The sequence below is a fragment of the Vicia villosa genome, linkage group LG5, assembly GCF_029867415.1.
Source record: "Vicia villosa cultivar HV-30 ecotype Madison, WI linkage group LG5, Vvil1.0, whole genome shotgun sequence".
Lineage (NCBI taxonomy): Eukaryota > Viridiplantae > Streptophyta > Magnoliopsida > Fabales > Fabaceae > Vicia > Vicia villosa.
In genome coordinates this window covers 129,300,397-129,361,751 of record NC_081184.1, presented here as the reverse complement: position 1 = coordinate 129,361,751, position 61,355 = coordinate 129,300,397, and the positions used below count along the sequence as shown (strand labels likewise).

The 61,355-nt window shown below is 33.8% G+C and overlaps 5 protein-coding genes across 5 annotated transcripts; 2 read left to right on the top strand and 3 right to left on the bottom strand.

Moving 5' to 3' along the window:
* Positions 1–5,901: 5,901 nt before the first annotated feature.
* LOC131602459 (serine/threonine-protein kinase VIK) lies at positions 5,902–11,977 on the top strand. The gene is made up of 11 exons (XM_058874579.1): positions 5,902–6,312; positions 6,434–6,508; positions 6,587–6,703; positions 7,944–8,038; positions 8,522–8,642; positions 8,762–8,841; positions 9,414–9,473; positions 9,842–9,963; positions 10,048–10,133; positions 10,215–10,330; positions 11,541–11,977. Exons 1-11 carry the CDS (start codon positions 6,058–6,060, stop codon positions 11,665–11,667), a joined length of 1,254 nt encoding a protein of 417 aa, XP_058730562.1. The 5' UTR covers positions 5,902–6,057; the 3' UTR covers positions 11,668–11,977.
* A 475-nt stretch (positions 11,978–12,452) lies between these two features.
* Positions 12,453–15,106, bottom strand: LOC131602460 (transmembrane emp24 domain-containing protein p24delta9-like). The gene is made up of 4 exons (XM_058874580.1): positions 14,724–15,106; positions 14,384–14,593; positions 13,076–13,152; positions 12,453–12,932 (listed from the first exon to the last, which is right to left on the bottom strand). The coding sequence occupies exons 1-4, from the start codon at positions 14,949–14,951 to the stop codon at positions 12,788–12,790; spliced, it is 660 nt and encodes a 219-aa protein (XP_058730563.1). The 5' UTR covers positions 14,952–15,106; the 3' UTR covers positions 12,453–12,787.
* Positions 15,107–31,853: 16,747 nt separating this feature from the next.
* LOC131602456 (rhamnogalacturonan I rhamnosyltransferase 1) lies at positions 31,854–35,244 on the top strand. Its single transcript, XM_058874576.1, has 9 exons — positions 31,854–32,312; positions 32,395–32,736; positions 32,883–32,950; positions 33,036–33,124; positions 33,220–33,382; positions 33,485–33,774; positions 33,986–34,190; positions 34,426–34,583; positions 34,700–35,244. The coding sequence occupies exons 2-9, from the start codon at positions 32,472–32,474 to the stop codon at positions 34,971–34,973; spliced, it is 1,512 nt and encodes a 503-aa protein (XP_058730559.1). The 5' UTR covers positions 31,854–32,312; positions 32,395–32,471; the 3' UTR covers positions 34,974–35,244.
* Positions 35,183–37,668, bottom strand: LOC131602457 (ribulose-1,5 bisphosphate carboxylase/oxygenase large subunit N-methyltransferase, chloroplastic). Its single transcript, XM_058874577.1, has 6 exons — positions 37,049–37,668; positions 36,886–36,914; positions 36,574–36,785; positions 36,374–36,499; positions 35,858–36,262; positions 35,183–35,718 (listed from the first exon to the last, which is right to left on the bottom strand). Exons 1-6 carry the CDS (start codon positions 37,525–37,527, stop codon positions 35,500–35,502), a joined length of 1,470 nt encoding a protein of 489 aa, XP_058730560.1. The 5' UTR covers positions 37,528–37,668; the 3' UTR covers positions 35,183–35,499.
* A 2,505-nt stretch (positions 37,669–40,173) lies between these two features.
* LOC131602458 (uncharacterized) lies at positions 40,174–41,897 on the bottom strand. Its single transcript, XM_058874578.1, has 2 exons — positions 41,404–41,897; positions 40,174–40,702 (listed from the first exon to the last, which is right to left on the bottom strand). The coding sequence occupies exons 1-2, from the start codon at positions 41,805–41,807 to the stop codon at positions 40,315–40,317; spliced, it is 792 nt and encodes a 263-aa protein (XP_058730561.1). The 5' UTR covers positions 41,808–41,897; the 3' UTR covers positions 40,174–40,314.
* Positions 41,898–61,355: the final 19,458 nt, after the last annotated feature.

Below are 61,355 nucleotides of genomic sequence, written 5' to 3'. Positions count from 1 at the left end.
TATTATAAAAATATTCTTCTAAAAAATTAAATTTTTTTAACATGAAATAAATTAAACATGAATTTTTTAAATATCAAAAGGACAAAACTTAGATACAATTCTTTAGACGTGATTCCTACTATTTTCCAATAAAAATATGACAAGTGTATAATTTCCATTTACACGTATGTAAATTTTTCCTATTTTCACTCACTAAATTATATTTAAGTATATTTATCGTATTTTTATTGAAAAATAGTAAGAACCATACCTAAAGAATTATATCTAAATTTTGTTCATATCAAAAACTCAATAGAAAAAGTTAAATAGCTTTAAATTTTAAAATTAAATTTTGAACATATTTTTTGGCAAAAAAGATTTATGATATTTAAAAAAAAATTAAAAAAGTTAAGCCAACTAATATTAGAGACTGAAATTACTTTTAGGATAATTTTACTTGAATTAAAATTTAAATAACTTTTTTTACTCAAACTTAAAATATTTTTTAGACACAAATATATTTTTTTAACTTCTACAGTATTTAATTATTACTTCTGTGTGTTCTGATAGAGTATGCGTGTTCACCTAAGACATCAAACTTAACATCTCTATTGATGAATTTTTGACTTGAATGTCATCATGGTTGTGAATCTTCAAATTAAGAAAAAATATGGTGTAATGGATAAAAATTGTATTAAAAAAAAAAAAGAAATGGCTCATTAAAACCTCATATAAGACCAAAAGTTCTTCCACAAAATTTTGAAATGGCTTAGTCAATGATGCTTTAGCTTTTAAAATTTTGAATGAATTTATGTCATCATGTTTAAAATATTATAAAAATGTTCTTCTAAAAATTTAATTTTTTTAACATGGAATAAATTAAACACGAATTCTTTAAATATAAAAAAAAAAAACTCAAAATAAAAGTTACATAGCTTTAAATTAAAAAAATAAATTTTGAACCTATTTTTAGGCAAAAAAAGATTTATGATATTTTAAACATATACATATGAGAATTTCTTCACCCACCTCCTAACCTTTTTGCCCACCTCTGGAGAATTTACCACACTACCCCTTGTTTCGGAAGTTCATTTCCGAAAAGGTACTTTTTTTTGGAAAAAATGTGTTTTCGAAAATGAACTTCCGAAAACGTGTTTTTTTTAATATAAAATATTGATTTCGGAGATGCATCTCCGAAATAAAGTTACATTTTCAGAAAATGTGGTGTTTCGGAAGTTCATCTCCGAACTCACTCCCCATGATGGAATTCGGAAATGAACCTCCGAATTTATGTCTGGACAGAAGAAAAATGAAAAACAACAACGATTCACTTTATTTAATCGGGTGAAGATTACAACGATAATATTACTGAAAATTAAAGTTACATATTGTTGAACACGGGTAGGTGGGGATGAGTCAACATTTTGATAACGTCGTCCGCCGATCTTTGAAGTTTGGCGTCCAACTCGATCGGGCCTTTCGAAGAAAATCGGTCGAACGTTGTCCACGTAACCGCTAAATCTTCGTCGTTCTTGATCTCAAAATGTGTGAACTTAATGCCTCCCTCGTCGTTAAGCGACGGCGAGCGGTACTCGAGCTTGACAACATTTCGATTCTCGGGATAGCGCAAAAGCGTGTTGAGCGACGGTATCAATTCCGCAAACGGCGTGTCGCGCGAGAAGCGAAATTGGAACGGCATCGGGTAGCCGGTTTCAAAGTAGACGAATGCTAGGTGGGGGTAGGTTTGTGTCATTTGTGTTTTGTGGTGTGAAGAGGATGAAGAAGAGTGTGTAGTATTTATAGACTTATTGGAGCATTGATGGCCCAACAAACCTTATCCTGCCTCAGAGGATATTTCGGAAATGAACTTCCGAAAATAGGCTCCAGACATGTATATTTCGAAAGTTCATTTCCGAATTATGCAGAAACAGACTTAAATTTTACTTTTTGTTGATTGCTTAGTGTGTTGTGTAAATTGAACAAATGGAATTCAAAATAGACATAAATTACACAAAGATGACATAAAACATAATTATATTATATATGTATTGAATCGGTCCGATTTTACATGATAAACAACAATACATACAAAAAATGATCGTTACAAACAAAAACGATCCGAAACGAACTAAAATTCACCGAACCAATCGGTGGATCCTAAGTCCAAAATAGGCACGTTCTTCGACCGCTCTCTATTTTGCTCGCTCTCTTTGCTCATCATTTCTTCAAACTCCGCCATCCTCGAAACGAACGGATCCGGCCAAGTCTCCGCCTCATTTGAACGATGTGCCGTCCATTGACAAGAAGTAGCCGGTATAGGACAACCCGGTTTCAAAAACACTTGAACGAAGTGCCGCGATCGTAGATACCCGATGCATATGATGCGGCCCGACGCGTCCAACGGCGGTCGACTATGAAGTGGAAAGAAAGTCTCACTTAGTCCAAACCTCGTCAAATCGATACACACCATATCATACGCACTTGCTATTAGATGACCCATATCGGGGAATGACATTCACTTCGAAACCGGAGCGATACCGGTAAGTGATGGAACAAGTGCATCATGAATTTTTGCAAACTTTTGATTGATTTTCATATAGTCGGCCGTAGATGTCCCGATACGAAGTCAACTCCGCAATGAGTTCCCGTCGGACTAAAGTGTGATTATTTTCCCCTTTACCGAGCAAACCCGCAACGGCCCGATATCCGCAATTGCCGTCGCCTCATACATCATCGATGTTATCGATATATTTGTGCATAAAAAGTGGCATCTCATCAATGTAGACAATTGGTGATTTTTTGATCGGCGGTGTGCGAGGTGGCTTCGAAATACGGGCTCCTTTGTTACCACTACACTTAGACTTCGGTGTCTCATGAATTTCCGGGAACGATGCATCCACATGTTCAAAATAGGAAAGAGATCGTTTTGTTGACGTGTCATCTTGTGTAATTTTGGACTTTTTCGGTGCACCTTTCGTTTTAACCGGTTGAGATGGCAGTTTCAAATCGGTGGTCTCCGGAAACGCGATCTTTCGCAATTGTTCTTTTATGTGCATTTTTGTTGTGTCGTCCGTTTTAGCAAACTTCTCCATTATCACTTCCAACTCGTCGGAGATGGTGATTTTGGAGTCATTTTCTTTCGGCGGGTCAAAATCATCAAAACGAAGTTTCTTCTAATGGTCGGCTACCTCATCCATGCGTATGGGTGAATTCAAATTTTTCTTTTTTGCAAGTATACAAGCACACGGAAGGCCATATGTAGTTCTAATGGTGCACCCACATAATGAACTATCCGTCCCCGTGGTCTCCGACCGCTTAGCTTCATGAAACAAAAAATTCAAACCCGTTCGAGATATGTTGTAAATCAATTGGAAGAATAGAATTTGGCCCTTATACCGGTGTTCCATAACCGTCTTGCTCCGACCGAACGATGTTTGAATTTCATTGTGTTGATTTTCAAGCATTTGGTTCACGGTGTCCCATCCGCGACACAAATCTCCCTTGCTATCACCCAACCACCTCTTGAAGACCGCATGTGCGGATTCAACACGGTTAGTCGTGGTGCAACCAAGATGTCTAACCCGATTTGTCCAAGCGCACACGACTTTTTCTCTAACTTTGTCAAGAATGGTGGATTCGACGTAATGACAAAAAGTCTTAATGGAACCACACAAAGACATAAAGTGTACCAATTTCTCGGTATACACCTCTTCGGAGTGTGCATCCAAAATTTCCTTCCATGCCGACATTATCCTTTCAACCACAACACCGGCTTTGACAACTTTACCATTTTCATCCGGCCTATCTTTTGTCCCAACCGCGGGTTTCAACTTGCTTCTCACGTTGCAAGTTATGTGATACCGGCAAAGTAAAGTGGTAGATGTCGGGAAGACGGTATCGACCGCATTCATCAAAGCATTGTCTCGATCGGTGACTATGACGTTTGGCATAACCTCTTGATCAACTAACAAAGACTTGCAAATTCCCAAGGCCCACGTAAAGTTTTCTTCTTTTTCACACTCCAAAAAAGCAAACCCCATCGAATAAGTCTTGTCCGTCGAGGTCACACCGACGATCTCTAGAAGAGGAAGCCTATACTTGTTTGTCTTGTACGTCGAATCCATGACTAGAACGGTTGGAAATGTGTTGAACAATTTGATACTTTCGGGATGAGTCCAAAAAATATCACGCACGGTAACTTTGTCCTCGGAGGTTCGGAAGCTTGAAACATAATTGTTATCGCCTAGAAGTTTCAAAAGTTGTTGCATTTCCGACCGAGGGCCCATATTTAAAACCTTGAGATTGTGCCGTTCATTGTAAACTTGCTTGATATTTGAAACGCTATCCGGTTTCTTACGCTTCAAATCGGCAAGTATGTTGCGAGGCGCCACTTTGACTATCGTTAGGTCCGATATCACTTTCCTCTCTTCGCGGGACAAACGACACGCCATTGGATGTCCGTGTAACTTGACATCCAAGGCATGATTATGAATTCCACAAATTACGGTTAACCGCCACATATCATCAACCCTCAGAGTGGCACGCAACTTAAACGGACAACCGCACTTTCTCGATCCCGTGTCCTCGTGTTTTAGCACACGGTTTGATTGTCCATAGCTACCACCCCGTTCGCAATTCAAAACAACGAAAGCTTTCCGCCTATTATTTCCGTTGTCCGACCTTAAAATAACAATTCCAAATCCAAGTTTACTAGCTTCGTTCCGAACCCACTCAATCAATTGTTCGCGACTACCGAAGCTCCGATCATTTGTAAATTCTTGCCGAACATCAACCGCATTGATCATAGGAGTAACGTCAATAACCGGATCGTTATTAACGTTGACAATTTCCGGATTTAATACTCCATCGTCTTGCACAATGTTGTCCGGATGCACCATACCTAACAAATGCAAAAATTAGCAAATTTGGCCAAAACTGTTTTTTTTAACTGCCAGGGCATATTTCGGAAGTTCATTTCCGAAATTTATTAGGTGATATATTTCGGAAATGAACTTCCGAACCATATCAGTTTTCAGCATAAATTTGTTGAATCAATGTAGTGAAATAGGGGATGAAATGAGAGATGTTTACCTGAAATTGTAGCTTTCTATGCTCCCTTTAACGTGATCAACGGTTTGAAACTTGATTTTAGGGCGAAAAATTGATGGAGATTGATTGGGTTTTAGAGAGGGTTTTGAGAAGTTTTGGAGAAAAATGATGAAATAGTGAAGGAGGGAAATTTGTATATGCAGCAATATTTTCGGAAATGAACTTCCGAAAATATTCACGGTTTTGAATTTTTTTGACTTCGGAAATGTATCTCCGAAAACACCACTTTTTTGGTGTTTTCGGAGATACATTTCCGAAGTCAAAAAAAATTCAAAAAAAAAAAAAACTTCGGAGATGCATCTCCGAAGTAGGGGCAGTTTTGGGTTTTCGCTGGGGGTGACCCCCATAGGAAGGTGGGTAAAGAAATTTTCACATATATTTTTTAAAATTAAGCAAACTAATATTAGAGATTAAAATTACTTTAAGGATAATTTTCCTGAAATTAAAAAACTTTTTAGTCAAACTTAAAATAACTTTTTTTTAGAAATTAAAAATATATTTAACCAGTAGATAACATTTTAAAATAAAAAAGTCAATTCAATAAATAAATTGGTAATTAGTCACAAATGAAAGATAATACTTGTGTGTGGACACATATTTAAACATACTTATCATTTAAGCAAACACAAATATTATTAGTGTGTTCTGAACTTCTGATAGCGTGTTGAAATGTGCGTGTCCACACTTTCTTGAATCAAATAAATAATTTAATAAATTATGATAAATAGAAAATATAGTGGAAGGATCCGTCCAGGTAATATACCAAAATGAAAATAATGACAAAAATAGAAAGGATATAAAGATGCATCAACGCGTATACCCCCACACACACGCACCCAAGCAAAATCAAACTGTAAAATGGTCCAAAATACTTGGCACTCAACAACACTCGCGTTTCGTTAAAAGAGAATAACCGACACTCAAAACCATTTCTCTGAAAATCTTGAATCCCTTTAAACTAATTAACGGATGAGTGCAGGAAGCAGCAAAGATAAAGAGAAGGCGCGAGTGAGCCGCACCTCACTCATACTATGGCACGCTCACCAAAACGACGCCGCTGCCGTTCGGAAGCTTCTTCAAGAAGATCCCTCGCTTGTCAATGCTACCGATTACGATAACCGCACTCCGCTTCATGTCGCTTCTCTCCACGGATGGATCGAGGTTGCTAAATGCTTGATTGAATTCGGCGCTGATGTCAACGCGCAAGATCGTTGGAAGAACACCGTAATTTGATTCTGATTTTCTTTATTTCTATGTTCTTCTGTTTAATTGAATGGTTAATTAAAATTAAAATGAAATTAAAATTGAAATTGAAATTTAGGTTTTGTTGTTTTTTGGTGATTAGCCTTTGGCTGATGCAGAAGGATCTAAGAGGAGTAATATAATCGAGCTTTTGAAATCGCATGGAGGATTGTCTTATGTAAGTTTTTATTTATTGTTTGTTTTGAATCTTTGGCTTTGTTTAGTTGAGTAATTTCTAGGTTTGACGGTGATGCAGGGTCAAACTGGAAGCCATTTTGAACCCAGGGCGGTTCCGCCGCCGTTGCCTAATAAGTGTGATTGGGAAGTTGATCCTTCTGAGCTTGATTTCTCAAGTTCTGCGCGTATTGGAAAGGTATCTTTACCTTGTGTTTTATTCTTTCATTTGTAGTGTCACTGTAAGTTAGAGAAGATACCGAGATGTTTATTTCAAAACTTGCTTCTTGTGTTTTAGTCAACTCTTTGTTCTATTAATGTTTCTTGACGTAGATAAGGATTATTCTATGAGATTCAAGTTGCGAGTCTTCCTGTCTTGGCAATGAATATAGGCCAAATGAGCTCTCCAATTTGTATGGGTAGACAAAATGTTAGTATATCAGAGTTTGAACCTTGGTCCTTTGAGTATTTCAACTCCTTTGATCCCTTAACTCAAACCCGTTAAGCTACTCAAACTCCCTTCCTTCATATGAGCTCCATTTAAGAGATGGTTGTCTTTCTCGTGATGTTTTTGTTATTGGGGTGGTCATTCAAGGACAGTTGAAAGTATTTTATTGAGAGTATAATGGAACTCTCTCTCTCTCTCTCTTTGGATAGATAGGCATCTTGGTTTCTCCTGGCCTTGTTTTGGACTCTTTTGGATTTTGGTTGTATTCTCCTTGTCTTTGTTACCTACTTATTTGTTATCCGTTATGCAATGGGCTGGATGTTAGAGTAACTGTTGTACTCCATTTCATTAATATATTTTATTTTTCATTAAAAAAAGAGTTTTATTCCAGAGAGTGGCGAGATATTTATTTCAAAACTTACTTTGTGTGTTTTAGTAAACTCTTTGCTCTGCTCCACTTCTGCAACTGTAACTTAGTGTATACATGGATTATTATGAAATTCATTATACTGTGTCTAGGGATCTAGAGTTGTGAGTCCTCCAGTCCTGAGAGTGAAGATCAGCTGTATAACTACATTTAGTTTCGTACTGTCTTTCCCTTGGTGTTTTGTTGTTGCATGTTCATCCAAGGGCAGATGAAGGTGTTATATTTTATTTATGTCTGATTGAGAAAAATAATTAATACAAAAGTTTGTTATTTATGTTAATTACCTCAGTTTTCTTTCTTGTATGCTTGTACTGTTTCTTGCTGTCACTTTTGTTTAACTTTGCTTGATTAATGTTTTTTTCATGCTTCTACTTTTGTTTATTTTCACTGTATTTTCTATCTTTTTTAAACGTACTGTATGCACTCATTTTTTTTCTGCTTCTACCGTTTGTGCTTTGATTTGCCAGCTGTATTTTTGCAATATGCACTTTTACTTTTGCATTTAAGCTATTGATAAACTAAATTTGGATGTTATATTTGGTCTCATGTCAATGATGTATGCAGGGATCTTTCGGTGAAATTTTGAAAGCCCATTGGCGCGGAACGCCAGTTGCTGTCAAGCGCATTCTTCCATCTCTTTCAGAAGATAGAATGGTGATGTAAGATCCTTTCTTTTATCTCTAATTTTTCTTCGGTTTGTTGTTACTAGTTTGCAGTTATTGTGATAAATGTTCTCTGATTGCACGTGGCTTGGCTGATGAATCTGGTAAAATTAATTTCTCCTCTGTGAAGTCTTATATGGGATTATATGAAAAAGTACGAACAAGTAATTCGTTGAAGATATTGTTCAGGTTGAACCTATTATATATATTCTAAACCCATTATATATTCAAACATGTAATCGTGTCTTTTTTAATAAATAATTTTAACTAAATGAAGGGAAGGCGGTTTTTATTGTTTTTGGGGAAGCAGGGGAAGGAGAGGTGCACAGACTTGTAATTAAGCTAGTACCTTTGCTGAAACATACCATACTTTCTCTCTGTCCTAGCTTCTAGGTTTCTTGTGCTATCTCTTATCTGTCAAAGGCTTGTCTTCTGTCTCTCTATATCGTTGTGCTTATTATGTTTGTTAATTTTTAACAGTCAAGACTTTAGGCATGAAGTCAATTTGTTGGTGAAGCTTCGACACCCCAATATAGTTCAGTTTCTTGGAGCTGTTACTGACAGGAAGCCCCTCATGTTAATTACTGAGTATCTAAGAGGGGTATATAATTAAATATAATTCTTTCCAATTAAATTAAGCACTCTAAACCTAAATTTAGGGCTAGTAAACTAATGGAGATTTTCTCTTTAAAGTTTAACTTCTGTCTCATTCATTTATAGGGTGATCTTCACCAGTACCTCAAAGATAAAGGTTCACTTAACCCTTCAACAGCTATCAGCTTTTCTATGGATATTGCCAGGTATGGTACCATAACTTTCTTGCCCCGTCTCATTCATTTATAGGGTGCTTACTACTCAATGCTATAGTTGCAATTGATCTGTATCTTGATTTCTGACTGAGCCAAAATTTGCTTATGAGAATTAGAGATATGCTGTGAAGCAAACGTTAAAATACTGACTCAATATAGTGTTCTCAAATTTTTTAAAATCATTGGGAGGTGTCGAGTTCTTCACTGCAATCTTGTAACCAAGTAAACTAGTCTTAGTCTACGAGTTGTACAGAAAACAGTGAAAGCCATTGAATAATTACAAAATGTAGAACTTGTTCAAAAAAGCTACAAATCAAGTAAAATCTTGCATATATTTTTCTTAAACCATCTTAGAGTGGTTGAATTTTTTGTAATTATTGATTCCTCAGTTAAGGAAACTAGGTCTTTTTGAGCACTTGATGGCAATTTTAATGCATCCTGCATCTTACCAATACCATGACAAAAGCATTTGCAAATCTGAAGGCTTTAGCAAAAATTCAGCTTGATTTAACCTGTTCTTTATGCTAAATTACTAATCTATATTTTTTTGAAATTTTTGGTAGAGGAATGGCCTATCTTCACAATGAACCAAATGTTATAATTCATAGAGACCTAAAGCCAAGGTAAGCTTGTTATTTTCCAGCTCAACATGAATATATCCTCTCAATATGGATGACAGGCTGTAGACTAGTATGTTATGGTGTTAGTTATCATAAATTGAAGCCAATTTTGCTTTTATTCAAGATTGACAATGTTTGAATATTATAAAATATCTTATAATATCTTTTTAATATTAATTCAGAGTATCTTAGAAGGGATTAGTATTGAGTCATTTGTATCAAGTCAATATTAAGCTATTAGCAATAATATTTCTCTCATCTTTTACCTGAAATCCCACAATTTCAAGAGACAATATTGTGTCATGAAAAACTTACATCTGGAATTTATAAGTCTCTGAACTAATTTTGATTTTGAATTTCCAAAATTTCAGAAATGTTCTTTTAGTCAACTCTAGTGCTGACCATTTAAAAGTTGGAGATTTTGGATTGAGCAAGCTTATAACTGTCCAGAGTTCTCATGATGTATACAAGATGACTGGTGAAACTGGGAGCTGTGAGTATTCTAGAAATTATTTTAAGCATTAAATCATTAATTTTCATTCTTAACATAACTAAATTTAATTTGTGGAATAAAAAGATCGCTATATGGCTCCGGAAGTTTTCAAACATCGGAGGTATGAGAAGAAGGTCGATGTGTACTCCTTTGCAATGATTTTGTACGAGGTAATTTTGCTTGCTTAATTATTTATGTTTTACATGATAATATTTGAAGCAACTTTTAAATAACGTCTTCATTTCATGCAGATGCTTGAAGGTGAACCACCTTTCGCAAGTTATGAACCTTATGATGGAGCAAAACACGCAGCTGAAGGGCACAGGCCTGTTTTTCGAGCAAAGGGTTATATCCCTGAGTTGCAGGAGTAAGTCATTTATGAAATATTTTTTGTACTTGTATAAAATTTGCAAGCTTTCTTTGATGATAGCTCTTGATATAATACACTGTTTGAGCAAGTGGTCAACAATTTGTGCTATTATCTAAGTGGAGCGATGCTATTTCCTTGCTCCAAGCCCAAATTCTTTCACATATTAATGGGCTATGTTTGAGGGATATTAATCAGTTCTGATTTTCATCTAATAGCTAACGTTTTTGAGAAAGGGGGCTCAAAATGTACGCTACATGTTTTTTGGTTAAACTAATGTAGACGTGGCTTATTTTCTCTTCTAGATTAGCATACGAAAAGGAGAGTCTGAGTCTTAAAATTGGGGTACGGTTTGAACTTAGAAGTCCACCTACTTAGCTGGGTCTTATTATATTACTCATCAAAATGCTTCCAACAGGGAAGATATTTCATGTTAGAGCTTGCAGCTTCACAGTTGATCATATCCATAACATTTTTAAGTCTGACGTCCCGTTTTTTCAACATCTGACTTTAGATTGATTTAAACTCTTTTCTATGTTATTGTTTTATTTAAGATTTTCAATTGCTTGTGTTCCTAGTGTATGTTTTTGTGTTCTGTTCTGTATAACTAAGCCAAAACACCACCACTAGGCATTTACTATTGTGTGTTTCCCTAAAACCAAAGAAGACATCTTTGATTTTACTTTGCGTAGCAATATATGCTTTAAACTCTCATAGTCTTATTTATAAGATAGAAAGATGATTAAAATAGCGGATACGGTTTTACCCTCCTTTATTATACATGGAAGAATATCGAGAACTATGTACTCACTCTAGCTTAAAATGATTCAACTCTTACTTTTAGCTCTCTAGACAGTTCCCAGAAATATAAAATCTGTACCCCGCACAATAACTTCAGTTTCTCATATATACAATATGTAACAAACATTTAAAAACAGAACAATTGGCATGGGTCATGTACTTACATGATTACATCCATAAACTAGATAAAGCATAATATAAAATTATATATGAGAATGCTGGGGTATAAAAATGATCTCAGCTGTATCAACAAACTTAATTAGACATTCTGAAAGGCTTTGTAGATTAGGCTATTAGAAGTTACAGCAAGTAAATATTAATTTGGTTTATGTTAAATGTTTAATAAGACAGCTTTTGGCTTTAATCATATAGGTAATCTTATGGACTTCGGTCTTTTGCATTTTCTCAGGTTAACGTCGCAGTGTTGGGCTTCTGATATGAATCATAGACCTCATTTCATAGAGATCCTTAAACGGCTTGAAAAGATCAAGGAAAATCTACCTTCAGATCACCACTGGCATTTGTTTGCTTCGTAAATGTTTAATGAGCATTGATATGCTAAGAAATTCAAATGATTTATTTGCCATTACCATTGCTTCCAGATTTATGGATTGATAAAGCTTAACTGGAAAACCTGCAAAAACCAATACGAATTCCAATTCTACTTTCTCATTAAAGCCCATGTCACATCCAAGTGAGCATACATACACGTGTTGTTGGACAAGTTTAATATGGTTTTAAGTGTACAAACTAATTGAAGTAGACCAATCGTACAGTCTGCTGTGTTGTGTTTTCATCTTTTTGTTAAAAAAATTAATAAAAATAATAGTTGTTATCATTCTTATATTTCCGTAGTTGTTTATTTTGATGTTTTCATGTGAATTCTGCTGTTATCAAGATTTACCTCCTTGTGCCGCCTAATCCGTAAAGTGAACGTAAAAAAGAAAATGAAGTTGATTTGATATTTGTTCTTTGTTTTGGGGCTAGAATGTTATTTTCATACATATCGACTCAATCATTTTACTATATTTACATTGTAAAACAAAGTCATCTTCGATTTTTATGTGCTAGGTGAAATATTATAGATACAGACTATATTTCACCTAGCAAAACAAATGCAAATATAGTAAAATAATAATTGCACAAGAGGAAAATTCATGTATAAAAACACGTTACAGAATAAGTGTATTTCTTCTCTTGCGTGAGCATCAGAGTCGTGATTTCACACATGCAGACACAGGATCATCAAAAGATTCAAAACATGTAACACCAAATTCTTTAAGTTCAACTTCAAATAAAATATAATTTCTAAATAGTCCAGTAAAAAAACAAGCCCAAAACAGCTTTTAAACTTACTAAATTCGTTTTCCCACACTTGGGATGTGAAATAAAATAAGTAAAAGGAAAAAAGATAGGAAAGTAAATGATATTTCCTAGCAAATTATCATTGTCTCACTAGATCAGAGGTTAGGAATTGCAATTTCACCCAACCACCATCTTGCTTAACCCTCAAATTGCAGAACATCAATTCCTTTGAAACTCGTCTGGTCACACCTGATTTGCATTTAACAACTGACTACCATTATGCGTCTCCTCTGGGATAAATTAATGCCGGTATATTTTACAAAAGCAGATATAAAATAAACTATCACAATTTTAAATGATTTTCTTTTTCTCGAAGAACGACTTCAAGTGCCATAGTTGCAACCCAGCTACAGATAAGCAGACAAAGAGGGAAAGCAAACTCAACCAGAACATTCTGCTGTCGGTTTTTCTGTTGAGCTCCTGCATTTCTTCTTCTCTGGAAACGAGAAAACATAAACAAGAATAAGAATGATGATTGTTATGATATCTTATGTCAATGTTTTGAATTTAGTATTTATTCAAAAGTAAGAACAATGTTGAAATATCACAAGTGTGTTGAATAAAAGGACTTTCAGCTACCTTTCACGAAGAAAAAACATCTCGTCATGAATGGAAGTAACAGTTTCTTGTAGCTTCTTCAGTTCTATTTCCATTACCTGGTTCATGTGAATGAAAATCATTATTACAATTTCATCAAAGTAATTGAAAACCAAAGAGTTGTGAGGAGATACATCATATCTTCCTCGAATGACGAACAAGTGTGATAACTAGACTTTGACAAGGTTCAGATTTGCTCCAAAATAAGGCACAAAAATGATATCCAGGGAATACCGTAGACTCCATAGAAAATATAGAGAGGAGTGCAACCATTTAATATATATAGCAACCATAAATATATAGCAACCATTTAAGAAAGTCGATTTTGAGAGAAAGCCAAAAAAAAAGAAATCATTGCCAATTAAAGTTACAAATATTACAAATTTACCATTATGGCTACAAATATTAACTCCATTTATATCTACTTATTTGGATCAGGATTTTCTACCGTCACAGAATCCTCGCAGTCAACAAGTATGGACTGTCTAATCAAGATCCAACGGTTCACATTTCAAATTTTATCTTGTACATTCTTTTAAAATCAATATTCCGAACTTAAAATCTGAAACATCTATCAAGATCAGACAATCCATAATTGGTGGTTAGTAGTTTATGATGTCACTAATACTTTAGATATCTAGCGATCTTAACTTAATAAAACATAGTCATCCAGAACCAGATCATAAACACTAGATATCATAGCCTCACAAAATGTCAACATAGCCACAAATGCCACGGTAGTAATACTCATTTCAGTCCATATGAGCTCTCCTTATAAAAAAAACTATGTGCAGATGCAAATGCAACTAAACATTTGTTTAGATCCGCGCTTGCATAGAAAATCTCCGTCCCAATCTAAGTTGGACGCAATATTCATGAAGCTACAATGTAAAGCTTCTGTGCAGCTGTGATTTCATAAAAATCCAACACGGATCCAAACATAGTGCCCCTAAATCTTTAGGGAGGGGGGACTTTTTATCTGCAGAAGGCTAGAAGGAACCTAATCAACCTATTCACAAATATACACAAGTCACAATATTACAAAACTAAACCTACAGAAAGCACCACCAATGAAACATAGAATAACTATACTTTATAACCAGCACAATTAATTAAAAAACATATCAGTAAAACAAATTTAGTAAGTAGTGTTTAACTAAACCCTCACTTAAATGTATATCTAGTTTCTGATTGATTGTACTAACTGACTCTAGATTTAGCAAGTAACAACACAATACTAGATACCAAATTAATTGAGCAATATATCATATTAGAGATTTGAATACTCACATCAACTTGACCTTTCTTAGCAACCTTAGACCAATCCTTAGCTGCTACACCAGTCTTCCATTCCAAATCAATAGTCAACTTCACCTCTGGTTTGCTATCCACAGCCCAGAAACAAGTCATATAGTCTCCAGCTTCCGCTGCAACAAATGCAAATTGACCTGATTGAACACGATCTCCATAGTGATAGTTGTTTCCATGAGACGAAGTCACCTAAAAAAAAGATCAAACATACAATTACCCATTAACGATAAACAATTGAATTTGATTCAAAGTAGAGAGATTCAATACTGGGCAAGAAAAAGTTTTGATTTTTATTTTTGGAAGATGGACTATATATTACCCTAACGGTGATTCTATGGGAATCAGGTAAAGGGTAACCCTCGTTGGGATTAACGACGGAGTACTTTCCAACTGTCATGGAATTGCTCTTCATGTCTTCGGAGATGCATTTGGTTGTACCGGATTGGATTTCGAATCTGAGGGATTCGGTGGAAGAAGAAAACAGCATCAAAAGAAGGAGTGAAAGATGGAAAAGAGGTTTTTGGTTAAGGCCAATAATGGTTGTCATAGTGGATGGAAGTGAAAATCAAAGAAAGTTGAATATTGATAGGGATTGTGGAGGAGGAGACGGTGAAGAAAGAGAAAGGAAAAAGAGAAACAGAATTTAGAAGAGCTTCAATGTTTCCAACAAAGCAAGTTACCAACTACGGGTGAACTCAACAAGGATGTCAAACTTGGGGTTCTTACGTGGGTGTCTTTCATTGGAGGATACACGTATGTCTATTTAAGATCTTTTGCGTTTATTTCTTTTTTTCTTTTGCGTTTAATCAGTTAGGTTAATTCAGACTAAATTCTCTCCACCTTTTTTGGTTTTAATTTCTCCAAAAAAATTGATTTTTTTTTATAAATTAAGTTTTCTACCTACAAATATACTTTTAGCTAAAAAAAAAGTCATGATAAAATAAAGGAATAATTTTTCTCTTCACATTTAATTATTTATTATTTTTAATTATTAAATTAAAAATAATTAATCATCAAGATGTAGAATAAATTATAAATCTAATAAGGGAGTAAATCATAATAACCTACTCTAAGAATATTCATCTTTGAGGAGAGATATTCTTACTCCAAGAGTAAGTTATCTAGACTTACTCCTCGTCATGATCCTTGATTATTGTCAATCTAATGATTAAAGTTAATGAAGTATTATTTTTCTCAATCTAATCTTATTAACAAATGTTGGGTTGGTCTTAAGAGATTAATCTGGTCATTGGTCATAATTTCTAAGTCTTTATTAGTGTCCACAATTTGTTCTAATTGATACGCATTTTTATTTTCTTTCTTATCTAAAAGTTTATTTAAGTAGGAAGTGTTTTGAGTTTGGCTTAAAGTGGTAGTCCTATATGAGCTAGCCTCCTCATCCATTATTGTTCTAGGTTGGCCAATAAAAGAATTCATATTTTCAAATGTTTTTTTAACTTCTTATGTGTTATAAGTTAAGAAGTGGTTTTAGTACTCCTTGTTTTTCTTTCAATACTTATTTGTGAGAATTTTTCATCTAAAGAATCTGTGAGATTTTGGATCGAACTCTAGTATGGCCGAAGGGTAGCTTCTTGGTTCGACAGGGTTAAGCATGAAGTCGAAGGTTGTTCACATGCTTGTGTCGAAGATGCTAGGGTTGTTAGCATGTTAAATTAGGTTTTAGTGTTTAAACCCTAATTTGTTAAGTTAGCTTGTTTATTAAGTTGACTTGTGTAATGGGCCTTGTGGAAAAAGCCCATTAGTTAGTATGTTAGGTTTTATTATAAATAGCATACTAGTCTCTCATCATTGCTAAGCTGCAAATCCTAATTTAGGGTGAGAGAGGTTATTTTGTTATTCTTGTAAACTTGTAATCTTGTTTTAAGAGAAAGTAAAAGAATAACGGTTATAACCAATTATTGTGTTCTTCTTCTCCCCTATAATTCCCTATTATACTTTGTTATTGGTATCGTTTTTCACAACAAATTGGTGCGGTGAGCGTGGAGAAGATGCCTTCAACAAAGTATGAGATTGAAAAGTTCACCGGAGTGAATGATTTCGGTCTGTGGCGCTTGAAGATGAAAGCCCTACTGGTTCAGCAGGGTTGTTTGGAAGCGTTGAAGGGAGAGGCAGCCATGAATGCAGAATTGACGGCAGCGGAGAAGACGAATATGATCGAGAAAGCACACAGCGCAATTTTGTTGAGCCTTGGTGATAAGGTTCTCCGGCAAGTATCAAAGGAGACGACGGCATCAGGGTTATGGGTGAAACTTGAAAGTTTGTATATGACCAAATCGCTGGTAAATCGACTCTACCTGAAGCAAGCTTTGTATTCATTCAAGATGATTGAAGACAAAGTATTGGCTGAGCAGTTGGATATGTTCAACAAGCTGATTCTTGATCTTGAAAATATTGATGTGAAGATCGATGATGAAGATCAAGCGCTGTTACTATTGTGTTCTTTGCCTCGATCACATGCTCACTTCAAAGAAACTCTCTTGTATGGAAGGGAGTCCCTGACGTTTGAAGAAGTTCAATCAGCCTTGTACTCTAAGGACTTGAATGAACGAAAGGAGCATAAACCTTCGACTGTTGGCGAAGGTTTGGCCGTTAAAGGAAAACTCTTACGAAAGGATGGTAAGTTCGACAAGAAGAAAGGCAAAAGTCAGTCGAAGACTTACAGTGGCGAAGCATCTGGCATTCGATGCTACCATTGTAAGAAGGAGGGTCACACAAGAAAGGTGTGCCCTGAACGCTTGAAATATCATGGAGGTAAGGATAATGGCAACGCTGCCATTGTTCAAGATGATTTCGAATCATCTGATGTTCTTGTGGTTTCAAGCAGTGACTCTAAGAAGGAGTGGATTATGGATTCAGGTTGCACTTGGCACATGACTCCAAACAAAGACTTGTTCGAGGAATTATGTGATCAAGATGGTGGATCAGTATTGCTGGGAAACAACAAGGCTTGCAAGATTGCAGGTGTTGGATCTGTGAGATTCAAGCTCCATGATGAGTCAATAAGGTTGTTGACTGAAGTCAGGTATGTTCCTGATTTGAAGAGAAATCTGCTTTCTCTTGGTGAATTCGACAAGAAAGGATATGTTTTCCAAGGAGAGAAAAGTATCCTAAGAGTCATGAAGGGTTCGAAGGAAGTCTTGAGAGGCGTGAAGAAACAAGGCTTGTATACCCTTGAGGCTGAAGTTGTAAGTGGTTCGACAAATGTTGCATCCACGAAACCTTTGTCGAAAACAGAAATCTGGCACATGAGATTGGGCCATGTCAGTGAAAGGGGTCTGGTCGAATTAGGGAAACAAAATCTGCTTGGTGGAGACAAAGTCGAAAAGCTGAAGTTTTGTGAACCCTGTGTACTTGGAAAATCTTGCAGAGTGAAGTTCAACAAAGGCAAACAAAGAACACATGGATCCCTTGATTACATCCATGCTGATCTTTGGGGGCCTGCAAGGTGTCCATCACATTCAGGAGCAAGGTATTTTCTATCCATAATAGATGATTATTCCAGAAAATTATGGGTATTCATCCAGAAGACTAAGGATGAAACTTTTGAGAATTTCAAAAGTTGGAAGACTCTGGTTGAAAATCAGACTGGCAGAAAGGTCAAGAGGTTGAGAACCGACAATGGCCTTGAATTTTGCAATGAGGCATTCGACAGTTTTTGTGCTGCCTCTGGTATTGCAAGGCATAGAACTACTGCAGGTACTCCACAGCAAAATGGTTTGGCTGAAAGGTTTAATCGAACTATTTTGGAGAGAGTCAGATGCATGTTGACTAGTGCGGGGTTAACAAAGGTGTTCTGGGCTGAGGCTGTTTCGACAGCAACATATCTGATAAACAGATGTCCTTCGACAGCGTTAGATATGAAGACACCTGAAGAAGTTTGGTCGGGACATCCACCAGATCTCGACAAACTGAGAGTATTTGGCTGCGTAGCATATGCTCACATTAGGCAAGACAAGGTCGAACCTAGAGCTCTGAAATGCATGTTCATGGGATACCCAGAAGGAGTCAAAGCTTATAGGCTATGGTGCCTAGAGCCAGGTCACAGGAGGTGTATCACCAGTCGAGATGTTGTTTTCAATGAAGCTGAAATGGCTTTTAAGAAAACTGATGATGTTGGTCGAAGTACAGAAACATCTGACGAAGAGCTGGAACAGGTAGAGATTCCTGTTGAGGTGGAGCATGTTGATGCTGAATTGCATATCCCAGATGAAGTCGAAGAAGAAGCGGAAGATGCTGAAGTTGAGGAAACTGACGATGACTACCTATTGTCGAGAGATAGGTCGAGAAGAGTCATCAAGCCACCTCAAAGACTTGGATATGCAGATCTTATAGCTTATGCCTTAATCTCTGCAAGTGAGGTTCTAGACGAAGAACCTAGAGACTATAAGGAAGTTATGAGGAGTCGAAATAAGACTGAATGGCTGAAGGCCATGGATGATGAGATGAAATCTCTTCATGATAATCATACTTGGGAACTAATCAAGAAACCTGATGGGGCAAGGTTAGTCAGCTGTACATGGATTTTCAAAGTTAAGGAAGGAATTGAAGGAGTGACGTCGAAAAGATACAAGGCAAGGTTAGTTGCAAAGGGTTTCACTCAGAAAGAAGGTGTCGACTTTAATGATGTGTTTTCTCCTGTTGTGAAGCATAGGTCCATTCGAATGTTGCTTGCCATGGTGGCACAGTTCGATCTTGAACTGGAACAGATGGATGTGAAGACTGCGTTCTTGTATGGTGATCTAGATGAAACGATTCTGATGAGGCAACCTGAAGGGTATGTCGAAAAGGGGAAGGAAGATTATGTGTGCAAGTTAAAGAGATCTTTGTATGGGCTGAAACAATCTCCTCGATAGTGGAATAGGAGATTCGACAAGTTCATGGCACGCATAAGTTTCATTAGAAGTCAGTTCGACCACTGCGTTTACTTCAGATTTCGACCTGGTAATTCATTTGTTATTTTGTTGCTTTATGTGGATGATATTCTCATAGCAAGCAACAATGTTGAAGATGTGACGAGGGTGAAGGCTGAACTCAATAAGGAGTTCGATATGAAGGATCTGGGAGCTGCTTCCAGGATTCTTGGAATTGACATTCGAAGAGATAGAAAGAAGTCGAAGTTATGCCTATCTCAAGAGGCATATCTACGGAAGATTCTTGAAAAATTTGGTATGTCGAATTCGAAGCCAGTTGTGACTCCAACAAACCCTCAATTCAAGCTGAGTATTGATCAGTGTCCCAGTACTGATGTCGAAAGAGCCTATATGAATAGCATTCCGTATGCGAATATAGTTGGTTCTTTGATGTATGCTATGGTTTGTACTAGACCCGACATAGCTTACGCAGTAAGTCTTGTAAGCAGGTACATGGCGAATCCTGGAAAGGCTCACTGGCAAGCATTGAAGTGGATTTTAAGGTACATAAATGGGTCTCTGAATAGAGTACTAATTTATGGTGGAGCCTTGGGTGAAGATGGTAAAGCAGTAATCGAAGGATATGTCGACTCTGATTATGCAGGTTGTATGGATTCCAGGAAATCTATTTCTGGATATGTTTTCACTATGTTTGGCACAGCAATTAGTTGGAAAGCAACACTTCAGAAGGTTGTTGCTCTATCAACCACTGAAGCGGAGTACATTGCATTAACTGAAGCTGTGAAAGAAGCATTGTGGCTTGAAGGTTTTGCGAAGGAGCTGAAACTTCAAGGTCGAGGTATCACTGTTAAATGTGATAGTCAAAGTGAAATACACCTGTCGAAGAATTCAGCCTATCATGAGCGAACTAAGCACATTGATGTGAGGCTGCATTTCGTTAGAGGAGTAATCGAGCGTGGAGAAGTTCAAGTGCTGAAGGTTTCGACTGAAGACAATGCTGCTGATATGATCACCAAGACATTACCGAGTTGCAAGTTTTTCCACTGTATGCAGTTGATAAAGCTGCATGAAGAAAGCTAGTTTGTTCCCTTGATGTTGTAGAGTTAGATCCAAGGTGGAGATTTGTGAGATTTTGGATCGAACTCTAGTATGGCCGAAGGGTAGCTTCTTGGTTCGACAGGGTTAAGCATGAAGTCGAAGGTTGTTCACATGCTTGTGTCGAAGATGCTAGGGTTGTTAGCATGTTAAATTAGGTTTTAGTGTTTAAACCCTAATTTGTTAAGTTAGCTTGTTTATTAAGTTGACTTGTGTAATGGGCCTTGTGGAAAAAGCCCATTAGTTAGTATGTTAGGTTTTATTATAAATAGCATACTAGTCTCTCATCATTGCTAAGCTGCAAATCCTAATTTAGGGTGAGAGAGGTTATTTTGTTATTCTTGTAAACTTGTAATCTTGTTTTAAGAGAAAGTAAAAGAATAACGGTTATAACCAATTATTGTGTTCTTCTTCTCCCCTATAATTCCCTATTATACTTTGTTATTGGTATCGTTTTTCACAACAGAATCTATAGATACTTTTAACTCTTCTGACCCATTAATTGGACTTTTATTGTTTACCGGCTCCTTTAAGGTCATTAAAATTTGTTTATTATAATTTATATTTTCTCTTAATAATTGTTCTAAAATTTCTAATTTCTTTTCTTGTTTATCTAAACAAGTTTTGAGGTAATTTATATTGGACTCCATTTATGGCTCAGATCTCAAGCTCGTGTAGTCAGATTCATGTGATCAGAGTTATGTGCAGGGAATTTAGTCTGTTTCATATCCATCTTCATCAAAATTTATAGAACCGTCAGGATTTGTTGGATTAAACCTCCTAAAATTTAGAGTGATTTTTGGTTGGATTTTTCTATGGTTTCTCATTATGTAGTATACTTGTGAATGATCTCCATAAAATGTCCTTCAAAAAAATCTAAATGTTGTGAAGTAAAAGTGAATTCAATTAAATTACTGACTAGACATTTCAATTCATGTTCTTCAAAATCTTTTTCTATTATGTCTTGTAATGTTTCTAATATTATTTTTTCTTGAAAATAAGAAAATTTTAATTTCTGTAAAATAATTTTAACTAGATCAGGATATGAGAATGTCTTAAGTAAATATGTTATTTTTTCATCAAAATTTTAAATGAACAAGAGTCCTGATAATTGTTTGGTGGAATTAAGTTCAGAATAATCAAATCCAAAATAATTTGAAAAATACCTCTGTGTTGTGAAATTAGAATTTTTATTTTCGAGTTCCATAATGTAAGTTTATTTTCTCTTGAGTGAAAGGTGTTTTTGATTAATATTATTATTCCTTCTTCCTATTGCTTCTTTCCCTTGAGGTATGAGTTCTTCACACTTGTTAAACTTATTTATTTATTTATGTTTATTCTTATTACTAGTAAATAGTCATTGTTTATCTAAGAATCTCACCTTTTCATCCCTAACCTACTTCCATAGAGTTTCTTCCAGAGACAACCTATGCGTCAATGTTCCTTATCGTCTAAGAACCTCATCCTAGCGGTACTATTTTTCCTTCTGGACTTTCCCTATCGGATTATTTATTTAGGCTAGAACACATTCAGTTCAAGCAGGATTTACGTCTTTTGATTGTGAGATAAACACGAATTAATACTAGTAATAAAAATAAACATACATGAACAAGTTAAACTAAATGCTTAAAAACTCATACCTTTTGAGAGCAATAGGAATCAGGAATAAGGAATTTAGTGTTGGAAATTAAGACTAAGCATGTTGAAAAGCATATATTACTGATTTCATATTTGATTGCATATATTGAGTTTTTAGTATATGTACAAACATGATGAGAGTTTCCTTTTATAGGTGAAAGGAAGTCTCTAGAGAACAATACTTTATTGTTTTTACATTACAAAAAGATAAGGTACTATTTTCTAACCTTATCTAAAGCACTATTTACTTTAATACAAACAAAAAAAAACTTTACCTAACTTTACCTAATAATAATATACATGATAAAAGTTGAAAGGGACAGGCCCCTTTCATAGCCTTATGAATCAGGATTACCCTTTCATATCTTGGAAGGGTCAAGTAACTGTTCCCTTAATAATTGTCTTTTTCAGCCTCTTTCTTGTCGGCAATAATTTCTTTAATTTTGCGTCATCAGTGACGTATCTTTTTTGCAATTTACACAATTAATGGATTATCTTGTGAAGATTCTGAGGATCCTAATCTTTTTTCCCAGGATGTGCTTCTTCTCCTGTATGCCTCTACCAATTTCGGCCTCGAATGTTTGACTTCAAAAGAAAAAAAGAATTTTTTTGTAATATCTGAGTTACAATAAGTTTTCCCTGTTTTATCTTCTCTTAGAAGTTTTTTTCGTCCATTTTGTATTTGGACCAGCCAAAGTCTTTGGAAATTATTTTGGCTCTAGCAATTTCTATTTGTTGTGGGAGATCTTCCAAGTGTAAGGTCTTTGGACCTGAGTTTTGTAATTGGAATTCTTCAAATTCAATGTCCATATTCTTGAAATATAGCCAAATTAAATGATGACATGGACATTTATTATGAAAATCGGGATATAATGATGTTATTTCGAGTTTTGCATTTTGTGGAAATTCTGGAATTATGGTTTCTAATGTATCTGCTAGAAATGCCGGTAAGTATGGTGTGAAGTCATATAATGGTGGAACATTAATTACACTTACCAGTCTGTCTATGTTTAAGAAAATTGGTTAATGTTATAGGGTAATCTCTAAATTTGAAGGGTTTAAAAGTTGGCAAAGAGATCCTTGCATTCCTAATGGCAGAATCTAGTTGACAATAGCATTCACCCTCTTGATTTTCTGGGCAGTCTTCAAACATGTTTTGACATTGTTTATAATTATTGTGAACAAAATCTTATTAAGTGGAGATTCCGTTATGGATAATTTGGTTGTTACAAATTTGGCCCAAGGCTTCTTGTAACAAAATAAATGTTTTTATTCCCATTTCTTCTACAGAAGTCTTGGGAGGTGTCTAAATCGATGGTTTTGCCAAATTTACCAAACTTGTGGTGATTTTTGGGTTTTTTTGTAGAATTTAATGTTTCGCTAAAATTTTTTTGTTCTTTCTGTGGAATTTGTGGTCTTAAAGGAAACTTCTTTTCCTTTGCCTTTAGGAACAATGTTTTGAATTTCATGTAAAAATTCTTGGTCACCAAAGGTTTCCAAGTGTTTAAAATAATTTTGGTATTTAAGAACTCGTGGTGATATAATAATATCATTTCCACAATTCTTAAGTACCGTGTCTATGGCCTATTGTATATCATAAAATCCTTTATACAAGGGTTGACCATACCTTGGAAATAATTTAATTTCTTCAATTAATTGGGCCATTTCTTCCCAATCTAAATAAACTCTGGCTTTTGGACCAGTGAATAATGTGTAGCAAATAAATGATTTTTTTTGCTAAAATGTCTTCCAGTAGCAAAATAAGATGCTAATGCATTTATTACTGCTACTTTCTTGTTGTTACCTTGAGAGGTGGTGGATAAGTTCCAAATGTTGTCTAATTGACATGTTTCTTCCTCTTTGAGCTGATTTCTCAAAGATGTTTTGAATTGTTCCTTTTCAGGAAATGTCTTTAATTTGATTACATCAAAGTCATTGACTTTGCCTTCCATTTGTAATGTCTGAATTTCTTGTATTTTTCTGAAAAATTCAGGCACAATTGCTAATTATGTAACAATTTTTTAGATGATAAATCTGGTATTTTATTATCCTTTCCTTTAATATGTTCCCATTTTATCTTAAATCCTCTATTTAATACAAATTCTCTAAATTTAAGCCATATATTAGAGGTTAATTTTCTTTCATTTTTTATATCTGCAAATTTTACTATTGCTTCACAATCAGGTCTAATAGTAATTTGTTTTTTTGGATAAAATAAATAAAGCAAATTTTTCCAACACATAAATAATAGCTAAAATTTCATAGTCAAGGGATATTAAATATCCTTTTTCTTTGAAAGTTCCTAAAGTATATCTACAAATTTTTTCTAATGACTTCAAAGAAAATTCATTGGGTTTTTTTATTAAGATTCCTCCCCATCCTAATTTACACCCATCAGTTTCTATAATTAAATAATCTGATTCTAATGGCAAAGCCAATGGTTCTAAAGCTTTAATTTGTTCTTTCAATTGTTGAACTATTTTGATGTCTTGATCATTGAATTTTCTAACTCCTTTTTGTTGTACCTTATTATATAAGAGAGAAGTTAATTTAGACAATTTTTAAAATATGGCCTAACATAATTTACTAATCCTAGAAAAGATTGTAATTGTTTTAAGTCTTCCAATTTATCTGGAAATTCTAAAATCTTTCTAGAAATATGAGACTGTAATTTAATAGTTCCATTTCCTATTTCTTCCCCAAAAAAGAGATATAATTTTTTCCAATTTCAATTTTCTTTTTTGATATTATTAAACCATGTTTTTCGAATAAGGAAAAAATTATATATAAATGTTAGATGTTCTTTTTCCGATTTAGAAAAAACAAGAACATCATCAATATAAACACAAGTAAAATTGTAACATTCCCTAAAAATGTCATCCATCATTCTTTAGAAAATTTGTGGAGCATTTTTAAGTCCAAATGACATAACTAGCCATTCAAAATATCCTAATGGACAAGAGACTCAATGCTATCTTTATGCATTTTTACTTGCCAAAAGCCTGATTTTATATCAAATTTAGAAAAATCAATTTTTACCTTAAATTTTGTTAATTAAAGTGTCTTTGTCAGGTATACAGTACACGTCTTCAAATGTATTGTCATTTAATCTTCTATAATAAAAAACCATTCTAGATTGTCATTTTTTCTTTTCCGCTTCTCTTTGAACAATAAAAGCAGGGGTTCTGTGTCTAGAATTTGATTTTTGAATAATTCCTAATTTCAACAATTGGTTAATGTGCATTTAAATTCTTCTTGTTCCCAATTGCCATACTTGAAATTAGGTGATTTAATAGTAATATCTGGGTTGATAATTTCTAACTTACATAGAGTTTTATTTCTTTCCCAAAATTTTGTAGGATTTTCTCCTATTATTTCAATTTTTCTAATTTTTTAATTATATGTTCTAAGTTATAATTTTGTAGGTTTTTTGTGAAATTTGTAGTATCTATTAAGTGTAACTCACTTTCTATACCATTGTCTATGTCTAAATCTAAATCTTGTTGTTCTATATTATTGCAAGAACATTCATCCTTATTTCCCTTGCAATTGCAGGTTTCAGATTTTATTTGTGGTTTAAAGTTTGAAATAATAGGTATTAATGAAAAACTTTTAATTATTGTCACATAATCCTTGCTAATACTAATTTGTCCAGAATTATGAAGAATAAAGTCTAATCCCATAATAACAGGAACAGAAAGATTCATGTCTCTGACCCAAATGTTTGACCATTGATAATAATCAGACCAATAATTACAATTTGTCTGGAATTTTACTTGGATATTTTTAAATTGTGAATCTGTCAATAATTTAGTTCCATCAAACCGTGTAGAATATGATGGTTTTACTTTAACAATTTTATTTTTTAAACCCTCTGGGATTATTTTTACATCTATAGTAGATGAAGTTTCTCCATAATCTACTAAAATTAGTAAAGTATTTTCATAACCATTAATATTAATTTTTGCTGGTATTATAATTTGTATTAATTTATCTTTATTGCAAATTAGTGGAACAGGAAATTCACAAGGTTTTTCTATATTATTTATAATGTTAACTTCTTCTTGAGTAATTTTGGTTAATTTAAAATTAGTTTTATAGGCTGGTTATTTTCCTTTTTAAATAATTTCTGTTAATTTTTTAATATTTTCTTCTAAACATTCAAGTCTTGCTTTTAATTTGTCTACCTTATTTTCTAAGCTTTTAAACTTGATTTCTACCTTATTTTCTGAATAATTTTTATCTTTTGGGGGATTTGAATTTTCTAGGATTTCTTGAATTTTGTTTTCTATGCTAAAATATTTTTAAATGCAATTTGAACATATTTGTTTTAAATAAATTTGACATTTCCATCTTTTATCAAAAGAAGAAAACCAATTACATTTAAAGCATCTAATATTGTCACTTCCAGCTTTGTAGTTCCAATTATGGTCACAATCTAAAGATTTGTTTTTTGGCTCCATTATTTTATTTAAAAGTGATTTTTTTCAATTTTTCTAACAAAATATAATTATTATTATTATTTTCATCTTCGGAAAGAATTTCAATTTCTTCATTTTCTATTCCTTCTAGAGAGCAAATACTCCAAATTTCACAGTTGTCTGAAATATCTGAAGTTATTTCTAAAATATCTTCTTTTATAGTAGATATGAGATTTTATTCTCTTGTAAATAAGTTTTGTTTGTTTGGACAAACAGAAGATAAATGTCCAGATTTGCTACAAGCAAAACAAGTAATTGTATTTCTATAAGTCTTGTTAGGGTTATATTTTCTGACATGTTTTTCTTTGTTTAAATACGGTTTTTCTTGTTAGGGTTATATCATCTTAAGGAAATAATCGTAGTTACCATCACCAAAATAATAAGTTGATTCAAAGTAAGACCTGGTCACCTTTATTCTTTTATAGTTTGTAACAATTTTTACTCATTTAAACTTACTTTTCAAACAAACCCCCCAATTTAAACAATTTTAATACTTTTGAATTGCGTTGTTATAATAAAATAATACATGTGGATACAAACTTTGATTTTATTTCCTAATGACATTTTAATACACCTGCTAAAATATTCATCAAATTTTTGACGACGTTGTCAGATATTATTGAATTATTTCAACAAGACAAGATTGAAGATTGATAACTTATTACTTAATTTTATTTTAATTCCATGATATAATATGCTATAGGACGGTCATGATTTAAGAATTGCATTCTGTTATTGGATTTTAATTATTAATTATTTAATAGTTTTTATATTAAATAATTTAATTTTAATTGATCAGTGTCATTAATTTTTTTCTTTTTTATTTAGGTGTAGCTTTATCCTAATTAATCTTACATTAATCTTAATTAGTTTTTTTATAATTAAAATAATATAAAATCTAAATAATCATCTTTTCATCTTCGAACACTTATCATATTCCTCTTCTTTCCATTTTCCATTGAAGAACACACAAATTTCAACACAAATTGCCGGAAAAAAATATTGAGCTAGTAAGAAATTAGGGAAATTATTTACACTTCTGAAAACTTAATTTTTTTCCACATCTATTATCCTTCTCTACAAATTTATTGAATATGCCACAAATATCTCATATTCACATCATTGCTCTTTATTTTTCTTTATACTCGTAAATAATAATCCTAGTAAAATTATCAATCAACAGCATTTTTTATTTTAAGAAAAATTTAAAACTATATATAATTGGTGAATAAATAATATATCAGAACTATACCATTTTTTAATAAGATTATATATAACAGAAAATAAATTGTTACAAAAAGGAGTGAGGGGACAACACCAAAACCCACTCAGCTAGAACAAAACCTAAAAAAGGCAAACATGCCTGTTTTTTACAAAATCGCCTCTTAAAAAATCAGGAATCGCAATAAAGTTAATGTAACTTGAAATCGTTAGCACTGTATTATCCTGAGAGTCTAGACAAATATTTCCTACTTTGTAACTGTGAGTTGCAAGAAAGGACATATTAGTCGTAATATTGACACAATTAATCCATCTAGTACGGATTTGCCAAGGAACATTGAAGGGAGGAGAGAAAGCATGAACCAGCGCTATAGAATCGGTTTCTAACCAAATATTCCTCCAATCTTTCTCATGAGTGAACTCAATTGCAAACATTGCACTAGTAAGTTCAACAATGAGAGAGTTGGAAACACCAAGAAATATAGCAAAAGCTCCAAGGAACCTACTATCAAAGTCTCTAGCAATACCACCACAAGCCGAGGTACCCGGATTTTCTTGAGAAGCACCATCACAATTGATTTTGATCCAATCCCATGGAGGTGGCTTCCAAATAACTTCTAAAATCTTAGGAGCGCAGGGGGGTTGAATAGAAACTTTAAAATACTTGAGAATTTAAAAGTATTAATGAATGAATGAGTTTTAAATATGTTTCCCGTCAACCTACAAACCGAGATAATTCCATAAATAACGGAGGAAGGGAGGTAATTTTATCCCTGAATCTTTGACAATTACGAGCTAACCAGATTGAATTAAAAATTTGAATAATCGCCACTTTGAAAATCAACTTGTATTGATTAGACCAAGCCCTCTTGCAGATGCACCAGATATCTTCCCAGCAACAAATCCTAGTATTGATGTTCAAAGAAAAGATAAGCCACTTCCCCCAAACCCAACTCCACCAATCTAATTGAACGCCCGGAATACGCTTAAAGTTATAAGCCTCCCGAAGAGGAAGCTCACATGAGTTAGAATGGTTCCAAATGCTCTTGTCCGGGCGAAGTTCGATAGGAAAGTGACAATTCCTTATACGATTCTGAATTGAGACCAAAATAAATTTGGCTGCATTAGTAAAATTCCATTTACCATCAATGATAAAGCTACTGACCATTAAAGACTCATCAACAGTAGGTGTCTCTAGAGCCAATTGAAGCGGTTCGCTACACCAACAGTCTTCTCAAAAATTAATCTGCTCACTGTTTCCCAGGAGCCAAGAAGAGTTGTCGCAGATGGTCGGGATTTCGGCTTTGATACTCGACCAGATCGAAGAGAAGATATGGTGGTTGATGACATTGTGTTTTTTCAAAACACGACTTCTAAGCAAGTTAGCCCAAGTTTCATCTGATTTGAAGAAATACAAACCAAGTTTTAATTAGCAGACTCATTAAGTGCGCTTATGGAACGAATGCCAAGCCCTCCTTTCGATAACGACTTACAAACGCTTTTCCAAGCTATAGTCACCACTTTACTAACCGTGACGTCCCCACTCCAAATGAAATTACGGGATGCCTTATCGATACGTCTAATCAACGAAAATAGCCAAGCATAAATCATAATCGATTGAATGAGCATGCTATGGATCGATGATTTCACAATTTCAACTTTGCCCGCAAAGGAAAGCAGTGAGCCTTTCCAAGCTGCCAGCTTCACAATGATTTTATCGACAATCGGATAAAGAAATATACTTTTTGGTCTACCTTTAAAAATAAGAACTCCAAGATATAATAACGAAGAAACACCAATATTAAACCCGAAATCGTTCGCAAGAATATTTAATCTAGAATATGTCATGGCACCTCCAAAAATGGAGGACTTCTCACAATTGATCAGCTGCCCAGAAATTGCAGAGCACTCCTTGAAAATAGCAGCCAGAGAATTAATATTTGATAAACTCCCCTTGCAAAACAGTAACACGTCATCCGCAAAAAAGATGTGTGAATGAACTGTAACTGTCCTAGAACCCGAAATCAAATCAATACAGCCCTCTTCCACTTTAATTCAAATAAACCTGCTTAAAACATCTTCTGCAAGTTAGAAAAGGAGAGGTGATAGTGGATCACCTTGGCGAACCCCTAGAACATTTAAAAAAAACCATGCTTCGAGCCGTTAATAGCAATAAAAATCCAAACAGATTGAAGGATATTAGAAATCCATGCAAATTTTTGTATTTTTTAATGAGTTGAAAATTTTATGTTATGAAATTTTAGTGATCTTTGATAAATAAAAATTTGAGTGGGGCTGTGTTGTGTTCCTAAAATAGAAGAAAAAGAAAAAGAAAAAAAAATTATTTTTTGTATTGTCTAGTATGATAAAGAAATACATATATTAGTGTTTTACTAGATTGATACAGAAGTTAATTTAATATTAACTGATTACAGAGGAAGAACTTTTTTTTAAGAAGAAGAATTTTACAGAATTTGTATTTTTGAAAGAGAATAAAAAATATTTATGAATTTTTGGTTATTGATTGATATTGAACAATGTTATTGAGTTTTTTTTTTTACTATAAAGATGTTAATCTATTGATATTGATTGTTTAAGTTGATTAAATAAAATTATATTATATATATATATATATATATATATATATATATATATATATATATATATATATATATATATATATATATATACATATATATAATTTATGAGGAGGGTTATATTTATTCGAGTAAGTTATCAACAATTACTCCCCATCTTGACCATTAATTTTTTTTAATCTAATGGTTAAAATTAATGAGTAATTAAATATGGAGAGAGAAATTCAATACTCATTAATTTTAACCATTAGATTGAGAAGAATTAATGGTCAAGATGGAAAGTAAATATTGATAACTTACTTTTAGAGTAAATATAACCCTCTCATAATTTATATATGATATTTATATTGTATAATTTCGGAATGACTCAATAACCTACAACTGCATGTCAAACTATGGTGGACCAAAACTAATCTGATCCAAGACACCTATATAAAACCTCTATTATCACCTCATACAAATAAATTGAAACCCATAAAATATTGATTATGAGAAATGATGCATCCATGCTACATTAAAAACCCATAAAATATTGATCATGAGAAATGATTCATCTATGTTACATTAAAAACCCATAAAATATTGATCATGAGAAATGATGCATATATATGTTACATTAAAAATAACTAGGTGGTAGTTTAGATTATTTGACCTTCTTAAGAAACATATGATAAATATTTTTGATGACTTAATTTTGGATTTTCAATCTAAAGATAGTTTAAATATACATTTATGTTATCCGTAAATATTCATTAATCTACTCGTCTTGTGTATGTGAAAGATTATATATATATATATATATATATATATATATATATATATATATATATATATATATATATATATATATATATATATATATATATATATATATATATATATATATATATATATATATATATATATATATATATATATTATTCATAGATCCAATCATATTTCATCTTAGTGTTTTTAAGTAAATATTAGAATGTAAAAGCATCATATTGTGCAAGATTTGTACCAAAATCCAAATCCCATACCTACTACTTGAAATAATAGAAGACATTATTTTCTTCTTTTCAACAATGAGCCTTAGAGGAAGGATATCTCACATCCTAAATGCTTGTTAGTGTTTTTTTTTAGAACAACCACTTATTTAATGTTTGCAAATGACATCTTACTTTTTCAATAAGTATAACTTGGCTTTTAGTTACTCTAAGTATACTTTAATGCCTTGTTTATTAACATCTTCTAAAGCAAAATTGATAAATTGTTGTTTCCATTCCAAAAAAATAAAGTAGTTATAACTAATTATTAAAAGCATCAATTATGAGATAAGGTAGTTTGATTAATATTTAGTAGGAAGTAGTATATAGAGAAATCATGACATTTAATTAAACTCTCTCCTTACTAACCAAAAAATAATAATAACTAACAATTAATATTTGTAATTTACATCTTTAAAAAAATAAAACTATTTATATCTTCCATTTCCAAATCTTTTTTCTTGAAAGGTTTGAGTATTTTGAAAAACTTTGAGAATGGAAAAAAAATACATTTTCTTTCTAGTTAACTTGGATCTCTCAATTCATCTACCCACATCTTTGAATTCATGCATACAATAAAAAAAATCATCACTTTACATTGAAATCGTCAAAATTATAATAATAAAAAATAAAAAAAAGAGGAAAATGCATTAAAATTATTTGTTTATTTGCTTCGATTTGATATTTTCTTTTCATTCTCCTTGGATCTTCATCCTGTTCTTCAATTCCTTTCTTTCCAAAATTAAATCTTTCTGAAAAAAAATAGTTTCTGGTAATTTTTCTCTGATTCTTGAAGAGCTTCAAATTCTGTGGATGCAATTTGAAGGTAGAAAGATCTTATTTTGAGCCTCACCCTCAATTACTGGCTTCAAATTCAATTCTGGGTCGGTTTCAATTTCTTCAAAAAAGCCTCAAAACAGTGAGATTCACTTCGTTGCAGTGTGTTCCTTTCTAAGGTATATATTTTCAATTTCATTGTCATTAATTTTGCAATGTACTTGATATGATTATGAATGATGATTTTTTTAGTGGTAGCAGGTTAGTTTTGATTTTGATTGTTGTGGGGTTGTTGGGAAGTGTGTGAAGGTTGTGGTAATGAAGTGTGTGACAAGGAAATGGAGGTTAGATCAGAGGGTTTTCAAGTGATGTATGATAAGCTTCATGCTCCTGTGATTCAAAGGAGCCGTTTTCGTTTTTGGTTCATTCGAGTTTGTTCAAGCATTGTTCTGTGGACATGTTTGGTTCAGCTTGTGACAGTGAGTGAACTATGGAATTCCAATTTCTTTACTGGTTTAACAAGTCATATATATCACACAACGCAACGGCCTATTCAAGACGATGTTAAACTTACCGAATCACCTCACATTATACTTCCTGCAAGTTAGTTTTTTTCTCTGCTCAATTATCTATCTCGAGTTTGTTTGTGTATTGGCAATGTTTTTTGTGTATCTTTGATCCTCTGATACGAACCTTCAACATATGATTTTGAGTTTACTATTAAAGCATTGTCAACTGAAACCTTGCAGGAAATTATACTAGTAATGGTTTTCTAAGAGTATCGTGCAATGGGGGTTTGAATCAAATGCGTGCAGCGGTTTGTACCTCGTCCTATTCTTCCGTTTCTTTATTCCTATTATATGATAAGCTTCAATGTTTAGTTAGCAGATTTGGCATTTCAGATTTGTGACATGGTGACAGTTGCTCGGCTTTTGAACCTCACATTGGTTGTTCCAGAGCTTGATAAGAAATCCTTTTGGGCAGACCATAGGTATGTATATCCTTTGTTTTGAAAAAGAAAAAAGAACGAGTATTCTCTAATTTGTCTGTCTCGTTGTTTTAAAATTTGTACTTTTCTTTTTGCAGCGGCTTTGAGGAAATATTTGATGTAAAGCATTTCATTGATTCTTTACAAGATGAAGTTCGAATAGTGAAAAGAGTTCCCAAAAAGTTTAGTAGGAAAGGTGGATACTCCACCATGGCGATGCCTCCTGTTAGCTGGTCAAATGAAAAGTATTACTTGGAGCAGGTATACAGAATATTTGTATCAATAACAAAATGCCACTTTACTCTTGCAATATTTCATAATTGGAGGACATATTATCAAAGTATATCTATCTTACAACTGCAGATTCTTCCGCTTTTTGCCAAGCACAAGGTGGTACACTTCAATAAAACAGATGCACGCCTAGCAAATAATGGTCTCCCAATTGATATGCAGAAACTTAGGTGTCGTGTTAATTACCAGGCACTTAAGTTCACTCCTCAAATTGAGAAACTGGGGCAAAAATTGATTCAGATGCTTCACGAGAGGGGACCTTTTGTGGCATTGCATCTGAGATATGAGATGGACATGCTGGCTTTCTCAGGTTGTACTCGTGGCTGCACGAATGAGGAAGCCGAGGATCTCAAACGGATGAGGTGTTTTATGTTTCCCGTTTTGCTATGCATTTATTTATATACAAGTTGTTATAAGAGATAGGTCTTTCTTGTATAGTATGTGGCGTTTTATGATTTGTTGAATTTGATATATTTTTACTATTATTACATATGATATACATTCGCGTCATAAAAGAGAAAGAATCTTGTGGTCAATCTCACATATAATTTTGATTTTGCTTGCACAATTCAGATATGCATTCCCTTCATGGAGAGAGAAGGAAATAGTGTCCGAAGAAAGGAGATCACAGGGTCTATGTCCTTTGACTCCAGAGGAGACAGCTCTAGTTTTGCAAGCCTTAGGTTTTGACCGGGAGACACAGATCTACATTGCAGCCGGTGAGATCTATGGCGGTGAACGTAGACTTGCACAACTGAGAGCTGCATTTCCAAATATTGTGAGTTCCCTATCCCTCGTCTTTTTAAATATTTTTTTTTGATATTCGATATTATAAAATGCCAGGTCCATCAAAATACGAAAAAATAATTTCACATTCTTAACAGTTATATTTTTCCAGCACTTATTGTAAATTGTGGCTCTCAAAATGGTTGGACCTGATCTACGTTGTGCAGTTTCTCGTCCTAATCATGGTTAATGCTCGTTTTATAAGAATCCACTTTACTTTGCTCTAGGTTAGAAAGGAGGCATTACTAGCCGTTGATGAGTTGCAGCAGTTCCAAAATCATTCATCACAAATGGCAGCATTGGACTTTATGGTTTCAGTAGCCAGTGACACCTTCATTCCTACCTATGACGGGAACATGGCAAAACTTGTGGAAGGTCACCGCAGGTATCTATTTACGCATGCTAGTTGCAATTTCATCTCATGTAAAATGTATTCTGGTTTTAGAAAAGCGACCATCAAATATTATCCAAGAATTTTTTTTCTAATTAGTCTTCCTGCAGGTATAGTGGTTTTAAAAAATCCATCTTATTGGACCGGAAAAAGCTTGTACAGTTGATTGATATGCATCAAAATAGAACCCTTCCTTGGAATGAGTTTGCAGATGCTGTGCGACAGGCTCACGAAAAGAGAATGGGACAGCCAAGTTATCGTAGAGTTATAGCCGACAAGCCAAAGGAGGAGGATTATTTCTATGCCAACCCTCACGAATGCCTTTGTGAGGAAACAAAGTGTGATGATTTTCTAGGTCCTCATAACTCTCTTCAAGTAAAATGAGTAAAAGTTGTTGAATATAGAAAATATGCACTCTTAGCCCAACCATATAGAGATTTATGTATACACAACTTTGTAGAAAACCACGGGGAAGAAAAAAAATCGGAAAAAAAAGGAAACATGTTTTATATAGAGACTTGTAAAGATGTATCTTCAATTTTACCCCTAATTCAGTATAGTTGTATAATAACAGTTTATGTCACAATCTTGGATTTGAAGCATGAACTCTAAAGTTCATTTTCTCTGTAATAACAACGGTCAACTGCTTTATAAATGATCACCAGTACAGCAGTGTAATTTATATTTCACACATTAAAGTTTCCTCTTTACAAACTTCAGGCATGTTATGGATTGGTCCAGACTCCAGAGTCAAAAAATTGATCATGATGCTCTTAAGATTGATCGAAAAATCATGGCATCGTACATCTCAGAAGACTCCATTTGTAATTTACCAAGTTCTCAGTTTTTTCATCCTTAAGATATGCAAACAACAGTGTGTCTTTAACAGATGTAACTGCTTCCTGCAAGATTAGAAGTATTTTCCAAGGTCTCCAAGGATATCGCCATTTTCTCCGCAAAGTCCAAGATCCTTGAGCCTCCTTTCTTGATAATACTCTAACTGGTCCAATTCCGATTCTTTCTGCTTGAAGATCCCGTCAATTTGCTCCAGGACCACCTTTTCCCCTTCTCTTATTCCAACAGCTATTGCAAGCCTCGAATCTAGATTTTCTTCTTTCAGCTCCCGATCCTGCCATTTACATATTTTGTTCAGATATTTGTTGATCAGTTGATATCATCCAGCTTCAAAGTTTTCACTATTTAAACTCCATATACTATTTTTGTAAAATCTAATGAGGTTACTTTAATTGTAATTGTATTTGTCATACCTGTTCAATGGTTGTATGATAACCAGCAAGGGCAGATTTGCAGGCATCTCGAACCGCTCTGCATAGTAGCTCCTCATTGTCACGGCTGACAGGCAACTCAAGATGACCCCATATAGAGTCTCTGAACAGTGATTCCAATAAGAAAGCGTCGGTACCCCCTAGCGCTACTAGTCTCAGATATGGAAGCAATCCAGGTGGAAGAGTGCGATTATAGAAGATGTCAAAGTATGATGTCTGAGCAAAACCGTTGGACTCAGCAACGTCTAGTTTGTCATCAAAAAAAGGGTCCGACTCAGATATCTCCAGTGTCAGAGTGTATGCATTTCGATTTTCATTTGGTTCAATGAAACCGTAGTCTAGAGCCAACTCTGCATTGCTTTTGTTCATATCATATTGGATATATACCTGCAGTAAAAGTTGCTTCCATTGTCATATCTAACTATATTATGATTGTAAGTTATGTCATGCTTAAATGACGCTTGAAAAGAAACATAAGAGGAGGTAAAGAAAGTTCACCTGTTCTCCGGCCTTGACAGAAAGGGGGCTCTTTAGGGAAAACAGGTAATCCCGAGAGAAAAGGCCACCTGCTCCTTTAACTTCGTAAGCTTGATCCTCTGTAGTTACTCTGGCACTGTGATTAATCTGATCCAGAAATTCAATTTTGAAAATGTATAAGATGCAAGAAACAGAAAAAGCGAAAATGAAAAGGTTCTTACCAAGTCTGCCATTGGAACTATAACTAAATTTTCATCGCGCAGACGAGAAAACGTCCTTGATCTGAGAATTCCAAACGCCCAAAAGAAGTCATCCAGCGTCACAGGATTAGGAAAAAGCCGCTTATTAGGGAGAATGATTTCTTGTTCTAGTCTCAAACATTCATTCTTCACATATTCTTTCACAGACACCGTTGTTTTCAAAAGTTGAGAACCTACTCAAATACATTCATTCAAATTTCAGTTTCATATTATTATCTTATCTGAATCTATAAAAGAACTGTATCGTTATGGAAAATTGCAGGACTAACAAACCTTGAAGTTCTTGGAGCTCTTCCTCTGACCTGCACTGGAGTAACCAATTACCAACTGAATCAACCATTTGAAAAGAACCCAAATAACCAAATTCACATTAACCTCATACTAGTAATAAACCAAACCAAACCAAACCAAACAAAACCAAAGAAAAGAAACCCACCAATATATAGTAGAATCAGTTTCCTGTGGCAAAATACCAAAATAGTGCTTCCAAACAGAATCTTCCCTTGATTTTTCTCTTATGAGAAAGAGTATAACAGCCAACCATGGCTTCAACTCCCTGCAAACTTTCCCAATCTCAGAAGCTGCAACTGCATCTGGATTAATCCACAGCCTCTTTGGTACCTGCAAAATAACATCATTCCTAGAAATGTCTCTGACAGCAACCAATCCTAGTCCTTCTGTGACCACACCAGCTTTCACTGGGGTCTTGCCAGTGATGACACCTTCTTCCTGTAGCCACTTCCAGAAGGTTTGAACTGCTGGTGACAGTGATGGTTCGGTTCCAACAGAGGCTACTGATTTTGCAGAAAATTGTCTCTTGAGATGAAGAATTGGAGTTTTGGGAGTAAAAGATGTAACCTTGTTGGTGCGAAAAAGAAAGGGAGAAACTGAACCTCCAGAAAAGATAGTAGCCATTTTCTGGTTTCTAGTTCTTGGTTTTGTTTTGTGATGATACTGTTTTCTGTTGTGTTGTGTCACATAGTAAGCCTTCGATCTTATTGTATTGTGGATAAGACTCTTCTATTATTGTTGATGCTTCAAATTCTCAAAAATCTCTTTTATCCACTATATGTAATGTATAGTATGTTATTTGCACATACTAGTTTATTTTTAAATAATTAATATAATCCAAAATTAACAAATTTATTTTTAAACTTAGATTTGGAGGACCTGTTAATACAAGTTTGAGTTGAAAGTCTCGCATTGTTTGAAAAAGTGGACGATTTAACACGTCACCCCCCCTTTTATTATACATGTCACCCTTGTTTATTTCAAAATTACCCTTGAATAAGTTAGTGAGGGGTGAAACATGAAATTTCCAGTATATTTTTTGCAACAAAAATAAAATTTTGTATTATCGGGAATTTGAAATTTCTGGTAGTACAATTTTTTTTACAAAAAATATACCGGGAATTTCAAAATTTCCAGTAAAAACTCATGGAAATTTCTAAAATTCCGATATTTTTTTCAGAATTTTTGATAAAAATGCATATTTTTTGAAAATTCGTGACTTTAAGCAAGGGTATAATGGTATAAGCATACCCCTTGAGGGGTGGCATGTTAAATTGTCGAAAAAGTGTGAGTTGAAAGTCTTACATTGTTTGAAAAAGTAAAAGTTTAGAGAACCCATATATCTAATGTCTTAAGGTTTTTTGTGAATATGTGGTGTCTCTCGCGTTTGTTTTGGTGAGTCTTTGACCCATTATGGATGTTTTCTCTCATGATGATCACCAATGATATCAAAGATTGACTCTTTGTATCAAAAATCTTCCTGACATAGTGGTAGTTTGACGCCGTGTCATGTTAAAATGGCTGCAACTTAAAAAATATGTCAACAATGATACAAATGTATATGGATGAAAGAGTTTCCGCTTGAAGGAGAGCATAATGAAATGAACTCAAATTTGAGGGAGAGATTGTGCTACAAAATTACTGAGTAAGGATCCACTTCATTTCTTAAAAAGAAATGGAGGATCCATTATTATAATTTTATGTGCATAAAGTTAAATAAATAATAAATATGTATCACATTTCTTAGAAATACGTGTAATATACACACAAAACTATAGTAATGGAAAAAAATGGAGTATAAGAAATGGACTGAATCCTTATTCAAAATTACTACCTCAATTGTGTGACAATGATGTCAGTAGATATACAGGCATTTAAATTTTCATTTTATCGTATTCCATTTGTAATAAAATTTCCATCAAGCGATCCAAGGTATGAATAATATTTCCCGTGGGTTTACACAGGTTTTCTACTAGTTTAGAAAAAGAAAATCAATACTTCATTCCTTCTTGCTTCATAAGCCAAAAGATTAAGTGTCTGCTTGCTAGTGAGTTGAAAAGTTAAAAGAAAAAACGTACATTTAAGTGATGCTACGATTTCCAGCTTAATGATTCATCCATGTCATGAGGATTCAGGTAATACCTACTATTTAATCCACTTATAACCATGTCACTGCATCGAACTGACAATGACATATCAGCAAAAGAGAAACAGAAGAATGACAAAATGACACTACAAAAAACTAGAATTCAATTATCCAAGCTTCAAAACTTGGTAGTTCATGCACTTCTCACAATGTCATGTATTCATCCTCAAAATCGTTCATACTATTCAAAGGTAGCCAAGTTATTGTATTAAAGATTATTTTATCAAAGCCAAACAATTTTTTTCATATGCAAATGGTAGTCTTCCTTAAAGACAAATTAAAGTGAAAATGCAGCAAAAAAGGGAAAAATAAACAGGAAGCATGTTTAAAGTTGCAGAATCTGCATAATACAGAAGTGTCAAGCCGCAAACCCAATGTTTCATCCAGGTACACCCCATCTTAATTGAGTAACTGAATATTTATCAAACTAAAAAGATATAGATTTAGGAAGCTCCCCTTTTGAGTTGCTTCCCTTCTGCATTTCTGATATAGGTCGATAAGGAAGTTCAGGTAGTAGAGTCAATCTTTCTAGTAAGTGCACGATCAAGCTGCTTCTTACTATGAATTATAACCTGTAAGTACTACCACTACCACTACTACTAATGAATTCCCTCACTACTAGCTACAAAGAGAACAGTCAAAATGCAGTTACCAACTTGCCATTGAATCAGTAATTACTAAAACAGTCCGCACCAACAGAAGAGGACAATAACACTCAACATAAACCTTGTGAGCACATTAAAAGGAAAAAAAAATAAAGATGAAGTCAAAGAGATCCCAAGGTTCCGTTGAATCACTAATTACTAAATAAATCCGCACCAACAGAAGAAAACAATACCAATCAACATAAACTTAAGTTAGCACTTAGCACATTAAAAGAAAAAAAATCAAAATAAAACAAAGAGATCACCAAGAGTTCCATTAGGTCATACACTTCAACCCAAAAGAGATTCACATATATCCCTTTTCCTGATTAGACATTCTCAATTCTCAACAATTAAGTACCATTTGCATGATGAATTACCTACCACTCTTGTGCAATGGCAAATAGGCTCAACTACTACCCAGAGCATGAAACTATAAATAAATTTTTTAAAGATGTAGATATAAAGTTGCAAATTAAGTAAAAAATCCAAAATTTCACCAAAAAATTGCCAGTAACAAGTTTTAAATAGATATGTTATCTATTGGAATATGGGAATGCTGTAAAAAGGTAATACTAATATAATAATGATTTTGAAAAAAATAAGCATGAAAAATAATTATCACTTTTGGTTAGAATGAGAGGGGGCTTCCCGTTCATTGTTACTGGTTGCCGAATCTAGTTTTTCTTTCTCCGCCACAGGGATGGGTGCAAAATAATTGATACACTGCTTCAAAAGGGAGGTGACCTGAGAGCACTTTTCAACGATGTCTTCTTTGTTCTTCGCCTCTTTCACACAATTCTCCCATTCGATGAAGGTGTCTCTGCAACTGCCTCCTTTCATGAATCCACACTCACCTTCCTCCTCTTTCACTTCCTCTTTGTCTTTTGATTTTGGAGCCTCCGAAGCTGGTTGATCAGGAGAACGTTTTTCTGCTTCTAAATTGGACTGGTCCTTTTCATCTTGCTTTGGGGGTGTCGGCGTAGCCTTCAACTCCAACTCATGGTCGCTGCAGTTCAACAATTAACTTTAAGAAACTTAGAATAACATAAGTATCAACAAGCAAACCCAGTGTGGCTCGCCAAACTTTACCACTAACTTTGAGTAACTGCATATTTTCTATCACCTGAGTGGATGGATCAAACTAAATAGCTATAGGTTTAGGAAACCCATCTAACGAGTTGCTTGCATACTGGACTTCTAGTATAAGACGAGAAGGATTTCCAAGTAGAGTAAAGTTATGTAGTTAGTGGAATCAAGACGCTTCGTACTACCATTAGTTAGAATTTCTACTAACACTAAAGAATCCCTAACATCTAGTTCCCAAGAGAACAATCAAAACATGATTACCATTGAATCACTAACTGAATCAGTCGGCATAGACAGAAGAAGTCACAAACACTCAACATAAACCCAAATCAACAAGTTAAGCTAAACAGAAAACAACCAAAAAGAAATAAAAGCACTGATCATCAAAATTCCATTTAACCATACACTTCAATCCACAATCTTTCATACCTATCATTAATTCCATTATTATGACAAAAATTGAGAACCCTCAATCTCTCATACAAAGTCTCAATTTTTAAACTGGTTTTAGTTTTACCTATTGAAACAAGGTGATGCTACAACACAGTAACAATATTAGCAGTATAACAACAATGAATTGATAAATTAAAATTAAAAAAAAATGAAATTGAAAATAATCACTTTTGATTAGATTGAGAAGGGGCTTCCTCTGAATCCTGCTTTTCCTTCTCCAACTCAATAGCAACTTGCTCTTCCGCGTGCTTCTCCGCCCTAAGAATGGGTTCATAGTAATCTGAATGAGAATCCATACACTGCTTCAACTTTGCCGTTACCTGAGCGCACTTTTCAACAAGGTCTTCGTTTTTGTCTTCGGCTTCTTTCACGCAATTTTCCCAATCGATGAAAGTGTCTTTGCAACCGCCTCCTTTCATGAATAGGCAGAATCCGCACTCGCCTTCTTCCTCCTGTTCTTCCCCTCCGGCGAGTTCTGGCTCGGGAGACTCCGGAGGTAGTTGATTGAGGGAAGGATCTGAAGATTTGGCATCGGATTGGTTGTTTTCGGGTTGATTCTGCGGCGGAGACATTGCGTTTGAGTTCAGCTTACTGTGGCCGCGTTTTTGAGATTCTTTTTACGCTTAAAACCTCCTCAAAACCCTTGCCTTTTACTTACTCTAGTTTTTTTTACTGTTAATTAAACTATTTATTTATTTACTTTTGAATTTAATTGAAGTTGCATTTTTTTCAGGGTTTATTGCTCTCTTTCGTTCAAAATTACTAATAAATAAGAGTTTAAAGTTAGTGCACTGACAGTATAAACAAACTTTACACATACATCCAATCAAAATCCTTACACTTGCCATGTCATATTAATTTTTTTAAATTAAAATTGTGTTTTAATTGAATGCATGGTTGTGATTGGTTGACAGTGTAAAAATATTTTACACTGTCAGTGCATATCCTTTTTTCTCAATAAATAATTGGATTTAATGGAAATACACCGACAGTGTAAACCAGTTTTACACTGTCAATGAAATCCAAACTGTTAAATTTTGTAAAAATTTGACTTTTTCTTTAAATTAAATATTAAGTATTTATTTTTAAGGACTGTGATGCACTGACTGTGTAAAAAATTTTACACTGACGGTGCACTACCTTTAAGCTCTAAACAATTTTAGTTGACTTTTAAAATAAAAATAATTGTAATTAGATTTCTATATTTTAATATTATATTATAAAATAATTTTTTCCCTTTGTAAAAAACTCTCGTATTAGTATATCACTTATTAATTAGACGGTCACAAACTCTCTAATACACTCTTAATTATTTTGATTATTTACACTATTTAAAGGATATATTAATATTTAGAATTTTTCTTTAGCCACCTCCAGCGAAATCTCAAAATTACCTCTGCTTCGGAGATGCATCTCCGAAGTTTTTTTTTTTTTGATTTTTTTTTGAATTCGGAAATGAATCTCCGAAACACCAAAAAATTCAACAAATTTTTTTTCTTAATTATTCACCATTACAGGACAAAAATGAGTTGTAATCAACCTGATTTAAAATTTCTAAGTGCCTTTTCTTTCTCCCCCACCACTCTCAGACGGTTACCTTCTAAGAAATGTGGTAACACTTTCCTACTTAAAAGCCTGCTCTCTCACCCATTTTTCCTCCATATGTTGCAGCTCCTGTTACTGCGCTGGTTGCTTCCTTGAGTTCGGCTCCGATTTCCACCGAGAGCCTGACTGCCGAAGTTAAACAGAAGGCTACTCTAGAGTCGGCTCCGTCGTCTCAGAAGGCGGTTAGGTTCCCTAACCGACCTGGTTACGGTCAATTGGGAAGGAAAATTCAAGTTTGTGCTAATCATTTTCAGTTGCGAGTGGCTGATAAGGATCTACACTATGATGTAAGTATAGTTTGCTCATAAGTTTTTTGAACTTTAAGTGTATAGTTTTTGTTGTTGTTTATTATGTTGGTAAGTTACAATGTGGTATGGATTTCTAGAGGATCAGGACTTTCTAATCTATTGAAGCGTCTCCTCCATCGTCTTCCTACTTAAAAGCCTGCTCTCTCACCCATTTTTCTTCCAATCACAATGTCTAGCTTGTAACCGCTTTCATCACAATGTCTAGCCGCGGTGGAGGAAACCATCCCGAATATCGCCGGAGTCAACCATCTCCTGCACATGCTTAACAATCATCCGTCAATGCTGCAGGATCAGGCCGTGGTGGTGGTGGTCGTGGCTCTCGCGGTGGACGTACCGCCGATTCTTCTTCCTTCGGACATCCACCTCCTCCGTCATATATATGAGAATCAATCGGGTTAAACTTGACTAAAGCACGCTTCATATATGTGAATGTACTAGTACGCATTAACTGTACTCATACAGTATCCTACAAGATATTTTACAACATGTTTAAATGATAACAGCTATGTTAACAAAAGGGCAACAATTTCTACACCTCTTGGTAAAAACAGTAAAAGTAAAGAAAGTGTAATTATCGGGAATATAAAAAGGAGGAGGTAGGTGAACAAGGGTTGGGTTTGGTTCAGTGATGTGAAGAAAGTGAATTGATGTAAAAACAGTAAAAGTAAAGAAAGTGTAATTACCGTGTTTAACAATATGTAACTTTAACCTTATGTAATGTGATCGATGTAATCTTCATCCGATTAAATAAAGCGAATCGTTCTTGTTTGTTATTTTTCTTCTGTCCAGACCTTATTTCGGAAGTACATTTCCGAATTCCTCCAAGGGGGTGAATTCGGAGATGCACTTCCGAATACACCAATTTTCTGAAAAACAACTTTATTTCGGAGATGCATCTCCGAAATCAATATTTTTCATTAAAAAAAACACCTTTTCGGAGATACATTTCCGAAAACACCTTTTTTTCCAATAAAAGTACGTTTTCGGAAATGAACTTCCGAAACAGGGGGCATTTTGGTAAATTCACCAGAGGTGACCAAGAAGGATAGGATGTGGGTGAAGAAATTTCCTAATATTTAATAAATGGTCTAAAATTTTCTATTATTCTCTCAATTGCGAGCTGACATGTGAAAACTGAAGTTTATTCTTCCATTCAACTTAGCTTTTCCTCCATTCTCACATCTTGATTTCTGTCCCATTCTCTCTCCGTAATTCTTTTGTTATCATTAAATAATTAATTATCAATAAAAATATACATGCTCAACAAAGTATTATATATAATTTAGTGTAAAAATCAGATAGTCATACATACATGTATAAAATTAAAGGACATACAAGTTGATTTTAAGAATACCGGGATCTATTGAAGAAAAATCTTTTTGGTAGTAATCTTGAACCACATAGGTTAAGAGACAAGCAACGAACACCAATGATTTGCGTGATTCTTTTTTAACTGGTACTCATAATGCCTTGAATACACTTCAAATAGAGAGAAGATATAATATGCTTGTGTACAATATATTGGGACCATAACATATTATTATAAATACCTCATAAGTTTTTATTTCTGCAGAAAATTAAACATAATATAAAGTTTGCACCAAAATAAAATCAAAGCATATAATATAGAAAAATAAGGAAAAAAATCTCCCATTAATATAAGACAATGTCAAAACCGAAACCCATGTGGGCAACATGCCCATGAAAAGTCTTACGTGTCAAACCTTTGGTTAGTGGATCAATTAGTATTAAGTTTATCCCTATATGTTATATCAAAATTAGTTTCTCCAAAACCCTTTCTTTCAAAATAAGATACTTGATACCGATAATTTTTTACTTTGTAGAACTCATATTATTGTTGGAGTAAAGCACAGCTGCAGTTTTGTCACAATAAACCTTCAAGGGCCTTTCGATGCTCCCAACGATGTGTACGCACGTGACAAAGTTTCATACCCAAATTTCATGATTTGATGCCTCAAATTAAGCCACAAATTTTGTTGCCATGGTGGAGAGAGCCATTCAATTCTATTTGGAAGACTGTCAGGAGATGGCTCCTTCAACCAAGAGGAAGAGGTAACTAGATGTGAAATGTCTGCTATCCGGGCATCCGAAAAAATTGGAGTCAGAATACCCAATGATCTCTAAGTTATATGACTTTCGATAACTGAGCATGAAATCTCTAGTTCTCTTTAGATAGCACATGACACATTTTACTACTATCTAGTGTTGCATACAAAGGTTACTTAGATGTCTGCCAAGAACTCCTACAATTAATGCTAAGTCGGGATTGATGCAAACTTGAGCATACATGAGACTCCTAAACTGAAACATATGGAACCTTATGCATCTATTCCTTTTCAAGATTCGTAATGGGGCACTGTTTGTGATTAAACATGTCTCCTCTAGCAATGGGTGTGTCTCCTGGTTTACTATCTTTCATGGAGAATCTATCTAGAAATGTATCAATAGAGCTCCACTGCGACAATTCTAAAATATCATGAGAGCGGTCTCTACGTACTTGAATTTCGAAGACAAATGAGGCGTCTCCAAAACCCTAAAATTCTTCGTGAGAAATATCTTGGTTTCGCGCAATAAGCTTATATTGTTGCTTGCCAAAATGATATCATCTACATATAGTACCAAGAAAACAAATTTACTCCCACTAAATTTTTTGTATACACAATTATCAACTATATTAGCCTTAAAACCAAATGAGGATATAATTTGATGAAATTTATAATACCATTTACAGAAAGCTTGTTTAAGGCCATAGATGGATTTCAGAATTCTGTTTGCCGAATTCCAAGATGTCAGAAAGTCGTCACAATGTGTATGACAAGATTAGTATGAAATCAGTAAAATAATAATGATAAGTAAAAAGATGCAAGGAATTGTTAACTCAGTTCAGAGCAAAGTCACCTACGTCTTGAGGACGTTAACCCAAGAAAGAAAATTCACTCTTAATAATCAAAAGTACAAATTGGTCTAATTTGAACTCTCCTAGTTCACTGTCATTTTTTCCTAATACTACTCATAAATTTTGATTTAGGAATCCCCCTGAATATGAGACTCCTCTCACTTTCTCTTAAATACTATCTCAAGTGTTTGAACAATTAGAATAGACTAAGAATAATGGAACAAATTACAACCTAGAATACTTCATTCCTTAACATATGAATAAGACTAAAAAATATAGTATAACAAAAAAATACTCAAACAAATAAACATGTCTAGCTTGATTGTGCAAGGTATGAGTCTTTATAATGGAGAGATCCTCCTTAAACAACAACAAAGCCCAAGTGCAAAGCCCATTAGGGTTTCCATATTTGAACGCGGTTGAATAATCCCACAAGCGCAAGCAACCAATTCTTCATTATGTTAATTTTTAATCATTGACTGGTTAAATCTTAATCATATCATATTTTATCTAAACATGATTAAATAAATATAAAATAAAATATTTAATCAGCTCGTGATTTACTCAGCGTACAACAACTTCTAAACGAGACAATATGTCTCACAGTACGAGGAACATTTTGCCCAACATGTTGTTTCCTTATTAGAGTACAGAGAGACATGATGTCTCACACAATGTTAAGACATCTTTCCACACATGTTTCCTATAAAATAACACCAATCAAATGTTACAATAATCTCCCCCTATGTCCAACTTTTAGGCAAATACAACATTCAAGATGTAACGCATAATGTTAAAGCATACTTAATGCACGATCATTAGAATTTATCAAAGAGTAACAAAACAAAAAAAAAACATGTTAGCATACTTAAAACTTAACATGCAAACATAACAAATTGTGCATATAGAACAAGAAGGATCTAGGAACATGTCTTGTTGCATGACATCATTAAACCATCAATATATTCTCCGTCTTATTTCCTCAAAATGGGCAAGGGGTACAGACTAGTAATTTTTAGCCCCAAATGGGCACAAGCATCAGAAAATAAACATAAAATAGGAACTAACCCAAAAAGGGTAACATGAACCATTATTTGGCTTGCACGATAATCATCATATTAGAACAATAGAACCCATGCAGGGGCAGAGAACACCATCATTAATCAAAACAAAAAAAATTGTAACCAACAATATCATTACTCGAAGTCACCAGAGGAGACAAATTTTCTATCCTCGAAGTCAAGTATTGAATTAAGTTTATGATATGAATTCTTGAATCTTAGATATCTGTTAGGAGCAAATTTTATGAGATTAAAATCATTAATTAAGAATCATCCTTGATTGGTACTTGGTATCTCATTTTCTTGGACACATGTGTTCACCCTTTTTATCTCAGTTGAAACTTTATGGATTTCCTTAAGGGTGTCCCACACTTCATTGGTCACGCTATAGATAAAAGCATGAAAGAACTATCTAATACTTAACAAATTGGTAGTACCTGGATTGAAACCCAATTGAACTTTTCTCTTTTCTTCTGTGGTCCACAAGTAATTTGATTTGTCTATTGCATCAATATTTATAAAATTAATAAGGAGAAAAGGATTGCTTAGAACGAAATTCCATAAATCACAATAAATGGAATCAAAATTTTTAATTATTTCTTTTCATGTATTAAACCTTTCACCATCAAACGATAAAGGAGTATTTGTGAAAAATCCTTGTTAAAAATAGAAGACATGTTTAAAATCATTTTGCTACATCTTGAGATGATTAGTCATATAATAAGAGTTAGGCTCTGATTCCACTTATTGACCCAGTGACTCCAAATACAAGATGAGTTTGAATAGTGTTGTTAAAAAAACATTGCCCAATTGTAAAAGAAAAATGTTTATAAAAAGTTTTTAAGTTAGTTTTATTAATTAAGTAGAGATTAAGCAGTAAAATAGACGAACGAAAGAATGATAAAGAGATGGAGAGAAAGAAATAAAGCGTAAAGAAATGTGAAATAAAAAGTTAAGGGAAAGAGAGCATGCAACTAAGATTTAAATAGGTTCGGCCTAACCACTTGGCTAACTTCTACTACTAAGAAATTCCTCTTGAGCGTTCCACTAAAAATGTGAGTTTTTCACAGATTATGCCTATGAACCTTCTTACAATAAAATGGAGAGTTTAACTAGATAATCCCCCGAACCAAACAAAATAATTTAGCAGGATAACCTCTTAACCAAATGAGAGATTTTTACAGGCCAATCTTTAAATCAAAAGATGTTGTGAATCTTTTTGTGAATTACGACAAAATTTAATATCAATTTATGAGGAAAAAATAGTAGCAACCAAAATAAATGGTCTACAACAATAATAATTCATACACAAATAATATAACAGAATAAGGCAAGAAAAAGACGAAGGTTTGTTTACCCAGTTTGATCAAATGATCCACTCTGGGCGAGAGAGCAGCTTTCCAATTCACCATACTCAGAAAGTTGTTACAAGAGTTTACAAATGAGTTATAAGAAAATGGCTTTTGCCTTCATGCTCCCAAGAACAACCCTGAAGGCGCCCAAAAATTAACCCTATTTTCTACTCAAGTGTTTCCAAACCTCTTCAACCTTCAATATATGAATAACCCAAACTCAATGTGTAAACAAGTGTTTCCCAATTCCCTAATTCCCTTAGATAACTCCAAAGGTTTCCCAAAAAACCTTTCTTTTCTAAGGTTTCCATTTAGAATGGCTCAAACCCTATGTTATGCCTTTAAATCCTTGCTCTCCCTTGTTGCTGTAAGCTCTAAGATTGTCACACTATAATAACAGAAGAGATACATATTTATAATAGCCAAAATCCAACAAATCCATATCAAATCCCACAACACATCTCCTTAATTGTTAGAATAAAAGATATTATTATAATCTTATAATATCTCTCAAATATTATAAATATCTTATAATATCTCTTAGACTATTATAAATATATATCTTATAGAATATTATAAATATATATATCTATATATCTTATAATATCTTTTAGAATATCATAAATATCTTATAATATCTTTTTACATTAATTTATATGATATCCAAATTAATATAAAATATTCTAGCATTAGTGAATTGAATAATGAATCGAACTGACCAATTCCAATATCCGTAAATCGTTCGAACCAGACTACTTTTCGGCTTTCTGATTTTTTGTAATCTCGAAACATGTTTTATTTCTCTTCATCAACAAAAGTTTTAAGGCACATTTACAACAATCTTCACCTTGACTTTAAACTGTATTGATACCAATTTATCAATGAACAATATTGTTGCTCTCTACCAAGTTGAAACTTTAATCAATAACCTTGATAAAATTCACACAACACTTGAATCTTGATCTTGCCACTTGCATCCACTTGTTTCCAACTACCCTTTTCTTCCTATGTAATTTAACAAGCTTACAAGTATGATTTTTCAACCACCCTTGACTCCACCTATTTTCAAATGCCTCCCTGAAGGTTTTTCTTCTTTTATTTTGCAGTCCTTCAGCCACATTAAAAACATAATATTCAATGCTTGCATAATTGTCTCTTTGGGATGCTACAATAGCCCTCCTTACCTTATCATGAATCAAATAATAATCAAAGATCTCTATAACCGTTTTCTCACTACTACTAGTATCTATAGTTAGGGGTGGCAAAACGGGTCCTGCCCGCGGGGAAAGCCCGTTTTACCCGCACTTTTTCGCGGGGCGAGGCGAGGTTTTAGGCCCGCTCCCTTTAATGTGCCCGCCCCGTCCCGTTTTTTTGAGGGCTTTTGCAGGCATGAGCTTTTTCATACAATTTTACTATTTCTAGGCCTAAAAGGTTCAATGCCCGCGGGCTTTCTCCGCCCCGCCCTCACTTTTTTGCGGGGCGGGGCAATGTTTTAGGCCCGCACTCTCAAATATGCCCGCCCCGCCCCGCACCGTTTTTTCGCGGGCTTTTGCGGGGCGGGCCTAAACGGGACGGGCATGCCCGTTTGCCACCCCTATCTATAGTAGGAAACTCCACCTCAAACTGAGTTTTCTGCGTTATAGTTTCTACCATGTTTCTCCATTGTTTTTCACTATTCTCCCTCTGAAGAAATTCTCTACCAAGCAAGTAATTTTTTTTAACCTTAGCTCTTCCCCAAAAACTCAATAACAACTCACCGCTAACATGCATTTTTATCTCATGATTTCTGCAAAATTCATTATACTCCTCTACAACTTTCTCAAGGCATTAATAACGCCTTAAACTCAAATCTCATAGTTCTTCCTTGTCATGAAAGTCCCCACTAGTTACTGATGAATGAATGACAATATTTGCACCTTCTAAAGTATATAAACCACATATTTTAGAACCTTTAGCAATAATCACTTTATCATGGAAAATCTTCAACACTTATTAACATACATGTACATATATAGTTTATTCTTTGTATATAGATAATGTACATACATATGCTATTAGGTGAGCTGGCAGTTTATGATTGGCTTATCCAGCACTGCTATATATTTCATCCTTAGGCTATTGGACAGTTACGCATTGTAACAGATTCAGTTAGCTTTCTTTTTGATCAATGAAGCTTCTTTGTTATTCTTTCTTCTTCTTCACACTTCTCTGTTGCAGTATGGTCACCATTGTTGACATGGTATCAGAGCAATAAGCTCTGGTAGCCATTCCTTTCTTCCTCGTGCGAATTCGTGCTCCTTTTTTCGCGTCTTCCGCTTTCTCCCTTTGTTTCGTTATCTTCTTCTTCTTCCCTTTTCTATCAGAATGGCAAACCAGAGCTATGGTGATTATGTAACCAACTCTGCAAACCCTTACTATCTTCATCCGAATGAAAACCCTGCGCTTGTTCTTGTTACACCATTGTTGACCGATAAAAATTACCACACTTGGGCACGTTCGATGCAGATCGCGCTCATTTCCAAGAACAAGGAGAAGTTTATCGATGGAACCCTAAGCAAACCACCGGTATCTGATCCCTTGTATGCTCCATGGATCAGTTGCAATACTATGGTTCTTGCGTGGATCCAACATTCAATTTCTGAGTCCATTGCAAAATCCGTTTTGTGGATCGAGACTGCTTCTGCCGTATGGAGGAACTTGCAAATTCAAGAAGACTAGGGCATATTTCTAACATTCAAGAAGATCTTTACAAATTCAAACAAGGTACTCTTGATGTATCAAACTATTTTACTCAATTGAAGGTTATGTGGGATGAATTAGAGAACTACAGACCTATTCCTACTTGTACATGTGCTATTCAATGTTCTTGTGGTGCCATTGCTTCTGTTAAGAAATATCGAGAACAGGATTATGTAATACGTTTTCTCAAGGGATTGACAGAGAAGTTTGCGCACTCGAAATCCCAGATTATTATGATGCATCCTCTTCCAAACATTGACAAGGCTTTTTCCCTTGTTATTCAGCAAGAAAGAGAAATGGACAGCTTTGCCTCCAACATTGTCCCTTCTACTGGATCCACTGAAGAGGTATCTGCCCTTCAAACTCAGACACATGAGGCAAATTTCACTGCTGAGCAAGGTTCATCGGGTTATCGAGGGAAGTCTCCAGGTTATAATGCTCCAAGAGGTACAAACAGAGTCTGCACTCACTATGGCAGAGTGAATCACACCATTGAGACATGCTTTCTCAAGCATGGTTATCCACCTGGATTTAACAAAGGGAAAGGAAAAGCTCCAAGTCATCCCTCATCTTCTGCCTCAGCTGCTGCTAGCACCAACAATGGCACAGATTCTCCTTCACAAAGTTCAGCTTCCTCCTCTTTTGGCTTTACTAAGGAGCAATATGACAGCATCTTGGCACTTCTTCAACAATCTAAACCCAATCCTACTGTAAATTCAGTTTCCACATCTCCCTTTGTTCTACATTCCCACTCTTCCAATGTGAATGGTAAGAATCCTACACTTTGGATCCTTGATACAGGGGCTACAGACCATTTTACTTTTAGTTTGTCTTCCTTTATTGATCATAAGTCTATCATCCCTATCCCTATTAGCTTACCTGATGGATCACAAATTGTTGCTTCCATTTGTGGGACAGTTGTTCTTTCCCCTTCCCTTGTTTTGCACAATGTTCTATATGCTCCTAGTTTCCATGTTAATCTTATATCTGTTGCAAAACTTGTTGATAGTAGAAAATGCGCTGTCCAATTTAACTCCAATGCTTGCCATATTGTGCAGAATCATTCCAAGGAAATGATTGGTATAGCTAAACTGCACAAAGGCCTCTATATCCTGGACTCCACAACCTGTAATTCTTTTGTCAATAATTCTGTTGCTCACAATTCAAACAATTTGTGGCACATGAGACTAGGGCATATTTCTAATATAGGTTTACAAACTATTGCAAAAGTCTTTCCATTCATTACTCGTAATAATAACAATGATCCATGTGATTCTTGTCAATTTGCTAAACAAAAGAAACTTCCTTTTCCCAATAGTGTATCTCAATCTAATGCTCCTTTTACTGTTTTACATGCTGATTTATGGGGTCCATTCTCCACTATTTCTATCTTAGGTCATAGATATTTTTTAACTCTTGTTGATGACTATACTAGACACACATGGGTTATCTTCCTCAAAACCAAAGACCAAACCAAACTTAGCCTCATTAACTTTGTAGCATACATAGAAAACCAATTTCAAACTACTTTAAAATGCCTAAGAACAGATAATGGCACAAAATTCTTAGCCCTGTCTGAGTTTCTTCTTTCCAAAGGTATCCTCCACCAACGAACCTGTGTTGAGACTCCTCAACAAAATGGTGTGGTGGAGAGAAAACACCAACACATTTTAAATGTTGCTAGGTCCCTTTCCTTCCATTCAAACGTTCCTCTGTCTATGTGGAATTTCTGCATTCAACATGCAGTCCATCTTATCAATAGACTCCCTACTCCTCTCCTTAATTCTAAATGCCCTCATGAATTGTTATATAACCAGCCACCCTCCATGATTCATTTGAAAGTGTTTGGGTGCCTTTCATATGCTACTTCCCTCCAAGCTCACAGAACCAAATTTAATCCTAGAGCTAGGAAAGCTGTTTTCATTGGACATAAAGATGGTACCAAAGGATACATCTTATATGATCTTAATACTCATAACATTTTCATTTCTAGGAATGTTATTTTTTTTTGAAACTGTGTTCCCTTTTAAAGATGTTCAGCCACCTCAAGATAATGCCAACCAAACTTTTTCTCATCTTGATGATATTCCCAATGAACACTCTCTTCCTATCCCTGCCGAACATCTCAATACCACTATGGACTCTTCCCCTACCTCTGTCAATTCACAAGACAGTAGTGTTGACCCTATCTCACAACCTATCACTTCACCCTGCCCTAATCACAGTTCTGCCACTGGTTCAGACCTGGCCTTTATCCCTCCTCACATTAATGATGGCTCTATTCCTGTACCAGCTCCTACCCTTAATAATACCTTAGATTCCCCTGTGCCCTTTGTGTCCTCTGTACCTTTAGCAACAGATAACAATGCTTTACCCACTAGACATTCCTCTAGAACTTCCAATCCTCCTCAATATCTGCAGGATTACCACTGCTACTCCATCAATTCCCAAAACAACTCTAATACACCTTATCCTTTATCCTCAGTCTTGACTTATGATCATTGTTCTCCCACATATAAGCATTTTTGTTGTGCTATTTCTTCCCATATTGAACCAAAAACTTTTAACCAAGCCATCAAATTAGATTGTTGGAAACTTGCCATGGATGCTGAAATATCTGCTCTGGAAGAAAACCAGACTTGGAGTATAGTTGATCTTCCACCTGGAAAGGTACCAATTGGTTGTAGGTGGGTTTACAAGATAAAATACAAGTCTGATGGTTCTATTGAGAGGTACAAGGCTAGGCTTGTGGCAAAGGGGTACACACAAATGGAAGGTATTGATTACTTTGATACTTTTTCTCCTATAGCTAAAATAACTACTGTGAGAGTGCTTCTATCCATTGCTGCCATACAAGGTTGGTTTGTTGAACAACTTAATGTTTACAATGCATTCCTTCATGGTGATTTACATGAAGAGGTATACATGACTCTCCCACCTGGCATCTCTGTTTCTAAGCCTTCTCAGGTTTGCAAGTTACAAAAATCTTTATATGGACTTAAGCAAGCAAGTAGGCAATGGTATTCAAAACTGTCATCTTTCTTAATTTCTTTGGGCTATGTACAATCTTAAGAAGATCACTCCTTATATGTCAAATATCATAAGGAATTTTTCACTGCTATACTTGTTTATGTAGATGACATAATGGTTGCAGGAAATTCCATGCTTGAAATTCAGAATGTTAAGCAGCTTCTGGATCACAAATTTAGAATCAAGGACCTTGGATCTCTTCGTTTCTTCCTAGATTTTGAGATTGCAAGATCAACCAAAGGGATCTTCATGAATCAAAGAAAATATACTCTAGAATTGCTAGAGGATACAGGTTTACTTGGAGCTAAGCCTTCTCCCATTCCATTTGATCCCAATCTCAAGCTCTCTTCAACAGATGGTGCCCTGTTGGATGATCCCACCAGTTTCAGGCGTCTCATTGGTAGACTCATCTATCTGACCAATACTAGGCCAGATATCTCTTTTGTTGTACAACACCTTAGTCAATTCGTTTCCAAGCCATTGGTTTCTCATTTTCAGGCTGCCACAAGAGTGCTTAGATACCTGAAATCTTGCCCAGCTAAAGGTGTTCTTTTCTCTGCTTTAAGTCACCTCAAATTATATGCCTTTGCTGATTCTGATTAGGCTCGATGCCCTATTACAAGAAGATCCATTACTGGTTTTTGTGTCATTCCGGGTTCATCTCTTATTAGCTGGAAATCTAAGAAGCAGAATACTATTTCAAGGTCTTCCACTGAGGCCGAGTACAGGGCCTTAGCTTCACTCACATGTGAAATCCAATGGCTGCAGTATCTTTTGCAGGATCTTCATATTCGATTGACTCACCCTGCTTCAGTTTATTGTGACAGCAAATCAGCCATTTATCTTGCTCATAATCCAGCTTTCCATGAAAGGAGCAAGCATATTGAACTAGACTGTCATGTAGTTCGTGAGAAGATCCATTCCAAGCTGATTCATCTTCTTCCTGTTTCCACAACAGACCAACTTGCAGATGGCTTCACGAAACCTCTTCACTCACCAGCCTTTTCTTCCATTATGTCCAAGTTAGGACTTTGTAGTTTACACAGTCCCACTTGAGGGGGCGTATTAACATACATGTACATATATAGTTTATTCTTTGTATATAGATAATGTACATACATAGGCTATTAGGTGAGCTGGCAGTTTATGATTGGCTTATCCAGCACTGCTATATATTTCATCCTTAGGCTATTGGACAGTTACGCATTGTAACAGATTCAGTTAGCTTTCTTTTTTATCAATGAAGCTTCTTTGCTATTCTTTCTTCTTCTTCACACTTCTCTGTTGCAGTATGGTCACCATTGTTGACAACACTCCATGTTCAATTCTAGTGCAATAGCCTAGATCGTCAAATATACTTATAGATAACAAATTTCGCCTGAGTTCTGGAACATACTTCACATTGTGAAGAAGAAGCTCACAGTCATCAAACATTTTAAATCTGTCTGTACCAATACCATGAACCTTGTAAGCCTTATTATCACTAAGGTGAACTACTCTACCTTGCACCATCTTCAAAGTTTCAAAGTATTCTATTCTTTGACACATGTGATAAGAGCAACCTGAGTCAATGACCCAACTATCTTCAGTTTCCAAACTCGATACTACTAGTGCATCGGCATCCTCATAACTTTCCTTACCTAAGACAACTAGAACTTGAACAGAACATACAGTTATGCAAATGGACAAAGGACGAACATGAAAGACAATTGAGGAAGAATATAAGAAGTTGAAATGAAAATGAAGATGAAAAAGAGCAATTTTAAAGAAAAAAGATGAATCCTATAAATGAGTGGCTTACTATCGATTGAATTTTCAAGTAGATGAACACGTTATATCCACAAATGTTGAATCACTGTAAGCAAAAAAGTCAACAAAAATGCCAACTTATTTTGCCAAAATTTAATAGAAAGAAATATGTTGATTAACAAAGATGTTTTTGAGAGACTTAAATACAATGTTTATTAATTAAAAGACCAAGATAAAACCATGGTTAAATTAAGGGATCACATATCTAATCGAGCCTTAACCAAAAAAGTGATGAAATGAAGGATAACATTGTTGATCAAATGTTTAATCCATGTCAACTACATTTAAATCAAAAACTTAAAATAAAAAAAAAATATTTCAATTTATTATAGGAATACTAATAAGTTTTCAATTTTCTCAACTAATTCAATTAAATGATTTAAATACTAAATTACATATTGTTTTGGGTAATTTTACACCTAAAAATAAATAATTTATTAGTCATGATCGACCAATAAATTGTTTTGTAGTAGGCAGTGTCCAGGGCAGGCCCTGGACCTGGGCAAGCACGCCCAGAGCCTCAAAATAATGGGGCCTCAAATTTTAGGAGGTGTAGACTAAAAATTATAATACTTGAATAATAAATATCTATTTGTTAGCGAAAACCAAAGACAACTCGTTGGTTGTAGCCCAGCGGTTTAGCTATTGCTTGGGAGGTGTATCGTTCCTGGTTCGAGACTTGTGGTTCATTTAGAAATAATATCAAGAAGTAAAGTCATTATTTTAAAATTTATAATGAAATATGTTATAATTAAATATTTAAAAGTTATTCATACAATTAACTCATTTGAAATAATTTTTGTGACAATTAGCATTTTTCAAATTATAATTATAAAATAATTTGTATATAATTAACTAAAATTTATAATGAAATTTTAAATCAAATTTTATTTTTAATGATTATTTATTATTAGGGGTTCATTTATTTTGTTTGCTCAGGGCCTCTAATAGGTCGGAATCGGCCCTGACAGTGTCCTATAAGTAAAGATGAGGTAAGACAGGTGCAAGAGTAATCAAATATAAAAAAGTCAAATCTTTTTCAAGTCTGAGTCTACGAAGATAGAGAAGTTGTTAGAATAATGAGACAAATTTAATAATGTTTCATGTTTATAGCAACACCAATTAAATAAAGTTAGTAGAAAAAACCACATTACAAGAGAATTGGAGATAAGAGAAAGAAAAATACTAGGAAAGAGTAGAACTGAATTGAACAAAGGGCATCACATATCCCATTAGCAATTTCTAAAAGTGTGTTTGGATTAAGCATTTTAATGAAGTAATGTAATGCTTTGAGGGAATTTAAAATGATTTGCACAAAATTTATTGTTTGGATACAAAAATGAAGAATTGTTAAAATGATGGAAATTTATGGAATATTTTATCTACGTTAATTTTAATCATTTTGAAATGACACCAAAAATCAAAGAATTTGAAATTCCTTCATACTCCATAAAATGTATTTGTTACTATTATTTCTTCAAATTTTGTAATTTGGTCCTCATATTTTCCAAAATTACAAAATTGACGCTAATTTTTTAAAAAAAATTGCAAATTGGTCCTTAATAGTTTTTAAAATTTACAATTTGGTCCTTCAAATTTTTAAAAATTGCAATTTGATCCCTATTTTTCAATTTTTTAATTTGGTCCCAAAAAATTATATTTTATAAAAAATAACCCCAAAAATCTAACAATGAATTACCTTAATACTCCATCCAAACAAAATAATTTAAAATAAATGGATTTCAATTGAATCATTTGAATTGCTTTGAATTTTAAATTCCTTTAAAATTTTCAATTACCCCATCGAAACACACTTTAAGTGTTAAACTGTGGGTGAAGGTTTAAGATTTCCCCCAATTTATTTGTTGTGTTTTATTCTCACTTGAAATGTATGTATTACTAGATAATAGTTTTGTCATTTAGAAACAAACATATATCACACATTTCAACTACAATTTTATTTCAACTATCTTATAGCGCATATTTAATAATATTATATTATTACATAAATATTTATTTAATATTTAATAAATTGTTTATTTAATATTTGAAATTTATTGCATGATACTGATTACATAATTATTAAAAAATTATTGATTGATTTATTAAATTATTTAAAAAATATTTATATAAAAATATTTTTTAAATATGGTTAATTATCATTTAATTTTGTAATAGATATTTTTCTAAATAAATATGACGAAATATATGTGTTATATATGCTCAAATATATGTTTAATATTTAATAAACTATTTAAAAATTATTGACGCAATAGATTTTTTTAAATATGATTAAATGTAGTTTAATTGTGAAATAGATGTTTAAATAATAAATATTATTTTAGAAACATTATGTAATAGATATTTTTTTAAATAAATATTGTTTAATTAATCATGTCATATATTTTAAATTTAATGAAATATAATTATTAAATATATTATTAATGTTTAAAATATATTTTTAGTATTTGAAATTTTTAAATCACAAAGGTTTATGTTTTCCAAAATAATATTTTTTATTAATATTATGTAATAAATATTTATATAACAAAATAAATATTATTAAATATAAAATAGTATAAAATATTTTATTAAAAAGAAATATTAATTTATTTTAAATAATAAATAAATATTAATTTGCTTCTAATAATACATAAGTAAATATGATTAAAATCATTTAGTTATGTAATAGATATTCTTAAATAAATATGATGAAATATATGTTTGAAATTTTTAGAAATAAAGAAGTATTTATTTATATTTTATTTCTAAATATTTATTTATGTATTATTAGGAACAAGTAAATATTTATTTTATGTGTTATTAAATAATAAAAAATTTCAAATATAATAAATTTTATTTTAAAATTAATAAATATAATTTTTTAAATATTATTAACTATGTAATATAAATTAATTAAAATAAAAGTGTAAAGTAAGAGGGAGAAAGAAGAATAATTAAAATAAAAGTTTCAGTTGAAATGTTTGAAATATACAAATAACATAATATATTCATTTTATAAGAAAGTTTAACATTTAAAAATGCATGATCCTGTGGTAAGGTCGCCTCAATTTGAGGCGGGGGAATCTGGGCCCAACTTCTCATAGGGTCATAGAGCGAATTCAATTTTTTTTATATGAATATTTCAAAAATGGACTATATATTAAACCTATTTTATATGATTTTTAAAAAGAAAAAAATTATTAAATTTTAATAAGTCAAAATATAAACATACACTATTTTTAATATAAAAAATGTTATAACGAGAGTTGAGTTCAACCAATCGTTAGTTGGTTCAATAATGAATAACATTGAACTTGATAGGAAAAAATACGTTTCGATCTCCCACAATTGTAATTGAAAGGAGGTTAAAACTGTAACACCCCTTTCTAATACCCCAAAGATTTAACATATAATCAGAGTAAATAAGTATGCATATAAGCAAAGGGCGTCACATCGACGTTTCCAAAAACTAAAAGCTTTCAAAAACCAATATCATTCATCATCAAATATACAATTACACCTGGTCATCAAGGTAACACCTTTCACTTGTCATAATTCATCAAGAATATGCATTCACAACGAAAATAATAAATACTCATGTATTTCATAAATGATCATGTCCCATACCATAATCATATCTCAATAATAATCCACAAGATAATATAACATCATATCCAAGATATTCGACACTAAGGCCTCTCAACAACAATAACAAATAACCAACTTACATGTTCACAAGATAGTATCATAATACATATCCAAAACAAAACATGAGTTCAATACTACTAATCCCAACCCAATGTTACATGACCAGAGCATTGACTCATTACCTAATCACACAACCAACTCGGACGCTCTTCGGCTAAACCTCGCACGAGCTACTAAGTGTCTGAACCTGCACGTTGTTAGAACAAGATTGAGAATCTATGTTCAGAATCTAGTTTTGATGATAACAAACATATATTTTGTGAGTAACAATTTTATTACTAATGATTTCATTTAGTGTGCAGATACTATGCTATAAGATTTATACAGGATTCATCAGAAAAAGAGTACAACGACTACATCAAAAACTGGCTCAGATATGACATCAAACATCTAGAAGATTGACGAAGCTAAACATCATTCATCAGATGTTCTGATCCAGAACACATCAACTGCCAAAGACAGCAAATCAAGAAGCAAACAAGCAATATGGAAAACAAGCTTATTTAAGAACACGCAACATCAGAAGATCATGTAAGAAGAAAGATCAGAAGTTCTTAAGCAAGAAGTTCTGAAGACACAAGGCAGCGAGATTCAAAACGCAAACAACAAAAGAGTCACGTGTGAACCAATGAAGAATCTACAACTTAGCATACATAACAATTAAATAAAATACAGGAGCTTAGAATCAAAGGAAGAGTCGTGAGAAACATCATCACGTGTAAAACGGTTACAACTTTTAAAAGGAACGACTCCCAAGGTTGAAAGAAGAAGCAAGCTACATGCAACACATTGAAAAAAGAAAAACCAGAATAGCACGCCAACTGACATCAAGATAAGGTTCTGCAAATAGCAACATTTGTCATTAAAGGATCATACGAGACAAAGCATTCAAAGCAATATTCAAACAAATCCCAACGGCTAAACTCCAACGGTAACATACCAAGCTATATAAATAGATCAAAACTTCAGACTTGAAGGTATGCGTTCAGGCATGCGTCCATGTATGCATTTGAGTATGCATCCAGAGTGAGCATCAGAGTATGTATCCAGGATACATCTACAGAGTGAAGATCAAGAAATATTTCAGAAGAAAATATGTAGTGAGAAACCGATCATAAAAATATGAAAGAAGAAATGTTGAAGACATGTATCAAAAGTTACACAAGAGGCAACTTACACGAAGTGTATGATGAATCAAATAATACGCATCACATGCCTACAAGAAGTATCTCAGAAGATGAAGAAGAAGAAAATATGCTGTTAAGCAGTATTCTCCATTGGAGTTATCAGAAGTTTACTAATACTTGATCAGTTCATACATTGCTCACATTGAATGACTTGAGAAACTGAATACACTAAGTCGTTGCTCGAGAAGAAATCAATACGAGAGTTGATGCTCTTAATCTGCTTTCAGAAGTGTTAGACGATAGGAATGGTCTAGAGGGGGGTGAATAGACCACCTTTTTCCGACTTAAGAAAATTTTAGCTTTTGAAACGTGACTTCCCTGAATCACTTAATCGTCTAAGAGCAATTATGTTATCGGGGACCGGGTACGTGCACTAAACCGAACGGATGAAAATGTCAAGT

Coding starts and splice junctions, on each gene's coding strand:
- LOC131602457 (XM_058874577.1), bottom strand. CDS start 37,527: ATGGCTACTATCTTTTCTGGAGGTTCAGTTTCTCCCTTTCTTTTTCGC. Junction 36,786..36,885: donor AGAGCTCCAAGAACTTCAAG/GTTTGTTAGTCC, acceptor GTATTTGAGTAG/GTTCTCAACTTTTGAAAACA. Junction 36,263..36,373: donor CTGTCAAGGCCGGAGAACAG/GTGAACTTTCTT, acceptor CTTTTACTGCAG/GTATATATCCAATATGATAT.
- LOC131602459 (XM_058874579.1), top strand. CDS start 6,058: ATGAGTGCAGGAAGCAGCAAAGATAAAGAGAAGGCGCGAGTGAGCCGC. Junction 8,039..8,521: donor TCAGAAGATAGAATGGTGAT/GTAAGATCCTTT, acceptor AATTTTTAACAG/TCAAGACTTTAGGCATGAAG. Junction 10,134..10,214: donor TTGCAATGATTTTGTACGAG/GTAATTTTGCTT, acceptor CATTTCATGCAG/ATGCTTGAAGGTGAACCACC.
- LOC131602456 (XM_058874576.1), top strand. CDS start 32,472: ATGGAGGTTAGATCAGAGGGTTTTCAAGTGATGTATGATAAGCTTCAT. Junction 33,383..33,484: donor AAAAGTATTACTTGGAGCAG/GTATACAGAATA, acceptor TTACAACTGCAG/ATTCTTCCGCTTTTTGCCAA. Junction 34,191..34,425: donor GAGCTGCATTTCCAAATATT/GTGAGTTCCCTA, acceptor ACTTTGCTCTAG/GTTAGAAAGGAGGCATTACT.
- LOC131602458 (XM_058874578.1), bottom strand. CDS start 41,807: ATGTCTCCGCCGCAGAATCAACCCGAAAACAACCAATCCGATGCCAAA. Junction 40,703..41,403: donor CCTTCTCAATCTAATCAAAA/GTGATTATTTTC, acceptor GTTGAACTGCAG/CGACCATGAGTTGGAGTTGA.
- LOC131602460 (XM_058874580.1), bottom strand. CDS start 14,951: ATGACAACCATTATTGGCCTTAACCAAAAACCTCTTTTCCATCTTTCA. Junction 13,153..14,383: donor CTAAGAAAGGTCAAGTTGAT/GTGAGTATTCAA, acceptor CACATGAACCAG/GTAATGGAAATAGAACTGAA. Junction 12,933..13,075: donor ATGTTTTTTCTTCGTGAAAG/GTAGCTGAAAGT, acceptor TCTCGTTTCCAG/AGAAGAAGAAATGCAGGAGC.